We start from the raw sequence: 72,089 nt of genomic DNA, 5'->3' as shown, positions 1-72,089 counted from the left end.
AAGGATGCCCTCTGGGCGCCTCCTGGGTGAGGTGTTCCAGGCATGTCCCACCGGGAGGAGGCCCCGGGGCAGACCCAGGACATGCTGGAGAGATTATATCTCTTGGCTGGCCTGGGAACGCCTTGGTATTCCCCCGGATAAGCTGGAGGAGGTGGCTGGGGAGAGGGAGGTCTGGGCCTCTTTGCTTAGGCTGCTGCCCCCGTGACCCGGCCTCGGATAAAGCGGATGAAGATGGATGGATGGATGGATGGATGGATGGATGGATGGATGGATGGATGGATGGATGGATGGATGGATGTTTGGAATCTAAACAATATTGTCATGGTCCTGAGTCTGAGGACTCAGTGTTTTGTGTTTCCTTATGCTTTCGTTCATTCCGAGTGTGTTTTCTGTTGTGATTTTGCCATTTGTTAGGTTTCTGTTCTTTGCCTGCTTGCTCCCACTTCTCTGTGTTCCCTCTGTCTGTCCATGGTGTTATTGTGTCTGCTCATGAGTCTGCCTGTAAAGTTCAGTGTCCTGTCTGGTTCTCTGTGTCTGTTAGTTTCCTGTTTTATTCTGAAAGTTCATGTCTCATGTCAGTGTGTTCAGTTTTACCTCTCCCCTCTCTCGTTAGCCTAATTGCTCCCAGCTGTGTCTCCCTCCTGTGGCCCATTCCCTGATTACTCCCCGTGTATTTAAGCCCTGTGTTTTCCTGTGCTCTCTGTCGCGTCGTCTGTTTAACTCCATGTCCGTCTGCACCATTCTGTGTAACCTGGTGTTCAGTCTGCGTCTCTCTGCCATCTTTCATTGTGTATTTTGTTTGGTTTAAGTTGAGTTCTTTAGTTTTCCCCAGTTTAGGTTGGTTTACTCCCTGCTCTACTCCTCCTGTTTTTGTCACCTTATCACCTCTGCAAATAAACATTCACTCGCACCCCAGTCAGTGCCTGCATCTTGGGTCCTTTTCTCAATTCACCACACGACTGCTGTGCAGCCGTGACAAATATAATAAAGAAAAACACACATTTGTTCTTTTGGATTCTAGAAATGTGCTGTAGTGCATATTGAATAATATGCTCAAGTTATTCTTGTCCAGTTTCATACAAATCATTACCTGTGACCTACTCCCGCGTAGTGTTTATGCTAAATACAATAGCACTCCCTCCAAAGTAAATATTACCCAGAGTGCTTCTTGTTGTTATCCTTGGATTCATTGCAAAGCTCACTCTATATTTTATCAGTCTGTACGATATGTGTTCCAACTTACAGCATTGTTTAATTTGCTATGTTTAATTTTTTCAGTCTCATTGCTGCATGTGTGTAAAATCGAGCCGTGCTGTCTGCCTTCACCAACATTTGAGAAAAATGGATCGTCCTAAAGAGGTCATTGACTCTGAGCGTTGGACTCTAACAGGATGCCACCTTTGCAAAAAGTCCGTTTGTGACTTCTTCCCTCCAACGTATTCAACAATCAGCTGTAAGTGATTGCAAAGTGGGAGCATTTAGAAACTGCAGCAGCTGAGCCTTGAGGTGAGAGACCATGTAAGTTTCAGAGCATGCTCACCAAATGTTGCATATCAGCACAGAAAACTGCGAGCTTTGTTACAGGACTCTGGTCTTTAAGTATGTTTAAGTAGTGTGCAGTGTCATGATCATTTTGAAGAAAACAAAAAACCTTTCCCCGTCTTGCACTGGAAATACACTGTACTATTGTGGGACGGCCCACATTATGGAGTAGATTACTTTCTATTTTCTATATTAATTTTTTTACATCTTTGTTTGATATTCACTGTGCTGATGTGGATGATGAATGTTCTATAATGGAATTTCCTATTATCCCGCCATTATAAATGTAATAAAGATTGACTGTACAAGAAACTCCTTATTACCTGCAAGTTAGGTAAGTCACTCCATCTTATATTATTACAAGATCACAAGATGAAGAAATGTTGTCTGTTTTTCCACAAAGTTATCAAGAAATGATGCAGTATTTAAATAATTTGTCTCCTTTCCTGTAAAATACATAAAATTTCTTGAATTTAAAAAAAAAAGGTGAAACTGGAACAATGAGCTGTGGCTGCAATGTAGCTGCCATCACCAGTGTGTGAATGTGTGGATGACTGAATGTAGTGTAAAGCGCTTTGGGGTCCATAGGGACTAAGTAAAGCGCTATACAAATACAGGCCATTTACCATTTGATGTGCTTCTTTTCAGCCTTGATGATGTCTTTTAGGTGCTTGTCATGCTAAAAGACCCGCCCACAGCCCGACTTCAGTGTTCTGGCTGAGGGAGGAAGGTTTCCTTCCAAGATCGTACGTAGCCCTGTCCGTTGGTCTCTCGATGCAGTGAAGTCATCCTGTATCCTCAGCAAAACAGCCTCATCTCGTCACGTTTGCACCTCCATGTTGGACTGTGGGGATGGTGCTCCTTGGGTCATACTCAGGGCATGAGCTCGATTTTGGTTTTATCTGACCACTTTGTCATGTCGTCAGATGTTCAGTGGCTCAACCACCACCTTTCTCAAGCTCATCCTCAATCCATGAGGCAAGATCTTGGATGGAACTCCAGCCTGAGGGGCACTGATAGTCATTTTATATTCTTCCATTTCTAAATTTTATATGGTGCTTTTCTAAGTATTTTATACAACATTAACCCAACCACGTTTTTCTATACACAAGTGCCTTCTGTCTGACATTCTCACACATTCAATGCGGAGGAAAGCAACTTGCCCAATCGAACCAACAACTTTCAACTAGTAGATAACTTGCATCACCTCTTGAGCTAAACTTCCATTTCTGATTAATCATGTCAACAGTCACCTTCTCAGCAAGCTTCTTGCAGATGGTATCATCGCCTGTTCCAGCCATGTGCAGGTCTACAACCATCAGTCATCCTTTGACCACTTGCCTGTGGTGGTGGAGAGGTTGGAACGGAAGAAATATGATTTATATACATAACAAGCTGAGATCAGGAGTATCTTTGATTGACTTATTGATACTGTATCATGTACTTATTTCACTCAGTGACATGTAAATCAGTTCATAACTTTCATGTAATGTGTTTTTGTGGGTTTTTGCATGTTTTTGTGTGTTTTCAGTTGATATTTTGTCCCTCTTCATTAAATTGAAACTACCATAAAAATTAGACACTGTTCATTTCTTTGACAATGAGGAAACTTACAGATTTATGCAGTGGATAACAGTGTATAATAAAGTGGAGGAAATGTATTTTTTTTTACTTTAGTCAAAGCTGAGTGACAGTGATATATTCTTTCTAATCAGAAATATGAAGATCACAGAAACGGTGGCAAGGCGAGAATGAAAAAGTCCCCGTTACACCAGGCAGGTGTTCAGCTGCAGTTATAAGCCCTCGGTGTGATGTATTACTGGTGATGTATTACTGCAGGGAGCCCGTAGCCACTGTGTCACTAAGTCACTCTGAAATTTCAGTGAACTGCAGGTTTTAAAAAACTGCCCGAGTCCTGTCAGCTATGCAGTGTCTGTTTAAATTGGAGCTCAAAAATTAAAAAAATGAAATTAAAAAACTGCATATTTTCAGTGATGTGATGGGTGATGTGTGTGGACCCACTGCATGAGTCAGATCTCTAACATGAGGGGACGGGTCAGCAGAGGTGGGAAAGAGACGCACACCAACACTGAAGACAGACAGACAAAAAAAACCTCTCAGTCCTCTGAGTGCAATGTTCTGAAAGCTCTCAGTTTCTAAACTGTGTGACACCTGACAAAGAGTTTTAAATCCCCGGTCATAGTCCAAAAGTCCGACTAATCTAATGGCAAATTAATCCCCAAAAGACGAGAAAAGCTCATTAAAACGTTTCGTCTTTAAATATCAACTAACAGAGTGTAATGTCAAGAGTGTAATGTTTTTTCAGCTAAAGCTCGGAGTGTTATGAATCTAATGCTGTTTCTTCACTTGGCCCACTGAGGCTGTTTCATTTGTTGTGTGAAATCCCAAAAAACAGCACATTAGGGAAGCGAACACATTTTGGGAAGTCCACATTTTTATGCATTTTTCTCGATTTTCTTGGCAAATTTATCAATCAATCAATCAATACTTTATTTATATAGCACATTTAGAGACCAGAGGTACAACAAAGTGTTTCTCAATAGTAAAATATGAAATAAAATTAATTACATATGGGTACGATAGTAGAGTACAAATACAGTAACAGTACTATGTTAAAACAAATATTTCACTCCTAGTGTAAAAGTTAGCTAAAATCAACACAGAAATATCAACTGGAAAAACCCAGTAACACAATAGGTTAAAATTACATACAGATGCAATAAAAGTACAAAGTGTACATGTGATAAATCACTAACTAACTGAAAATACTAAATCAAATAAGTTTTCAATCGTGTTTTAAAAGATTGAATAAATTCGCGAATATCAGCTGGAAGACTGTTCCAGAGGTTCGGTGCAGCAATGGCAAAGGCACGATCACCTCTGGTTTTCAGCCGGGACCGAGGTTGCACCAAGAGCATTTGACTCGATGATCGAAGTGCTCTCCTAGGAGTATGCAGGCTGAGAAGTTCAGTTAAATAGCACAGCACAATATTATTTACGATTTTGAATGTAAGCAATAAAATCTTAAAATCAATCCGATATTTGATGTGCAGCCAGTGTAGGTCAGCAAGGATCGGGGTAATAGAATCAAACCTTCTAGTACCAGTTAAAAGGCGTGCCGCTGCATTTTGGACAAGTTGCAGTTTATGAAGAAGGGCAGATTGGAGGTCCAGGTAAAAGGAGTTGTAGTAGTCTAATCTTGAAGTAACAGAGGCATGGATACGTTTTTTCAAGATCCATTCGCAGTATGTAAGGCTTAGCCTTAGAGATTTGTCGTAGTTGGTAAAAGCTAGACTAGAGAGGACACTTGTTTATCAAGTTTAAAGGAACTGTCCAAAGGAACACCCAAGTTACGTACTGTATCAGAGAGGGAGGTAGCAAAGGGCCCAAATATATCGGCTAATTGTCCCCGAGGGATGTGGCTATGAAAGACAATAATTTCAGTTTGCTTTTCTGAGTTACTGGATAACCAGCCTTTGAACTCCCTCATACAATCAAGAAAGCAGCGTAGTGAAGATGGGGTATCATCGGTCAGACAAAAATAGATTTGAATATCATCAGCATAAAAATGAAAAGAAATGTTATATTTGTCAAATATAGAGCACAAGGGTAGCATGTACAATGAGAACAACATAGGGCCCAGAACAGACCCCTGGGGGACACCACAACGAAAAGGGGTAACAGAAGAAGAGTAGCTCCCCATCGTAACAGAAAAGGACCTACCCAAAAGATACAATTTAAAGCATTCAAGGGCGTTTCCTTTAATGCCTACTGAATATTTATGAAAGTTTTTGCTGATAACACTGGATATGAAAGCATCGCTGTCCTGCACCTTTGGTTTTACTAGTTTTTAGAGATTTCAGTTCTTGTTCATTGTAGTGTCTGTTTTGTTCTTGCTTTGGTTATCATCTACATTCTACATTCTTTTGAGTCTTTAGTGCTCAATCTAGTTTTTTGTTTGTTTATTTGCAGTGTTGGGACTAACGCGTTATTAAGTAACGCGTTACAGTAACTACGTTATTATTGTGGTAACGAGCACGGTAACTAGTTATTATGCCAAAATCAGGAACGCGTTACTCGTTACTGGGATTTAGATAGGGTCGTTACTCGTTACTTCGTGTGGTGGCTATCGCGGAGCTTCCACAGATTCAGTAACATTAGCAAGTGGTGGAGGCCAGCAGGTGGATGAAGGAAAAGGGACGCAGAAGGAAAAGAGACCCGAGGCGGCCGCCGGTCCAAGTGTGAACTGAACTTCAGGTAAGAAGTTATGACCTGCAGTCTCTCTGGGTCAGATATAAACCAAGTTTAGGTGGAGTTTATTTTCATTATTCTGACTTTTTCCATACTGCATACTAGCTAGCATGACGGAGTTTCTATACAGCTGGGTGGTGCTATGAAGTTAATGATGTTGAACTTTATTTTGTTCATAAGTTATTAGAGTTGCCAACCGTCCCGTCTGGTATTCAGAGAAAATATTACGCGTTTCTTATTGAGGTGAAAAGGAACAGTTTGTCCCGTAATTCAGCTACAATGAAAAAGGCACAAAGCTGGAGTTATTCTGTGTCTTTACGCTGCACAGCTGCCTCTTCTTCTCTCATTCTCCCCCCTCTCTCTCCTGTTTCTACTTCAATCATGAAACTGATCAATGATCAGCTGATCGGCTCTCTTGTTTGTTTATCGCCCACTTTGCGCCGAAAGAGGAAACCAGCAGATGTCGCGCTAAACAACAGCAGCACGTTTAAGCTTGATCAGCTGTTGTTAGAATTTATTTAATATTAATTTCTAGTATCAGCTGATGTTTGCTGGAGACACGGCTGCAAAAAAGCTGCTGGTCATGATGTCGGTTTGGATTGTGGTAAGAGGGACACATGAAGATGAAACCAGGAGATGTCCTTACTGAATCATCAGAGCTGAACAGGTGATGGAGAAACAGGTTTACCTTTTAGGTGACATGAATGAGTTGAAGGGAAGTTATGAACTGTTTCTGAGAGACAAATAACACCAGGATCCTTTTTTAGGTAGCTGACAGCTGGTAACTGTGCAGGGGCGGATCTAGCAAAGTGTTGCCAGGGGTCCATGTAGGGCATTAACAGGGAATGGGGGGCACAAAGAAATACTTTTCTTTCTTATTCTCATTTAAAATGTCTCGCTTTTAAAAAAATAATTATCTGAATCTTACAACAAACGATTGATAGATTGATGCATATATACCATCAGAACAGTGTACATCACTGTCACAACAGCGTTTGTTTTCATTCAAAGGCTTTATGATTTTTCCTATAATGGCGGGCCGGTCTCTAGTCAAAATGCCCGGGCCAATTTTCTGTCCCAGTCCAGCCCTGTATGCAGCTCATCTGCAGTCTGGTGTTACCTACATCTTCCTACTCAGAAGGCAGAATTTCCGAGTTCTGAGTACAATCGAAAGCACCACGACTGCAGTTTTTGTGTTGGATGTAAAAGGCGCACATGACGCTGTGACGTAGGCTAGAATCATGGCAGCAGTCAATGACGGTCCAGGCGTGGGATTTCTCTCGTGGAAATATGCACATTATCTTTTCCTTTCTATTGGTAGGTGGCACAGTGCACTGTGGCAAGTAAGCAAGCTAGAAGACCGGCAAAGTTATGGAAGCAACACATTAACAAGAGAAGTCTGAGTAAAACCAAAGTTACTTTCCCTAGTAACTAGTTACTTTGAAAGTAACGAGTAACTTGAAGTAACTGAGTTACTTTTGAGAGAAGTAACTAGTAATGTAACTAAGTTACTATTTTAAAGTAACTTACCCAACACTGTTTATTTGTTCCTTCAGGTTTTCCTCCTGTGTCTTTTCATATGTTTCTGTTTCCATGTTTAGCTATTCTTCCTCACTTCCTGTTACTTATTTGTGTCCTGTCTGTTGTTTACGCCTCTGTGTCTCGTTACTCTACTACACATTCTACATTACTGTTCTGTTTCCACTCCATCTGATTACCCCTTCTGGGTATAAATAGCACTGTTTTTCCTTTAGTCTTTCTCACAGTGTCTGTTAATATCCCCTGTTGTTTCCTGTCAGGTGGTGTGCTTTAATTTAATTTCTTGTATTTTTTGACCTTTTTTCATCTTTTGAGCCTAAAATAAACGGCTGCATTTGGTCCTTCACGTTCAGAAAGGTCAATGAGTTCAAATTTCATTTAAAAGTAAACTAAGAGGAATAAAACCTAAAAGATATTTTCCATCCCTACTCAAAGACTGAACAAAACAAGACATAAACACAACAGTCGAAACTGTACGACACTAACAAATTTCCTGAAGCCTACACTAGACATTTACATAACAATAGCGCCTCAAAATGGTCAAAAGACATTTCAGCCTTCAGTCTTACAGTGCTTACACTGTTTACATGCCTGTATTTCAGGTGTATGGTAATAAAACGAATACTATTAACTGAAGAGAATTCAGAGTGAAGTACTTTCATATCAGAGTTGTAAATGCTGCTGTATGCTTTTATCAGAACAGACAATTACATTTAGTGAAATCTGTCATTTGTCAATATGACGTCACTCTCATACAACTCAAGCTTTAAAGGTAAGAAAAAAACTTTGGTATATTTGGTCATTTGTTTTTTGTCAGCTGGAGGGAAAGTGGTGTGAAAAGCCTGTCATCAGTGTACGCTTTTCATGTAGACACACTAAAGTGATGAAAGCAGCTGACTGAAGTATGCTCAAACCCTGCATCCTTTCTCACCTCTGCACACCTTGCCAATCACTCTGTGAATTGGATGTGATTGCTGGCTTGGGAAAGTCGCCGAAATTGCCAGATGCTGTTCAGTCATCCACTTAATCCAGCCTCCTCACAACAGATGTTGAACCTGGCAAGCGTAGCTTCGCTCTCATTCAGCCACAAGAGCATTAGAGAGGTCCAACGCTGATATTGGCTGATAAGTACATGGCTTAAAGTGAGGCCAACTTCTGCACCAGAAATGTTTTAGGTGACTCGGAGAGGAATGGAAGAAAGTTGGCTGTTAACCCAAAGAAGTTCAATTCAATTCAATTCAATTTTATTTATATAGCGCCAAATCACAACAAAAGTCGCCTCAAGGCGCTTCATAGATACAGAGAAAAACCCAACAATCATATGACCCCCTATGAGCAAGCATTTTGGCGACAGTGGGAAGGAAAAACTCCCTTTTAACAGGAAGAAACCTCCGGCAGAACCAGGCTCAGGGAGGGGCGGGGCCATCTGCTGTGATTGGTTGGGGTGAGAGAAGGTAGACAAGATAAAGACATGCTGTGGAAGAGAGACAGAGATTAATAACAGGTATGATTCAGTGATTTAATTTAAATTAAATATAAATGTTCACATCTAAATTTGCTCAATTTGTAATTCTTATAAAAGTTCAGACGTCTGATATCAGACATATCACACTGTTTTAAAACAGATCCACTTTTTCATTCACCCTTCAGACCCGCTGCTGTGAGCAGACATCCAGGAAACATGAGATGTGTTTATTTCCTTTTCTTTTGCAGTACTGAGTATTGATTCACTTCCCTCCCCACTAATCCTGCACCAAGTTCTTACTTTTCCATGATAAACAGGAAGTAACACTTTTTTAAAAGGGCTGTAATTCCTACCTTATACTGTGAACACCCCGGCTCATCTTATGACAGACATTGTGAATGAAAGACTGGTTGGATTTGCTGGCTGGCGTTTACCTTTGAATCAGCCATGAGGCTGTCCTGACCTCTGACCAAACATGTGGGATAGTTTTGTGGTCTGAGGTGTCCAGTCAGGTTTTTCCACCTTAAACTGGTTGATTGAGCTGAAATCTGCACTACTGCAGCGTGTAGTAGCAGTCCGGTTTCCCCATAATGGAACTAAATAGCATAGATGTACTCAGTTTGTATCATATCGTGTCCAGTTAGATGTGAATTTTCATCGGTTACGAGTTAAACTGAACTTCATATCATGTTTTAATGTATTTCATTTTTTATTTATTTTCCAGACATTTTTTCAAAGGCGCTCTGATACCATTAAACATAATATCTACCTGCTGGCATAGTGGCAGCCCTGATACAGTAACTATGGGTAAGTTTTAACTAAGTAATATGAACTGATTTTTTTCCCTCTCACCCTGTGCATCACCACTTCTCTGTGTGCGTCACACATCCATTAGCCTTCGAGATCTGGTTGTATGTATTTTTCATGACGCTAACATGCTGGGGCTCCAGCGGCTCGTATCCATTTTCAGCGGCATGACTAAGGCTTTGCATTTACTCCCCCTAAGAAACGTGAACAGACTCAGAACACAGTGTTTCATGTTTCTATGCGGTGATGTCACTGGAGTGCACACAGCCTCATCAAATGGGTTATACTAGTAATTATTGGTAGAACTTTAAGCAGTTCCTTAAAAGGACACATGAGGCTGTCCCCAAACATTAGTGACCCCCATAGACTCTTCTGTCAAAGTGCACCTATCAGCCCACTTGGACTGACAGGTGCATGACACAAGCATTACCTGACAAATATGTTATTGTCACGGTCCTGGGTCTGTGACCCAGTGTTTCTGTATTACTATTGAACTTTGATTTTGTCATCGTTTATCTTTTCTTGTCTTTTAGTCTGTGTCTGTTCTGTTTCCTGTTTTACTTTGAAAGTCTGTGTCCTATGTCAGTGTATTGAGTTTTGCTTCTCCTTGGTCTTGACATGTCTGATTACTCCCAGCTGTGTTCCCCTTCTGTGTCTCATTCCCTCGTTATCCCCCTGTGTATTTAAGCCTTGCATTTCCCTCTGTTAGTCGCTGGTTCATCTGTGTGTCTACCCCTGTATTTCTGCTGTGTGTTTCTCCCGGTTCCAGGTTTCTCGTTGCAGGTTTTTGTTCCTTTCATTATTATTTTGTCGCTGTTCCCAGTGTAGGTTTTTGTTAGCGTAGTTCCCTGCAGTGCTCTGCTTTGGTTTATATTTTGCCTTTCTTTGTTAATGAACTTTCTCACAGCTACGCTGTCGTCCGTGCCTGCGTTTGGGTACAAATCCTCCTCCTCCAGATGATCTGCCTCCCAGATTGTGACAGTTAGATCATACAAGAAGATTGTCGGCTGGTTTTATTAAATTATATTTTATTTATCTTGTTTCATTTCTTATTATCATCTTGGCCTTCACATTAATAGCTTAGCACGTCCTTTCTTCTTTACACCCATCGTCTGATACTTACTGGAGTCCAGTTTATGGGGACAACAGTCTGATGCCCAGACCACTCTACCATGAATTATTCCAAAGCCTGTAGAAATCTGCCCCAGGGCTTCGATCTGGTGGGACATTTCCCCATCACCTCACATGCCTCCAATACTATCAGACAGAGTGAGCCTCACTCTGTCTTTAAGGCTGAGCCCAGAGTCTCTGCAGAAAAGCTGGATCTGCTTGTATCCCCAGTCTCAGTCTCCTGGTTCTAAGACAGCAGACAGTAGTGTTTTAAAAAAACTGTGACAGCCTCAGGTTATTCTTTGGTTTTTGTGTCTCTTAGCTTCGTAAGGTTTCTTTTCTTCACTTCTACATATGAATTAAAGTGAAGTAAGTCTAGACTACTCTAGTGGCTGTGTATATTTCCAAGGACTAAACAGAAAGATTGTAAATTGTGGAGTAGATGAAAGTGACTCTAAAAACATTATTCAGACAGCTCGCTTTATGATATAGACTTTGTCTGGATGGACATATTTGCCATTTCCCCTCCAACATTAAATACCCCACAGTGCAGTGTAACGTGCATGAGTTTAAACTCCATCCACAATATGAAGAGCAAAACGTGAATGGGTCTGAATTGATGGGCTGCAAAATGATACTTTTTGGATACTTTCTAATGCTTTTCTTCTTCCTGCCTTCAGCAGCTTTGGGAGACATTTTCATTCCTTTTGAGAGCCGATGGTAGAAAGGTGAAGGAAATGAGGTGAAAGAGAGGGGATGACATGCAACATAAGTTCTCCAGGCAGCCTCCAACCACAGACACTGCAATTAAGCCCTGAAGCCTGTGAGTGCCCCTAAGTCTGCTTAACCTCCCAAGAACGCATTTTTCAAAACAGAAATTGCACAAGTGCTTCCTCTCACTATTACATGAGAAAACAGCCTAATATATAGCCACCACCTAAAGCACACCTTACAACATGTATCCTAATGTGGAAATTTGAATTGTGCTCATCCCTACGGTCCAGGCTCCTTGTCACTCACAATAGTTGTCTGTATATACGTCTGTGTGGGTCTATTATCTTAGTGAAGTGTTTATTTTAAGATTCAGGCCTCAAATCTTTGCACAGTGCCGCATGTTCTCCTGTCATTTCCACGGGGGAATTAGTTAGATCCCATTTGTTCGAACAGCCTTTTGTCTTTAATGATGAGTGGGATCCCTGATTGAAGCGCACCTTTATAACATGGCATCCTACACAGAGAGAATACAACAAAGGAGGAAAGGTTAGATTAAAGGTCAAACACCCATTTATTCTCATCATTTGTCTTTGCAGGCCTGACTGCCATGTACAACAGCACAAGGACAGAATCTTACATAACAGCCTATTTTAGACCTCAAGTGATAAAAGAACACGTGGACAAAGCTCATAACACAACTGCAATATAAAGGTGTCCTTCCCAGAACAACGAGTGTAAAAAGTTTAGCTAGAAAAACAACAGTTAATGGATTTAAATCCAGTCCTCTGAGAATGTAGACAGAACTGTGTCAGCTGTTACAGCTGCTCTCTGCCAAAGTCTAATCTGCCCTTCCTGGTCTGGTTTGCACCTTACTGTAAATCTTCTGTATTTACGTGTAGACATTGATCGGCCTGAGATACGCCCACCTCCTCAAGAATGTTCTTGTTGTGAAGTTGTTTTTCTTAACCATGGAGAGGTAGACTTTTTGGTATTGCTGACAAGTTCAACAGTTAATGCAATACTTTGGATAAACCCCTTGAGTTAAAGCTGAAAGTCTGCACTTTAATCATATTTTGACTGTTTGATTTACAGTTCTCTGTATCATCATAGAGCAGCAAGATTACAAAAACGATATCATCGTCTAAAACCTCACGTACACACAGTTGTGGTCAAAAATTTGCATACACTCATCATGGTCATGAATATCATGGTAAGTCTGGGCTTTAATAACTTTAAACAACAAGAATTTGGAGCACGATCAAAAGAAGCCTAATGGATGATTTCTATGTAACTGCAGACTCTCAGATCTGTAACTGGACATAAGTATGATGTGTCAGCATATTTCCAAGGTCTGTAGGACGACCAAATCTGTCACCCAAACAGGAATCTGTTTAGGAACAACCCAGGAACCAGTAAGCCTTAAATCTTCCATGAACTGGCAGCTGCTGGAGCACCAGCACCACGAGTGAAGCCAGTTACTGTAATGGACTGATTGTGCCAACCAAGAATGAAGCCTCTGCTACAAAACATACATGAGCTCGACTGACATGTGCAGCCGCCTTCTGGAGAAAGTTTTATGGTCAAACGAGACAAAGATTGAGCTCTTTGGTTATAATGACAAGACCCTGTTTTTATTTTGTTTCTTTTAACTCAAGATAATAACCAAGTAAATGCAGAGGATTTGATGCCAATTTTACAGCATAAGTGCTGCACATCAGCAGTAAATGTCAGCACTGGGTGTCAACAGTTCGCTCGTGTTCAGAGCTTTTTCTATACACCCACACTTTCCTGTACAGAAGGCAGACAAGTAAGTGTGCATCATTTGATGGCAGCTAATCCATCAAATTAGTTCACAGCTGTTCTGTAAAGGTCGTTCAATGGCAATAAAACGTACCAAAATAAATAAACCGTTGATGAGGTAGGTTAGAGGAAGGGCCTAAATACTAAAGATGTCCTCAAAGGGTTCAGAAGCCATGATCACACTTACACTGTGTTTATCTCTACTGTCTGAGCAACAGAGCAAAGTCCACTTCCTTCTTCCTGTAAGATCAGGAGCTCTCCTACCCCCTGCTGCCCGTGGACCACAATGCACTGCTCTGCGCTTTCCGATATCAAAACCTCCACCAGCTCCTGTTCTGTCCCTGCAGGCAGCGAGCCCTCCGAGGTGAAGAGCAGAGGAGTGGAGCTTGGCGCTGACAGGTCGTCTGTGTGGACGTACACGACGGCGTGCTGGATGTTAGCTACGCTATCTCCCTCTCTTGAGTCAAGTGTCTTTAATTTTGCTTCCTCTTCTCCTTTTTCTTGTGATCTTCTCTGCTTGACCTCACCTCCGTCCTTCTCTGCTGTGCCCTGAGGGATGAAGTTCTTCTTGGGTCTGCCTCTGATTGGCTTTGGGTGACTGCATCCTGAACTTGCTAACTCTTGTGGAACCTCCTGATTTCTGGTGTGCATCTCCTCTCCACGTCCTTCTTCTTCCTCTTTTTGAACTCCTCCGTCTGTCCTGTGCTGAGCTTGGTGCCTCAGCAGACTTTGTCTCACAGTGTAAGAAGCGCCGCAGTGGCAGGTGTATGGTTTCTCCTTCATGTGGGCCGACTTCACGTGCCTCCTCAACTTGGTAGCCAACGTGTAGCCTAGACAGAAAATTCAAAAGTACATTTCAAATGCAAAGATTTACCAAACATGAATATACAATCTGCTGACTCAGATTAGCAGCTCGTAAATCAAAAGTATACCCTGCTTTATCCTCCTTTTTCACTTTAATGGCTGGTGTAGTATATCTATATATTTGTCAGGGTCAAACTTTAGCAAATTCAGAGCATAAAGTTACAGTTCAAGCTGCACAACATGTCTCTACACATGAGCTGAGCATGATTAATCCAAGGTCATCTGTCATCAGAAAAGCACAAAGAGCGGAAAACAAATTAAACGTGGATGATGGAAGATGAGCTGACTCGTTGTTTGCAGCTGTTGCTTTTTACACCTGTATTGTTTTTTGTACAGTGGACGTCTGATTTCATAACTCATCATTATTTTTAATGCAATTTACAAAATCAAGAAAAATCTGATATATTACAGCCGTTGTATGTAAAGCACTCAAGGCCTGTGTTTATCTAAGAAATATGATCCTCTGGAAAAAAGCTTTAAACTAAGAACAGCTCATTATTCTCTGGCTTGTAGAACCATCTTTAGTAACTTGAAGAAATCATTTTCTTCATTAGTCTCTCACGTCGATGTGGAGGAGTTTCAGCTCACTCTTCTTTACAACATGGCTTCAGTTCATTGAGGACTGTCGAAATTCATCTATCTTAAGGTCATGTTAGAGCATTTTAATCAGGTCTGGACTAACTGGGCCTGGAGTGCTTGGAATCTTTATCCTGCGGCCAAGCTCCATCTCACACACACCGACTGCAGAGTACTTCAGTGTACGGGGGAGGTCACGATCAACCGTGACTACAAGGTGCCCACCGCTCCACCACCCTGCCTGGCAGATGATGAGGTGTTTATTTCTCACCAGTTATGGCCAAACATGTCCTCGTATTTGTCCAAAGGACTTTGTTCCATGTTCTGTTTAGAGAGACGAGGCTTTCAGTTCAGTCTTTTTTTGATTTAACTGTCATGAACTTTTACATTTAACATACTCGTGAGAGCTGTAGAGCCTCAGGTGTAGCTGTTTGTCTGAGCTTTGCACAGTTTGAGCCTGGGTGGATCTGTTTGGATGTGCACTCCTGGGAAGACTGCGGCTTCATATTAACACACACCTACATGCAGCACACTGTCAAACCTCCTGCTTTTAGGGAGTCAGGCTCACTTATACATTTGATCATCAACACCTGCCTCTTATTTAGGGTGCACTTGTTTCTTCACAGGACTGTAAAGAGTACTCTGAAAGTTCTTCTTCACAACACTAAATAACCCTTCATGTATCTGTCAGTAATATAACGTCCATGCTCACTGCTGTAAATACAAGAACAGAATTAAATGAGGTATAAATACATCTCAGTTGTCCGTGAGAGATAAAATGTTTCTTGCATGTGCTGGACATCAATAATAAAACCCTGAACTTGATGGATGCATACTTTCTGTTTGATGCTTCGTAAAAAGAAAGCTGGCCCAAGTTGTAACGAGTAGTTTGTGTTTTCCAGTCATGCATGCAGGACACAACGTTTGCAGATGAGTGAGACAAACGAGGCTATTTGGAGGGAAATTGTCCAACTTGCCTCATTTTAGGTTCAGCTGCAGTTTTTAACAAAAAAATAATTTCTAGTTCTTTGACAAAATAACAAAACAGAATATAATGTATATAAGGAGGCCTAGTGCTTGACACGCACTGTTGGTTATATCGATGCTTGTTTTGACTCTTAAACCATCTTTAAGTGGTTCACTGATCTGACGGATGGTAACACAGACACCAGTTTTTTCTTGTGGATGAAGGGTTAGCAGGTTTCTGAGATTGGTGCGGTGCTCTTACTGTTGGCTTATTTATTCGTCTTTTCAGGCTCGTAAATGTGCACATTATTTTTTTACACCTTTAAATGCACAATGACTTGCTAAATATAAATGAATGCCTTTAAATCAATTGTAATCATTTTCCTTATATTGAGTCATGTGTATTTTTGCACACATACTGTAGTTGTGCTTCATTTGTTTGTAGTAAGAGGGAGAATACATCTCTACGTTTGATTCAGATTTTGACTCTTCAGGGTTTGATTTGAGGCTTTTGTGTTTAAAGGTTTAGTTGTTAATATCGATCACCCTACAGCGTGACTGAAAAGCCTCCCGACTAATGCCTTGTGGTGTGTGTGGTCTAAATGTGGGTTTCTCATAGTGTCGTTTTCAGAGGTTTTAAAGTGCATTTAATTAGAGCTCCTACTCTATAGCTTACTTCTCTGAATCCATAAGGCTTGTGTTTTTCTATTTAATGTACTCAACTTACTGGTTTTCCAACTGGGATAGTATATATAAAGCATACTGTGCTACACAGAGTTACAAGATGCCACAGAGGTAATTATGCAGAATTATACATTTATACACATTACAGGACTTGAGGGATTTCTCATCCTGTTTCATCCAGGCTGGGTGACGGGGGCAGCAGCCTAAGCAGAGAAGCTCAGACCTCCCTCTCCCCGGCCACCTCCTCTGGCTTATCCGTGGAACACGAGGCGTTCCCAGGTCAGCCGAGAGCGTGTCCTGGGTCTGCTGCAGAGCCTCATTCCTTGCTTTAAAAAAATGATTTGACTTATAAAGCTTTAATATGCAGCTCTAACCTTTTCCACAGATAGGGCAGCAATGGGGTCTTTCTCCAGTGTGCAGTCTCTCGTGGGACCTTAGGCTGTGGGGGTCCCTCAGCGATTTTCCGCAGTAGCTACAGAGAAAACCGCCTCCGGTGTGGGAGAACATGTGCCGACGCAGCTCCGGTTTTTGGGAGAATGTCTGACTGCACTCTGAGCAGGAGAACGGCTTCTCTCCATTGTGGATTCTCAAGTGGCACTCAAGGTTTCCTGCACACACAAACAGACAGAGACAGTTGCTTATTAAAAGGGAGGGGTCGGGGGGGCTGTAGCAGCAGTGGGAGCAGGGGAATGATGCATTTGTCCAGTAACGTGTTGGTGGTGTCACTTTGACGAATGGAAAGATAAACTGCAGGAATTGATCACAGCTGGAAGCGACATCGAGTGGAAGGAAAACAGCAGGGTAACAGTCACTTATTGAAAAAAATGATGACGTCAGTGTGACCAGAACAAATGTGACATTTTTGGAAACACTTTACAACAGTAAGAAAGTAACACGTTTACTTTTCAGCAGCGTATCGAGTTGAGAAGATCAATATCAATTTGATCTGTGTGTGTAAACAGTTTGGTTCAGGGAGACGACTAACACTGAAAACCTGCTTCATTTATGACACTGCAGTTTGAGCATTTCTGTGTTTCCATTAAACTGTTTTCCTGTTATCCAAATCAAAGGTCTCACTTTCACATCTATGGACAATTAACTGAACCCCACTAACTGCTTGTCTTTGACCTGTGGGAGGAGACAACCCACGCACACAGAAAGGCCACAGGGTGGCGTCACACTCGGCACTTTCAGTGATATCCTGGGACACGACTTTAACAAAATGTCTCTCGTCTCATTTTGCTTTCACTTTCATGATGATGCCTTTATAGCATCTGTGAGAAATGACCAGCAGAGTGAAATTATGAATTATAAGAATTTAGCGATTGTGATTCCCTTATCTATTTTACTTATTGATTTCAATCCTAATTGATTCACTTATCATTTCTCATTGTGCTCTCAGCTTAGCATTAGCTTGCAAAGAGCTGAAGTAGCATGATGCAACTTTACTGCTGCACTCTTGTCCTTTTGTGTAATAAACATAAAAACTTACACGCATATTGTAGTGCAAGAGCAGCAGGACCGACAGGCAAGCAGACCAACAATTCCAAGGAACTGGACTACTGGGAACCAATTCTCTATAAGGACTGGTTTTTGATTCCCATATTCACCAGCCAATTCAATTCTTACTAACACATCTACATTAAAAAAGCTGCTGCCCCCCCCCCCCCCCCGAAGAAAAGAGCAGCAGCTCTGACTGCCTCTGAGTGACTGAGCTCCTCAGCATATGTCAAAGGCTGAGCCCACAGAGTCCTTCTTAGATTAATAGACACATTGATGATTTATTGATCCCTGTTATATCAGCAGGATAAAGAAATAAAAATAGCACAGTCCACAATAAATGAGCACAGTGAAGTGCCACAGGTGCATAGTGAGGGTCTTATACTGTGAGAAAATCCAAATCAAAGAGTAAAAAGTAAAACTAAGGATTTGCATTAATAAATAATATGTCCCCTATAAATCAAAGAAACTGCTGCAAGAAGATATAATACAGAATCTATTAAGCCCGACAGGTGTGTTCACCTGTGACAGAAAGGAGAGTTACTGTACAGCTGCAGGAATGATTTCTGCCTCATGGCAGCACCAGGGAGAAGCAGCTCTGCTGCCTCAGTGGAGCAGGTGAAATTATGGACTTCATCAATCATCTTCCTCACTGCATAGTGTACAAATGTAATATTGGGTTCTCTTCAATGATGTTTTAGGTCATATCTATGGAGAAATATAGAATAGTCTAAAAACTGCCGAAAAAATGATCAATGTTCTCAAATAAACTGTGGCAAAACAGGAAGCCGGTATATTTTATAATCGTGCTAAAGTACACTAATCAGCTGATTGTTAGTTTGTGTGGCGCCCCCTACAGCGGCGGGGTATAGACCTTTTTTTATTTTTATTGCACAAAAGGATGCGTTGGTAAAGTGCAAACTGCACACAGGACAGAAACAGCTGTGCTGGAAGCATCTGCACATGTAGCCTATAGGTTTATTTTGTTAAATGTAATAAACACACAATGAAGTGAACCAACAGCACTATCTGTCTACATCTAGATTCAGGCATTCCTACAGGCTTCATTTACCTTGTTTAGTATTTGTTAATTGTGTCAAAATGTTGCTTTAGAGTTTGCTGCAGCACATATATGAAGCGCCTCGAGGCGACTCTTGTTGTGATTTGGCGCTATATGAATAAAATTGAATTGAATCATAGAGACAACCATGCAATCTGAAATAAAGAGCACCCTCGTTAAAGTCGGACGAACTGATTACACCTGATAATAAAATATTAGCAGGCCGGTTATTAAAGAGAAGCAGTGTGAGTTTAGATCATGCAGTTACTAATGATCATAAAACAAAAACCTTCTGACTGCCAACAGGCAGCGTGACAGAGAATCTCACTGCTGGTCTGAAAGCTGAAATGACTTTGACAGTCACAGAGTTTCAACTAAAATATGCAGACTTATGGCTAAAACAGCTGTTTGCATTTTTTCTGTCTCTTTTCTGCTCATCACATATTTTCTTTAATTATGAAGAAGTGACTTATGAAGCAGGTATGTCTGACAAATTTATTACATTTTCTTATATTAAAACCAGACCTGGTGTTCTGTAAAAAGTTGGCCATTTCCAGCCGAGCACATCTGACCAGTGATCAGCTTGTTGCAGCTGAAGGATCACACCCACGCCTCGGACGTTACCTTTCTGACTGAAGCACTTCCCACAGTGCTGACAGATGTGAGGTTTTTCCCCCGTGTGGAGTTTCATGTGGTTCCTCAGAGAGCCCGAGTTAGCCAGAAGCTTGCGGCAGACTGTGCACTGCACCTGGGAGAGGAGAAACACAAAAGCAGCACGTCTTCTTTCCTTCTTATTAAACATTTTCACTTCAAACTGCTGTTCAAGGAGGAAAAAGAAGGAAAACAAGACTGGCGTGTAAATTTAAAGATGCTACGTGAGTGATTTCAAACTGTGGTGCTGAGACACAAACAACACTGGGAAACAGCTTTCTTCACTGCACACAGAAGGAAATGAATCAATTGTATGCACTGTCCTCCTTATTAAAATTACTTGAAAATGTCAGCGCATGTGAGAGAACAAACACCTAACAGGGTGGAACTCTTCCCTACCTTAGGAGGCTGAGTGTAGCTCATTCTACTGCAGTGAAGGAGGCGGTGGATGCGTAGGGATGGGCGTCGTGCGAATGCCTTCCCACAGTGCTCACAGGTATAGGGTTTCTCCCCCGTGTGCAGGACCATGTGCTCCTTCAGGTCCCGCTTCAGGCCATACGTCTTCTCACAGTGAGGACAGGAGAAGGGACGCTCCCCGCGGTGACTCATCTACACATAAATAGATTTTATACAATATTTAACTCAATCTGTTTCTTCTTGTTCAGTGGATCATCTGCCTCCCCCGCACCCTATCCCAAGCATCTTCTCCTCACACACCGGCCCTCTGCATGTCCACCTTCTCTTCCTCCTTTCCTCCTGCCTGGCAGCTCAACCTTTCTACTACCCCTCCTCTCCATGCACATGTCCAAACCATCTCAGCCTCTCAAACTTTGTCTCCAATCCACTCAACCTGACCCCCCAAAAACATTCTGGTGTGCAATTCAGAGGCCACTTTTTCTACTCCTTGGCACAACACTTTTTGTGTCCACCACTCAGAATAAAAAAGAAATAAAAACATTTAAAAACTGTGTTTTTACTTTACTTTTACTGTACTGGAGGAGAGGAATCATTCAGGGACTCAAAGCCTGGACATAAAAAAGGACACGCTGAACAGCAAGGAGAGAAACAAAGATGTGTGAGGATGTCTACAGGTGTAAGCAACCTGCCTGTGGTTTAGCATCCAGACTTTCCAAAAAATCTTACAAGTTGCTCTGACCCTGTACGGTCTCAGATGAACAACAGCACTTTGAGTGGAAATTGCTGCAGTGACAATTTACTGCTTTTTAAATGCACTTTTCCTAGAAAAGTGCATTTAAGACCCTTTGTAAGGACCTCCATCCAACCTGATTTTTCTCAAACTTCAGCTCATCGCAGACATATTGCTGTACTGTGTATATACAGATCAGCCACAGCATTCTGATCACTACCTCAATCATTTGGATTTTGTATTCAAGAAGAGGAGAAAATAAGAGAATAAGAGGAGAAAAGGGAGCAACTGGGTAAAAAAAGAAAGGCATGAAATGAAAGAAGAGGCTTTTGATCTGGTTCTAATAAAGTGTTTTCCAACTTTTTTTTTATTTTTTAACACTACCTACACTGACACTTTACATCATTCAAATAAATACTTTTTGTGCAGCCCCTCAGTTCACCCAGTGTCAGAAACAAGCTGATGTACTTTCATTCCCTCTCACTATAAAACACCTTTCTTCTGATTGGTTGCTCCTTATGACATCATTCAAAGCCAGGACTGAAAACAACTGTCTGAAACAGAGCGTTTGGAACAATCTGGAGCCAGTGTCACAAGCTTTATTTGTATATAAGTGAACCTCCTAACTGTAACTATATTAACTATATTTAATATGTGCATTCACCATCATGCGGTGTACTTATGAGATAAAATTAAGGAGTCGAAATAAAGGACTAGTCAGTAAGCTGACTGAGTGATACCTGATGAGCCTTGAAGCTTTCTGCTGACGTGTAGTTTTTCCCACACTCCTGGCAAGTGAAAGGCTTCTCATCCGTGTGACTGAACTGGTGTTTCTTCAAGTGGCCGATCTGGTAGAACCTTTTACCACATATGGGACACTTGTAGCGCCTCTCTCTGGTCTCTGAATGCCACATATGGGCGACTCCATCGGGACAAAGCACTGCAGCCATCTCACCTTCTGGTATCTCTGTTGAGCTTTTTCCATCTTTGGTGGAGGTCTGGCTCTGTGCCTCTAGGCGTTTGGATGAGTCGGGGCGGGCATGGAGTCGCTTCACCCGGCTGTTCAGGCAGTGAACCCGTCGGGGTTTAGCAGCCAGGCGGGAGCTGCAGCGGACAGGAGCGGGTGCAGGGAAGTCTCTGGGCTCTGCCATTATTCCTTCAGCAGAGTTACAGTGTGGCTGACTGTCCACAGGAGACGGGACACTGTCTTTGTTACCAGTTGCTGCTGTGTCATTATCAGGTGTCCTGTCTGTTACACTGTCTGTGGTATCGTCCTGCTGTCTGTCATAGTCTGGACTCGGCTCCGACAGCACCCCCTTGACTCTCTTCCTCCCTTGTGTAATTGGGTGACTCCTCTCGATGCATCTTTTGGGGTTTCTATCTTCATCTTCTGCATCATCCTGCATTTTCTCTTCCTGTTTGTTAGCTGTCACTTCTTTATTGATTGACACACTGGCAGCTGTGGCTTCTGAGTGGTCTCTCTGCTCCACCTTCTCTCCTGACCAATAGAAATACAGTGAAGCTGTCAAAAACACCACAAATTCTCTGTTTCCAGCTTTAAATATCGAGAAATCTGCATTTGCTGCTTTTTTCTGCCTTATATCATGGTAAACTGAATATTTTGAGGTTTTTGTGATTTGAGTTGGAGAACAATCAGTCCCTGTTGGCTTTCAAAGGGCAGAGCACTTCCACACATGTTTTTCAGTAGGAGGCTGTAGCTGGTTGCTTAGCCTACAATAAAGACACAGGTAACTAATACACCTCACAAACTAAACAAAGAGCTATAATATGATTTTACAGAGGTTAACAAATCAGATCATTTCTTAAGCTAGGCTTAAACTAGTTGGCTTCCTGCTGTGGTTACCACAAGACAGTGGCTTTTAAGCTAGTTCTTCCCCTGCCTCCAGTAATTATGCTAAGCTAAGCTAACAGGCTACTGATGGCAGCCTCAGGAGGAGGAAAGTGCCGTCAACTTCCTCATCTAAGCATGGATACAATCATGTTATGTTGGAAACATCATTTTACTGTACAGCATAAATGTCAGTGTTAAATTATTCTTTACTTCATTGCTTAATTATCACATAATTTTTAACAAGCTATTGCTAGCTCATTCTGGCTAATGTAGCAATTGGTTAAAACATCTAGAATTCAGAACTATCAGATTTCAGACACTGCAGCATTTTTTACATTTTGTATTGCAATACTATGCCATGAGTTTTTAAGAAGTTAAACATGGGGGACTGCAGCTGCGTCTTCCTCCCATATTAATCCTCCTATCGTCAGTATGGACAGTGCTCATCGTTGCCTTCTTTTTTCTTACCGTGCTCACTGTATTCTCAGTAAAAAAAATCAAATATATCTTTACATTAAAGATGGACACAGTCATTGGACATAGACACCCACTGAACTGTGGCTGCCACAGCATGTCAGGTTTTAAACAAGATGGCAGGATTATGGTATGGATCTCACTCAGAAATCAATAATCGTTCACAGAGCACAACCTGAATCTACTTTGATCCTTTATACACATCCTGTGGCTGACAGTCATTCAATTTGTGCAACACTGCTGTGCCCATAAATGTCACCTCTGCTGACACGGCTCAGTAATCTGGTAAAATTCCAAGCGTTAAAGATTCCAGTTGTCCAGCCTGTACGCCCAAAGACCGGATTTCAAAATGCACACATCAGGTTTACTGTGAAGTAGGACTTTAACTTACGGGGGGCAAAAAAAATTAAACCTTATTTTGGGGCCACAGTGCCAACCTTTATGTTTTACTGGACTGGTAATTCTACGCTGTTACGACCCGGCTCAAAAGCCGCAACATAAAAAAAAGGAGATGAATAACAGAGTGTGGGTGAGAAGAGGTTTCATCCTAAAATGGAAAACCAGGTTGGCTAAAATGGCTGGTGCCACCAAGGCAAAGACTAGTGCACTGCCGGAAAGCTTGCCTCAGGTATGCTTTTATCCACACCTGACTAGGTGTGGCCAATTAGCACCAGCTGAAAACACTGAGACGATTAAAAGCTGCAGAGGGACGTAACATACGCACACACTTTTGATTTTCCACTGACTGAGATTATAATCATAATACTTGATGGTAAATTAGGTTTTCTGGACTCATAAATATAAATACTCCAATTTACCAAACTAACCCACTGGAAGTTGTCTCCTCAGTCATTCTACTCAGTGACTTGAATATGAAGTGTACTGAAGAAAAACTCAACTTTACAGTAAATGTTTATGCTGTGCTTCTACAGCCTTTTTCCACATTCACTGCAGCCCTGTGTAGACTTGACAGAGATGCGTGTGAGGATGCCAGTGGTACCTCGGCCAGTCTTTAACCTAGCAAATGTGCACTTGTTAGTGCAAAGTGATGATGGTGATGGTTTGCAACTTTGCTGTCACTGACAGCCCAGTTATTTAAGCTCTCACATTTAAAGCAACTGAAGTCTGAATGCTAGAACACAGTTTTTGTATCCTAGCAACAATGAGCGCTTGACAGAAGTGCTCAGAAAATGAGGTCGTAGGCACTTAACACGGAAACAGCAGCCTGTGGACACGAGCCCCATCTGGAAAATAACTCTGTTCAACAAGTGCAGCACAAGAAAAACTGAGCTGTTGTAACCGTCTGTCTTTTATCTCTGGACTGCAGTGAAACATGGACTAAACCAGCTTCAGAACTAATGCCTAAATACGGCAAAGCTTTTGTGCCTCAATTATATCTGTATCACTGTATTTATGTTAATGTTGTGCCTTTATGTCCTAAATATCCACCGAGCACCGCTGTGCTGTCCGTGCGCTAATTAGGTTTAGAAACAAATGTCTTTACTGCATTTAATGACTTACAAACCCATATTTAGACAAACACATACTACTTATGGACAGTAGTTGTCTGGTTTATGATTTGCTTGCTGTGTTTTTCTTCTGGAAGGATTTCAAATATTTTCCATCTATTTCATTGCTTACCTTTGTTCTTTCATTATTTCTTGTTCATTTTAATTCCTTTATGTACTCGTTATTTTATTCTTTATATTGCAATTTTCTTTCCCCCCTCTAAATCTAATTACTATCTGCCACCACAGCAATGTAACCTCCCTGCAGGGATCAATTGCTTTTATCTTATTATCTTTCATTTAGCATTCAAAATTGTGTTGGAAATGCATTTGAGATTTATAGCTTTATAGCACAAGTTTAATAAGACATCCACAGTCTGGTGCTTTTGGGTATTTTCTGCATGAAGCTCCTCCTCAGTGTCCCATCGATCACAGCATATAACACATCACTCCTCCACAAACATAAATAATAAAAGATAAGCAGAGCTGGAGAGTATATTATTGTCTCTAAAACAAATAAGCTCAACATTTGTTTCCTTCCATTTTCCCTTTTAATTAATGCATTCTGTGTTCCAGATTTTTTTTTACATCTACTAATTATTAATCCCGAGCTTCCATCCTAGTTTTCAGTGACTTTTAGCTGACTGCAGAGATTTTTCAGCGTGCAGTTCTCGGCTGAAACTAAATGATGCTGTTAAACATGAAAATAATGTTGACATAGAAGCTGAGACATTCAAGTCTCAGACCTACGAATTGGAAAATGTCCCCCTCGATCCTGCAGGTGAAGCACATAAATCAGTATAGAGAGAAAACTGCACCTTACCCACTCGAACTTCTGTTTGCACACTTCACAACAACAGCTATATGAAGTACAAGAAGTACTCCAAGTACTCCAAGAGTACGACTATTTCCAGCAAATGTGTCTGATTTGTTAACTCATCTTGACATTTGCAAAGGGTTGGATACACAAAGATATATCTATGCAACTTTATCCAGAAACCATCCACCTAGTTGTGCTCGTTTATGCAACTTTACAGTCAGCCGATCATGTGATCCTGGTTTAATACATAAACTCTTACAGATACGGATCAGGAGCCACAGATACATGAACATGTAATAACTGAAAGGGCAAAATGTTATCGCAGACGTTGACAGGCTGGTTTCTGATGCTGCTGATCTCCTGGGATCTTCATCGCAGCAGCACTGAAATGTCTTGTTCATGAGAAGCATTGGGAACTCAGATTACGACTTTCTAACTGCACTGAGCAGAGACAGCCACACAACGGTTGACAAAACTACAGAAACAGTAAGCTGCAGTGGGTTTAAGCTCAACCAAACTAGACTGCTGAAGAGTGGAAGTAAGGAGACTTTACTGCTAAAAGTCATTTTATGAATTGAATCCACATATCATCATAACAACAGGCTGATGCTTGTGTTACAGTGTTTTTAACATTAGGACGATCAGCATAACGAGACAATCCCTCAAATAGCCTGTTGATGTCACCACAGCTTTCCTTGGAGGCCAGACGACCTGATTACAAACATCATCTTCTTTTGGCTAATGCTTAGCCTAGTTTAGTGTAATTTAACTTGTTTGCTAGAAAGCTAATCCTAATAAGGAGCCACATCTGTTTTTTTATTTGTCATTATGTAGAGTTTGTAGCTAGCTGCTCACTGTTGGATTTTTAAGACAGCATTAAGGCGATGCATTGAAAAGCAGCATAAGCATCATATTCTTTGGATTTTCACAGAAACCACTTCATTCAGACAGAAGTAACGAGCTAATACGAAGGCCACATGAAGTTGGGAGGTCTGTAGTGGCTAAATCTGCAGAAAGTCTGCAAACCTGCCTCAGCACCGCTCATTTTACTGGGACTCTCCACCATTTGACCTTAGAACTGAAGAAGCTTCTCGGATGAGAGGTCAAATGTCTTCAAGCAACTTAAAGAAGTCCAGACGCTTTTCTTTCCAAGCTCCTTAGACAGCTTAAGAAGAAAGACGTTCTCTAGGACCGGTGAGGGACAAACCCGAGCGAAAAAGACGATAAATATTGGATTTGAAACTGTTAGTGAAACAGAAACTCTTCCTTGCAGATGACAGAAGATGTTGGTCTCTGTGTTAAATAGATAAATAAACCTTTGATCATCTCATATATTAAATGTATTTTAATTGGCTGTGATTTTATTTTAACATGCTGCAAAGTTCTGTGACGATGCAGTTAAAAAAGACAAATACAGATCTGAGTAAAAATCCAACTGAGAAAAAGCTCTAATATTCCTAATATAACATAAATGACAGACTCTGACATGAGGAGACCGTGTTCTCGCTCTCACCTGTATGTCCAGCGGAGTCACCACGAACATGTGAACACACTTTTCCCACGCTGTCAGCGTACAGCAGCAGCTCTGTTCCCGGCTGGATGTCCCGACACAGACGCAGACGGACATCCACACACTCGCCCTCGCACACATCCCCCCACACACACTGCACCGACACGTTCTGCTGGGCTCTGCTTGGTGCCTGGCAGGCAAAGCTGGGGGAATTCAACAGAAATACATACTAAAGAAAAATGTATATAATCAGAGAAGCTCCCAGAATTTATAATGCATTATTGCATTTGATTACTGAGAATTAGGGCAAAAAGGCTGAATGCCAACATAATGTATGTGAGGTGATGCATAATGTGGCAGCAGAGTCTATTTGATTACTCTTTATTTTCTTTGTCTGTGTTTGAGTCTCTGATGACCCATCGCAGGAGACAAGCGTCAGAATGTGATGGTAATATTTGTGTTTCCAGTTTCAGTCAGTGAGAGATAAATGGTCCAGTTTTCAATCAGGGAACTGTGGAGTACACTGCCTGCAGGAGGAGGTAATGTGGACGACATGCAGGCTGCAGCACTGAAAAAACAAACCACCTGGTAGAAACTTCCAGAATGGACGGAGATGGCTGAGGAACAGGAAGTTTCAAATAGTGATGCAGGAGCCATTCCAGCATCCAGATGTTGAATATGATGGGTGCTTTATACGAAAAGCTAAACATTATCTGAACACTCCAACACATCTAAGCAGCAGCTGCAGCAGGAGCCCGTGGTGCTAGCACCGTGGACAGCTGATTCCCCATCACACAGCGAACACGCCTCCACCCAGGCTGCCACTCTCCTTCCATGCCACGCATTGAACACGTACCTGAGTCTAGTAGAATATCTAAGCCTGAATATTTTCAGGAGAAAATCAACGTCTCCCAGTTTGTCTTGTTTCTGCTTCTATTGCATAAGTCACGATGGTAAAATCCAGACTCCAGGCTTACTGAACCAAATCACAATCAATCAGAATACTCCAATAATAAATTACACTGAATGTGACATTGAATCACATCACCTCCATGCATGCTGGACATTCACGGACCCACTCAATGAATATTACACAAACTTTGTGTCCTTGACCACAAAGTTTGTGCTGAAATATCTTAACAGTTATTACCTGCTAACTATACTTAGACTGCACTGTCATGAATTATAATAACATTATTAGCCTTTAGATTAGTGCAATCATTCAATGTCCTGTATTTGAATAAGCAATTATTAATATTTTACCATTTTATTTCCCTGGTACATGGAAATTATCACGCTAACTTGTGTTATTTTTATACAGAGTGTATTTGTTTGCTGAATAAATAAAGGAACGTTGCATTTAAGGAAGTCCAGCCTGTTCAGCCTCCTCTGTTTTACTGGGTGAGCTCAGTCACTGTGCATCTGAAGTCCAAATGTGATACTGGACAAAGTAGGTAACCCTCACAATGAATACAGCCTGTGACTTTTTAAGAACTGCAACTCTGTACTGTTAGCATGCTAGCATTGTCTGTGGGACAATGTTAGCATGCTAATGTTACCTTCTGGACAAAGAACCATTGTAAATAAACTTCTGGTCAACCACAAGTTTAAATGTTGCTAGTTGGTTAAACTACTCATTAGTTTTTTTGGTTTATTTAACGTACACCAGCCGATAATGGTTGTAAGATGTTAGCAACCACATGCTAGCAGGCAGATAGCAGCAACGCCTAGCTCCTTTTCTTTGTGACAGGAAGTTGTGAACATGGCGTTCATAAAACCAACCAGACTGACGTGTAACCACACTGAGTGCAGGGTTTGCCACACTGGCATTGGCACACGGCGCCACACGTGTTCATGACATTTGAAAGCCACTTTAATGATTAGAGAAGCAGTTTCACATGCATCAGGAGTATTTGCAGGGACAGTGTTTGACCTCACCCATTACATCCTGCTCAGTTTTCATAGGTCTACTATACACTACTACAGTTCCTGTAGGACAGTGATGGACGTGACAAATTTGATCTGTTTTTATTTCAGTGGCAATAAATCAGAGGAGGAAGTGTTTGATTTCACTGTCCAAAATAAATCAGATTAAATGTCTGCTTTGAAAAACTGACTTACTTGACCCAGACGGCTCTTTGTATGGAAGCATCTCGAGTTGCTGCTTTCACCACTGAAGCCTGGAAAACACAGTTAATATATGTTTTATAATTCACACACCGTCTCCCATCCTGCACCGGGACTGACTCTGCCATACGAGGATGAAATATGTACTTTTATTATAATGTTCAGAATTGTGATAAGTACCCTCCCGTCTGTCTCAGAGGGGCAGCTTGTGCATTGTACGTGGATTGATCGAGGTGCCCTTGCAAATTATCTGTGAGAAATCTTTTTTTTAAAGATTAATCACAGATAAAGCAACGCATCGCTGACCAGATCTCTTCATGTTTTTTCTCTTTAAAACGTTTGGTAGAAATTACAAGCACTGATTCATTATCTTCCCACAGGGTCTGCACTTAATTAAGCAGAAACACTCCCATTTACTGCTCTTGCTCCGTCTGCTGCCGACACAGCACGGCATCCGACAAAAGCTCCCACACAATGTGAAATCGTTATGAAGCATCTCAAGGCTAACCCCACAATGAGATGCCTCAGTCAGCCAGGAGGGATTCAGGTCTGAGATTTCACTCTGCTGGAACGACGCTCGAACGTTTCTTTTCTTACAGGATCAGCGTGTTTGCTGAAGAGTGCTTACTGCTTTTGTCCTGCAGAGCTGATGTGACGAGCCACGATTCAGGCCCAAAGATGAGATAATTGAAGGTTTCTGTACAGGTTAAATTTAATGACTGGCGATTTGTTCTATCTCTGCTCAATGTTAAGCATGCAGAGAGAAACTCTATTATCACATGCACTTATGATGGCAGCGCTTTAAAGGGCATTAAAGCAACAATTTGTCCCACAGCTGAGAGTCAGCTGCATCATAAAGACACAAAGCTTTGAGGCAGGAGGAAGGAGTAGAGCTGTGAAATAAACACCGAGACAATAAAGAGTCCAAAATCACACACAAACAAATCAGACTGCCGCCCCTTATTGAACTTGACACTAATTTAGTTCACTTTTCAAGTTTGATTTTTCACTCATTCTACATGCAGTAAATATTCAGCACGTTCATCCATGTCCCGGCTTAACCACAGGGCACTGGAGCTTAACCCAGCTTCCACTGGGTGAGGTGGGAGAACACGCTAGAGGAGCGCCAACACAGACAGTATAAAACATGGATGGGGCTTCCAGGTGGGAGGCGACAGCCACAGCTCCCAAAAAACACTTCTAGAAAAAAATGGAGGATCATCTGTGGTATGAAACTGCATGCTCATTGGCTAACGAGCTGTCACTCACATGTCGTTAGCCAATGATCGAACAAGAGGGTGTGAACCTCAGTGTTTGTAAATCACAGATTTATGTGATGAAAAATGATATTTTTCAATGATATTTTTTAATGCTCGTTGGTGGTATTCACAGAGTATTTTACTGTATTTTATTAAATATCCATATATATACAAAATCACCATGAAAAATATTGCGATTTTATCCCGTATCAGTTTTTTCTCCATCCCTAGTGATGCTCATGAACATTAACTGTGCACAATAACCAGAGGAACACATTTCTGAATTTTGAAAGTAAAAACTTTTTCAGGCTTTTACAAATTAAAGGTCACTATGAACAAAAACAGAGAGATATTTTCAGTGAACCGTACAAACAGATTCATGTGAAAATCAGCTCCAGATTATAGCTTTGGAAACAGAGGGGTCGAAATATCAGATACATTAAAACAAAAGGAAAAAGAATAAACATAAAAAGGAAGTTCGCAGTAATCAACAATCTCAAGGAAGTGAAAAGATTTTAGCTGGAAAAATATGATTTTTTCTTGTGTTACTAATATTAAAAGCAAACGACGGTGGTGACAGCAGGCAGACAGCACAGTGTGTGTGTGGGGTGTGTTTGTGTGGGGTGTTTTATACGTGTGTGTGTGTGTGTGGGGGGGGGGGGGGGGGGGGGGGGTGTTTGTGTGTGATATTGTCCACTGGTGGTAAAAAAGCTGTCACAAAGAAAGTGACTGCTTTCACCTCACCTGCAGCAGACACTACCTTCTGATAAGTTCAGTGGTTACAGAATGACGAGTGACGTCCTGCCTTCCTGTGGGATAGCTCACTCATCATCACTCACTAGGGCTGTGCGATATGACCAAACTCTCATATCCTGATATAAAACATAAATCACAAAAAATGTAATGTAATATCTTCTGTAAATTCTGTGAATCTCGGGTTGCTGAAGTGTTTCCAGCTGGGCGTCATGTAGCTGGAGTCGGGTGTTTTAACTGATGCATGAAACTGCACATTTTTAGACATAGGTTGTATCGGCTGCTGTTTTCTTTGTGAGTATTTATTACACGGCGTGCTGCAGGGAAAAGCCTGTTCTAACGTTTGAGTCTAAGGTTTATTTTTTAGCACCTGACGGCTCTTTTTGGCTTCTCATCCGTAAACACTCTGCATCTTTCACGTGATTCCGTTTATTTTGAAAAGTCTCAACAGGATCTTGAGCTTTATTGTGAAAGGTTTATGTGGAAAATAAACAAGCGGACACGTGACGCGATGGTTTTACTGTCGTTGTTGCTAACAGTTTATTTTGCGACACCACGAAACAAACGATAGACATTTTTATATCGTCATCTGATACATATCGTTATATGGAACACTCACTATGTAATCATAGTTTGAATGCAGTGTACTTTCTTTTTAGCGTGACTCTTTGGCTGCAGGCTGTACTCTCTGCTCAGATTCAGCCTGAGAAAACAATCAGTGCAAACAGGTAATGACCCGAGCAGAGCAGAGGTCCTCAGAGCTGAATCCTGAAAGACCCACAAACAGGCAACAAATGAAGGCAGCTGCTGTAAAGGCCTGGCAGAGGAAAAGAAGCATTTTGTGATGTTTGTGGTTTTGAAGGATTTTCATCCAACTGTTAAAATTGTGTGTGTGTGTGTGTGTGTGTGTGTGTGTGTGTGTGTGTGTGTGTGTGTGTGTGTGTGTGTGTGTGTGTGTGTGTGTGTGTGTGTGTGTGTGTGTGTGTGTGTTTAGCCTGTGGGAAGATTTTGTACCTGTAAAAACCCCAGAATGAAAAATAAAAGTCAGTCATTTCAAACACAACTTAATTGTTCGACTTAGAATCCACTATAACAGCGTGCAGAGCCAGTAATGTGTCACTGTCCCAAAGCTTAGGGACCTAAGTGTCATTTAAAAGTTCAGTTGCTGCTTCACCCGTTCTCTCTCCCTACAGGCTGATTTGCTGGCCACTGCTCTGCCAGTCTGTGATATCATTCAGCTGCACCTCCTGTCGTTTTTTTTCTCCCACCATCGGGACTCCAGCTCTGCGATGTCACTGAGGACAAGATGTTTGACTTTTACTGGATCAACAGTGTCTGTTTATTTCTGTGAGACAGAATCACTGAAAAGACTTTCAGGAACACCAGTGTGTGTTTACTCTCCTCACTTCCTTACATACCACATGCACAGAATCCAGATCTGTAGCTTGTTTTTGTCTCTGTCAGGCTTACAGTTCTTACACAGCCAAAACAATGTCATGAATCATGATTCACCTGCTGGTCCAACATATATTCTTCTGCACATGCAGCTTTCTTTACATGTCTGAGGCCTTCCACAGCTATTTAGCATGTTTGAACTGGACAGGTGAATACTTGGAGGTAAGTACTTGTCTACAAGATTGTGAGGATAAAGCCAGATGTCTGTCTCTGTGTAACTCTTGGCTACGAGCAGAGAATAATAACAGGAATGTAACCAATGCAGAGGCTTCTTGCGTGAAGAAGACCTTGAAAAAGCAAGCAGCTGTGACATGACGCCGTTGCTGCTCGGGCCAAATTACAGGCTTGTCAGTGAAGCTTCTCGATACTGTCGGTTTAGCGTTCTGGCAACCTCCAGGGCTGAAAAATAAAGCCAACACGGAGGTGCCAAAAACTTCATGTCCTGGAGTTTTGGCTGGCTCCAAACGCGTTTCAATCTCCAAAAAGGCCCATGTTAACATGGCCAATTTGACAGCATTAAAACGTTTTTTTTACAGCTCTGTACAAAGAGTGGTGTTGGCCTCTGTGGATGGTTTAACCCCTTCATAACAGCTCTATGGTTTCCCTCCAGAGCGACAAAGGAGTGCTGATACAGAGAGCTGTAGCTGCTAGCTGCCCCACAGGCCTCACCTCCACTCATTCAAGTTACTCAACTGGGCAGTTCACACACAGTACAGGTGGTAGTTTAAGTTTAGCAAGCATTTGATTGGTCTTTTGCCCAGCCCTAAACAGCAGTGTCTACATGTGTGAGTCACACACATACAGCTTATAGATGCAGCTCGCTGATATCGGAGCAGTTCCCCCTCTCATCCAAATATGCTCACCGTCACTGTATCCAAAACAAAAAACCAACACGGCTGTGGCTAAGACGCTGAAGCTTCAAAGTACAGAGTGCAGAAATCTACAATGGGTAGGGTCACTTCATTATGTCCATCTTTTATATACAGTCTGTGATTTTCTCCAAACACTAATACCGTACAGTAGCAAGATCAGACTCCAAACAACTTGAACAATCTCTCCAAACAGCAGCCTATTTGCTATTATCTCCCTGCATTATATGTTAGCTTTGCACACCAGCTGCTGGTACTGCATGCTGAAGCAAACAGAGAACAACAAAGTGCACTGAGTGGATGAAAATAAGGACATGAAAGTGTGCTCACTGATAGCCAGTGCAGATATTCAGATCTGGAAATATTTATAAAATAGGCCCAAATGAAAAATATACACTTCTCCTTCAAAATCAAGCACAGTCAATATTAAAAGTGACTATAGCCCACTCTGTCTGCATACTGTGAGCACTGTGCATTACCTGTTCTTCCTCTGTTCTCGTGGCCTGATCTCTTTCGGTCTCAAAGTTTGTGGCGAGTTTGCCGTCTTCACTGTGAATTTCCGGCTCAGCGTGATACTCTGAGGCCCACTCAATGTCCCCGTCTCTCCCCAGCAGGGATCCAGCCTCCAGTGAGCGTCCGACCCACCAAAGCCCCAGCCTGCCCTCGTGGAGACGTGAGGGGCCTACAGCAAAGCCACAGGGAAGCGACGAGTAGAGAAATGAAGCAAGAGCAGATGGGACGGGAGGACCGAGAAAGGCCATCGAGCTGTAGAGAACAATACGAAGCAGGTTACAGGCACGAGTTAAACCAAGGATAACGTTGTAAACTTGCAACGCTGTGCTGCACATATTTGGCACTGCAGAAGATCTAAGCGTCCCATGAACCACTTTCATTCCAGCTCACTTCCACCACTGTTTACAATAGCTTTTAAACAACAACTAATTTTTACACTACAATTCATTCTTTATTGTACTTCATCTGAACTCTACTTTTGAACGCTTATTTGGATCCCTCTTGAATTTTTGCAGAATACTTAAAAGTTCCTGCTGACGTTCAAGATTATTTTTTAGTTGAAATGCTGCTGTAGTTAAAATGCAGCCTTCTGACTGTAATTCCAGGGGCTCATCAAAACTATAGCATTAACAATGTAGGCATTATAGCTACCAAATGAAAAATTCTTAAAGATACAAAACACCCTGTAAAGCTCAGATATACCGAAAGGTCTGTAAGACAACAAGCTGTATCTGAAGGCAGGTGCAGCAAAGGTCCAGGAGAGGATCTCAAGGGATGAAACACATCACTGGACAAGGTCCATGGATTCTGCAAAGGATTTTTATCCTAGTATTAAAGTATCTTTCATATTTATAGCTTAATGTTGCTATATCTCAATATTATATACTAATACTGTTAAGTCTGTGTAAAAGGAGGGGGTATTAAAAAAGTTCAAAACTGGTTAATGCACTATTTGTAAATTATATTTCAGTTTTATTTCCATTTGCAGAAACCAAATATCATTATAACCATCTAATGCTCAAATATAGCTACAACCGGTCATTTCAACAGAGGTGGACTGACTCGTTTAAAGATGCACCATCAAAACTTTGGACTTTTTCTTTTCATCTTGAAAATTGTTGCACTGTTTGTAGTATTTACTTCTCACGTTGTATATTTGACTCTCACCTCTGATTATCTGAAAGGATACTGCTTTAACCTCCTAGGACGTGGCGTCCACATATGTGGACATCACATTTTGGGCTGTCTAGCCACAATGCTAAATTTTACACATTTAGGTGTAAACATGTTCACACGTTTGAAGTAGCACTTCTGGACAAATGTTTCGTGTTTCGTGCGATGTTCAGAAATCTTTGACAATATTTTTACACTGTCACAGACATACGTCTTCCTGCAGCTGTTAGCAGCATTTCAAATGAGCCATACTGCTCAAAGAGGCACAACTGGGGTTTTTTTTTTAACTCAGGACACCAAAATAAAGACACCAAATAAAGAGTTTTGCACATCATTTTTTTAAATGTGACTTAGTGTTCTATCGAAATTTAAAGCGAATGTCCTCATATGTGGATATCAGTTTTCTCAGAAACTACATCAGGTAAAAAAAAAACATTCTTTGTTTTCAATCAGCCCAAATAGCAAAGAGAAATTAAAAATGCATGCCATGAAAGAGTTCGGGTCTGAGGTTGAGCAGGACTAACGCAGGGAACACGCATTTCTGGCCAACTGTGATCGCTACAGCTGCGCTCCTAGGTTAGCGGCAAAGCGTTTGGCTCAGTGTAAGCAGTGCAGTCTCATACAGCGGACCGTGGACTTGGTCCGTTCGTTCAAGGCACCTACGTTGCTGTGAAAGTCAACAGTAACTACTGGTGTCGATGTTTTACAGCCACCAACTTTTCAGCCCGCGTAGCGTTGGTTAGCTAACTAACTAGCAAAAGTCCGTGAACCACAAACGACTTTCGAAGTTATTTCTAGAATTATAATAAATGTGTACATACACAGTGAGCGGTCGCTATCTCGAACAGATAGTTTATTATAACACTATATGTATTCCGCTTGAAACTCTGGGAAAGCCATCGTTATCCAGCAAAAGAAAACATCAACCAAAATCCGCGTCTTCTATTGTCCGACCTGGAAACTCAAACAGTTCTTTGGTTCCGGACCGGAGACAAGGCTCCCTCTCTCTGTCTCTTTCTTTCGCTCTCTCTCTCTCTCTCTCCCCCTCTCTCTCTCTGGAATCTAATGTCCAATAATTATATTTATAAGCAATTTTTTTTAGTTATTGTCACACTTTTACTTTATATTTCAGTTTTTATATATTTATAAAAGTATTAAAATCATCTACTACATATTATATTGTACATATTATATATTTTTTGTTTCTTTTTTGCGCTATTTTGAGCCAGGAAATAGTTATTTTTTTCTGCACTGTTTAGTGTATAGACTGGATGGCAATGAAGTCTATCTATCAATACAGTAATTTCTAATGGTAAAAATAAAAATAAAAAGAGTAAAATTAGTCTTTAATTGCATGCACATAAAAATACATATCTATACCTCAAAAACGTAACGTTTGTGACATTTTACTAACTATTTTTATATTTCTATGTTAGCTGTATAAATTCAGTCCTATTTGTCAGACAGACTAGGCAAAAACTGCTGATCATAGAGGGGTGGAAGGCATGATGAGAATCCATATTTTGTGCTTATCTGGATAATTTTGGGGGGCATTTGCAGAGGAGTATCCTTTACTTTAGATTTTTAATAATAAAGGCCTTGAGATGAGGCATTGTTTGTCTGATTGAGTGCTGCCCTTAACTGTCAGATTAAGGTTTTTGTTTGTTTTTGTTTTTAAGAAAGAAAAAGAAAAGAAATAAATAATATTGCATAAAAGCACACAGGCAAACATTTCCAAACCATTCCCATAAAGCAGTATGCACCATCTGCACAAAAGTATGAACACGATGAATCATTTATTTTTCAGACTAACCTGAATTTCAAAAAGAACTAATCTACACAAATAAATAATCTACGCGAATAATAACATTTAATAATCCTAGATAAAGAAGTCTCATTCATGACGTCCACACAAAGTATACTAGTCGTCTACAGGTAATCCCCCAGGTTATACTAAGGGGTGACGTTTTGGATTCCTCATGGTAAAAAAAAAAAAAAGAAAAGAAAAAAGGTCACAGCTGCAACTCAGAGCTGGCAGCAGCACCACACCATCTAGTGGTCATTCATATATATAGCTTGGGAGGTAGACAGTCTGCATCACACGTTTTTCAGTTTAACTTACGCCACCATAGTTTCCCCAGTAGATGGATAAACTGCAAGTGGAGAGTGGATGAGGTTTGAAAAGAGAAGGAGGAAGAAGTCTTTTTAGTAAATGTAGCAGATTTGTAGCGATGTAGAACAGAACTATGGGATGTATGCACATTTCAAGATATCTTAGAATCAACATTAGCTATATGTGCAAAACTTTCATCATGAATTAATTGTGATTAACCACAACTAAGACCTCCACCAAAGAACTCCAAGGCTCATCTCATTTGCCAAAAGAAAAAATATGAACATGCTCAAAAACCTTCCAGAAATTCCAACGTGAAAGACTCACTGCCAGTCATCACAAACGCTTGATTGCAGGTCTTGGTGTCAAGGTTGACACAACCAGTTATTAAATTTAAGAGAAAATTACTTTTTCACACATGGCTTTCCCTTAATAAATGAAATGATCATTTAAAAACTGCATTTTGTATTTACTCAGGTTACTTTTGTCTCACGTTAAAACTGTTCTTATGATCTGAAACATGTAAATATGTCACAAATGTGCAAAAAAAACCCAAAAAACAAATACTTTTTCAAGGCAGCGCATATGCATCCGATTTATTTCAGCTCAGAGTCTCCACGCTGCTGGGTGGTGCACCTTTCTCACAGATGTCTGTTCGCTCGCTACCTGCCAGTTTGATCCCCCCCTTTGAGTGCTCAGGAAGAACAGAAAGCACCATATATGTGAGAAGCAGTCCAATGGAAAGATCGATGGTTTTGCATGAAGCTGTTTGGTGCTGAATGAAATGATGTCAGATCTGCTATTACAGTTCATAATTTGAACTCCGACAAGCAAATCAGTATTTCTTATTGGCTGCAATCATAGTAACAGCTTGCTAAAAATAACAATTACAAACATTTTACCATTTCATTTTTTGCTAATATAGAAGTGCAAAACATGTTTAGAGCAGAGATGATTCATCTCAAGGGCGGCAATGTTTCTGTTGCTGGACACTGTTGAAAGAACCTTATTCAGAGACAAGGCAGCACTCACCACATGCATCCCACCCTGTTGGGTAAATACAAATTCACCATAATGTTATTATTCCCATGAGTCAGCTCTGTGTTATTTACCACAGAAACACTGAGCTCACTGTGACATCAAAAAGGTGAAAGACCTGTTTGTTGACTCTACCTGGCATGTTTGGGTGGTGACCTCCTGGATTGACACAAGGCTGACTGAATGAAGAAAAAAATTAACAAAATTAACAAAAACATTAGTAAATGAAACGTTTATTAAGGTTTTATAAATATAGGACAGTCTGGGCAGTGAGCACAACATAATTTTACATATTTACCATGTGGAAAAACTGAGATGTGCTGTTGAAATTTCATTGCTTTGTCATATATTAAGATATTTCAGTGATCATGTGTAGCTAAATGTTTTTACACTGACACAGGGGGATTTTCACTGGTCTGTACCTCACCCTCGACATCCCTCATCTACAGCATCACACATGCAAATTTAAGACTGACAGAGTCATAAGAGAAACACCAACCCATTACAGGAGGTAACAACCAAAGGGTTTATTTAACACTGAGCAGAGTCACTACACACACTAAGACACTGAGTTGGTGGGTGTATTCCATAATGAGGCAAATGTGTGTTTATTTTCATTGTTACGTGTCAGGGATTCATATCCCGGAGCACTCTGCTGCTCGGTGCTCAAACACATGCTTGGGTTGACGCTCTCATTTTCACAGGCACATGTGAAGCACACGGTTGGTTTTCCCTGATAGAGAAATGTCACTAAAAGACTAAAAACATCTGAGTTCCTCTCTCAGTAGCTGAATATTTGTACAGACTCAAAGTTACCCTGTTCCCTTAAATGATCATAAGATGAAATTTATATATACATGCATGTGAAAATATGATTTACTGCAAATATACTCTTGATCGTGGCTCAAGAGTTGGCAGTTCATCTTGTAATTGGAAGGTTGCCGGTTCGAGCCCCGACTCCGACAGTCTCGGTCGTTGTGTCCTTGGGCAAGACACTTCATCCGTTGCCTACTGGTGGTGGTCAGAGGTCAGTGGTCAGTGTCCGGCAGCCTCGCCTCTGTCAGTGCTCCCCAGGGTGGCTGTGGCTACAATGTAGCTGCCATCACCAGTGTGTGAATGTGTGTGTGAATGTGTGGATGACTGGATGTGTAAAGCGCTTTGGGGTCCTTAGGGACTAGTAAAGCGCTATATAAATACAGGCCATTTACCATTTATTGTATTTACAGCAGACAGAAGTGTGTGTGTGTTTGTGTGTGTGTGTGTATTCCTGAGTCAATATACAACAATAACACAGTACATGTGAGGAAGCATTCTTTATAGTTTTTTCGTCTTTTTTAATCAAACCAACAACACTGTCATATAGACAACAATAGAAACTATAGAATAGATGCATTTTATTCAGTAAAAAAGATTCTATGTCAGAAACATGCACAGCTTTGAAGGTGGACTCTTGCTCTTTGGTTTATGCTTTTTAAAGAGGCACAGCCTCCATGTACAGCATCAGTGACATAAAACAAGTGTACGAATGAATGCAGTCAAAGTTGGGAAATAAAGAAACTGTAACGTCTGCAGCAAAGAGCCCCTGTGGTCCCATAAGGTGACATTTTTCTACAGTGTGTGCCAGTTTATCTGTGACAACAGAAACATCTGTGACGAGTTATTCATCTGTGTGTTTGAACTTCAGCAGACTGTCCACGTCTGCATGACTAAAAGCTTTGACTCGCTGACATGGGTGCATTACTGTAATGCATAGGCGTACCTAATAAAGTGGCTGCTGAACGTATTTAGTATGATGAGAGAACTGTGCCAGAATGATCGAGAAACACCAAACACATAATGAAGTCTCTCGCACAGATGGGCTCCGTGCATTTCTTCTGACGTTACAGACATGAAACAGGAAACAGGCTCATTGTTGTAGCTCCGCTGAGAAGCTACGCACTGCACAGCTCGTGGCGGATGATTAATGCCTGAACATAGAAGAGAACGCTAAAACCAGCCAGCGTGACAAACTGACTGCTTTAGGCATAACATAATTAAGAAATAAAGCTTGAGCTGAGCAGAAGCTCGTGTGTGCTGCTAATGCTGCTGTTGTCTTGGACAATAGTTACTGGCTCAGTAAAAAGGCATATTGGACCGTTGGCTGTTTGCTTTTTGTTCACTAGTGTGTGAATGTGTGCGTGAATGGGTGGATGACTGGATATGTAAAGCGCTTTGGGGTCCTTGGGGACTAGTAAAGCGCTATATAAATACAGGCCATTTACCACTATAAATTCTTCCTTCTTGTCTTTTTTTCATTTGTCTCATCCACTGGATTTAGCTCGGCCATGCTTCATGTCCATAAGGCCTCTCTGAGCACACAGAATTTTGAGATTTCATACAATGTCAATAATACACAAGTGCTGAGTTTTTCTTTACTGAATCTTCTTTCTATGCAGTAAGCAAATATAATATTCATATTAAATAATATAGATTTTTGGCTAGTTCTTGCATAACATGGATCGCCACAGTAGTTGAATGAACCTCTCAGCTGTATACCAACAATAAAATCACAGATAAATTCACAATATTACTGATTTATTTAATGAGAACTAGTGAGAACCATTGTGACTTTATGTCCTCAGTTTGTTACAAAGTCTGTTCACGTGACACTCGGAAAAACAACCCCGGGTCTAAATTAAACCACCTAACAGGTGTGATAGCACAGTCCTCTCAGTTCTAGTTAAACTTGGATCATTTCTGCCCAAACATAACCCAAAAGTCCAAATGACTGAACTCATATATCTTCATGTATGCGGCCTGTTAGCTTTAGAGCTGTCTTACATGCTCATGCCTTTTAATTGTAACTGCACTAGTTACACTACTGTGTAAATCTTCAACTGAACCTCAGCTGAATTTGAAAAAGAAGGAATAACCTTGAACCTGCAGAAGTATCTCCGGCGTACCACATACACCCACACGTATGACTTTTTGGTGCCTGACTTCATGAATCATGTTAACATGATTCCTGCACCAGCGTCCGTCTCTATGATAACATCTACAGCAGAACGTACCATCTGTGAATCAAAGTGTGCCAGCAATACTAAACAAAAATATATTACAAGACACACAATAACCATTAACAACCAGAACAATAAAGTAAGGACAGGAGCCACAGAAAAAAAAAAATCACATTACCACGGTGTAGCCACTCCCATGTGTGTGTTCCAGAACATTGCCTCTAGAAATCTTCTTGACTTGTATAGAAAATTCATTTTTGTGTCCCATTAATGTTCTTTTGAAATAATAAATTGCTATTTTGACTCCTTAGCGACGCCTGCTGTTGCGTTCTGGACTCCTGCGGCTCCTCCTCTGTGCTCTCCTTTGACTTTTCACTGCAGCGCGGGAAAAACCAAACAAAGACTTATTATGAGAAATAACTTCTCAGTACGAATCTATACAGAGCATGCTCACCATCAGTGCATTTCACTTGGGGCTCCTCCCACTGTCCGTCTGGTTGACAGCGCACCAGCGGTAGATGGCGCTGTCTAAATCCTGGATTGCACTGATAACGAATGATGGAGCCGACGGGGTACACCACCCTCTTTTTGCCAAACATGCAAGCATTGGCCACCTCCGGCGGGGCACCACAGGACACTGAAGGTAGTACCAGAGGACATCATATCAAACAATGTGTTTCCTGCAGTACGTATTTTAGGTAAAAAGCTAAAACATTGCTGCGTTAGTTAGCTCCGAGTCGAGTTTGTTTTTGCAACAGCCAAAATCCAACACGTTTGTTTTGTTAGTGTTAGGACTCTTTCACAGAGCCCAGTATGAGTCACACTGTAGGAAGCTTTAGCCAGCCTAATGCAAAAAGATAAACCTGCTCCACCTATGAAGGACTCCAAACCACTGGACATATATTCTACCATTCAGATATCTGCCTTGTATTGATAACCAGACCAAACAGACTAGACTAGACTTGAAGGTTTTGCTCCAGAGGTTTTGCTGAGCCAGCCTACCTGAGCCTTTCTTGCAGGTGAAGGGCAGATGATAACTACAGGGTACATCATTCCACTGGCCGTCAGAATGCCAGATCATCACCACACAATCTTCTTCAGAGTTCACGTAGTTGTCCGGCTGGTTAGGCCTCCAGTTCTCGTATTGCTGAAGAGACGAGAGCAAACAGGTAAACCTCAGAGTGTAAACAGGACCACAACAGCTTTACCAGTTGTCCTGTATGTCATCTTTTACTGCTAAATTAGATTTTATTGTTTTGTCTTTTCTCAACAGCAAAAAGTTCAAAAAACAATAGAAGCATTAATCGATGAAAATGTTTCCACACATAAAGTTGAATTAGACTAAAAAGCATAAACGGCAAATTGTCTTTGAATGGAATTGCTTCATGCTCACAGCTGTTACACACTCGTTTTCAGACCCCCGCTCTTTCGCTACTCAGGTTAAACATGATATATAAGTCACTCGGATAACTTAAAAATGTAATTGTTTGCCTTTTTTCGGTGTTTTATTTGTTCCGGACTAAATCGGTTTGGCTGAGATCAAAGTTATTAGATTAAATAAAACTTTATTAATCCATCGGGTGGGTTCCTCCAGGATTTTCACACAGCTGAATAAACGTCAAACAGAAAACCGATTAAACAGAAGTGTGAGACGATCGAGAATTTCCGCCAGTGTCCTGATATATTTTAGATAGCAAGGAGCAGACGGCTGAGTTTATTAAACTCCACCAAGACAGCGGTGACGCAAATCTGAAGGCTAGACCGTCCCATTTCACAGCCTCGCACTTCCGGCCTTCTCGGTCTTTGAAGGAACCTGCCCACGTAGACCGCGAAGGCCGGGCCCTCCGAAGGATGCAGCCGACGTTTTGGGACACAGCTATGGTCAGCATCCTGACAGCCCAATGGACGAAGCTGTCTCTCAGTCTGCGTGTTCTGGCCCGGAGGCTCTTCAGTATCATTCCTGATGGCAGCAAACTGAAGACGCTGTTGAAGGGATGAGTGGAGTCACCTGTAATAGAGAGGACCTTCCAGATGAGGCAGGTGCAGTAGATCTCCTGGGGAGGGAGGCAAGAGAGGTCCCCACAATGCTCTCGGCTGCTCTCACTACCCGTTGTCATTTTTTCCTGCAGAACCCAGTGCAGGAGTCATACCACACAGTGATGCAGCTGGTGAGGATACTCTCAACTGTGCCTCTGTAGAAGGTGCTCATAATGGGGATTGAATCTCTTGTGCTTCTCAGTTTGCAGAGGAAGTAGAGTTGCTGTTAGTCTTCTCCACATTCAGGGACAGGTTGTTGTTGCTGTACCACTCTGCCAGATGGTTAACTTCACCCCTGTAGTAGATCCCGTCGTGGGTCAGCAGAGTGAAGAGAAGGGGGCTCAACACACATCCTTGGGGAGCCCCCGTATTCAGTGTTCTTGGGCTGGAGGTGTTGCTGTCGACCCATACTGTCTGCTGTCTTCCTGTCAAGAAATCTAGCAGCCCGTTATACAGCAAGGTGCTGATCCCCAGCAGATCCTTTTTTATGAATGAGTTGCTGGGGAATGATGGTGTTGAATGCTGAACTGAAGTCTATGAACAGCACTCTGACATACAGTGGGGCAAAAAAGTATTTAGTCAGCCACCGATTGTGCAAGTTCCCCCACTTAAAATGATGACAGAGGTCAGTAATTTGCACCAGAGGTACACTTCAACTGTGAGAGACAGAATGTGAAAAAAAATCCATGAATTCACATGGTAGGATTTGTAAAGAATTTATTCGTAAATCAGGGTGGAAAATAAGTATTTGGTCACCTCAAACAAGGAAAATCTCTGGCTCTCACAGACCTGTAACGTCTTCTGTAAGAAGCTTCTCTGTCCCCCACTCGTTACCTGTATGACTGACACCTGTTTGAACTCATCGTCTGTATAAAAGACACCTGTCCACAGCCTCAAACAGTCAGACTCCAAACTCCGCCATGGCCAAGACCAAAGAGCTTTCGAAGGACACCAGGAAAAGTATTGTAGACCTGCACCAGACTGGGAAGAGTGAATCTACAATAGGCAAGCAGCTTGGTGTGAAAAAATCAACTGTGGGAGCAATCATCAGAAAATGGAAGACATACAAGACCACTGATAATCTCCCTCGATCTGGGGCTCCACGCAAGATCTCATCCCGTGGGGTCAAAATGATCATGAGAACGGTGAGCAAAGATCCCAGAACCACACGGGGGGACCTGGTGAATGACCTGCAGAGAGCTGGGACCAAAGTAACAAAGGTCACCATCAGTAACACACTACAACGGCAGGGAATCAAATCCCGCAGTGCCAGACGTGTTCCGCTGCTGAAGCCAGTGCATGTCCAGGCCCGTCTGAAGTTTGCCAGAGAGCACATGGATGATACAGCAGAGGATTGGGAGAATGTCATGTGGTCAGATGAAACCAAAGTAGAACTTTTTGGTATAAACTCAACTCGTCGTGTTTGGAGGAAGAAGAATACTGAGTTGCATCCCAAGAACAACATACCTACTGTGAAGCATGGGGGTGGAAACATCATGCTATGGGGCTGTTTTTCTGCCAAGGGGACAGGACGACTGATCCGTGTTAAGGACAGAATGAATGGGGCCATGTATCGTGAGATTTTGAGCCAAAACCTTCTTCCATCAGTGAGAACTTTGAAGATGAAACGAGGCCGGGTCTTCCAACATGACAATGATCCAAAACACACCGCCCGGGCAACAAAGGAGTGGCTCCGTAAGAAGCATTTGAAAGTCCTGGAGTGGCCTAGCCAGTCTCCAGACCTCAACCCCATAGAAAATCTGTGGCGGGAGTTGAAAGTCCGTGTTGCTCGGCGACAGCCCCAAAACATCACTGCTCTCGAGAAGATCTGCATGGAGGAATGGGCCAAAATACCAGCTACTGTGTGTGCAAACCTGGTAAAGACCTATAGTAAACGTTTGACCTCTGTTATTGCCAACAAAGGTTATGTTACAAAGTATTGAGTTGTATTTTTGTTATTGACCAAATACTTATTTTCCACCCTGATTTACGAATAAATTCTTTACAAATCCTACCATGTGGATTCATGGATTTTTTTTTTGACATTCTGTCTCTCACAGTTGAAGTGTACCTCTGGTGCAAATTACTGACCTCTGTCATCATTTTAGGTGGGGGAACTTGCACAATCGGTGGCTGACTAAATACTTTTTTGCCCCACTGTATGAGTCTCTAGTGTTCAGATGTGTGAGGGCTGAGTGAGGGGCAGTTGATTCCATCATCGGTTGAGCGTTTTGACCGGTATGCGAACTCAAATGGATCCAGGTCGATAATTTGATTTGATGCATGACTAACCGTTCAAAGCTCTTCATAATGATGGAGGTGAGTTTGACAGGACGGTAGTCCTTAAAGCAGGAGGTAGATGACTTCTTGGGTACAGTAATGATGGTGGAGGCTTTGAGGCATGTGGGAACGACGGCCTGACCCTAGTGATGTGTTAAAGATGTCTGTGAAGACATTTGTGAGTTCCACAGCATAGTCCGTCAGTGCTCGTCCAAGGATGTTATCAGGACCTGGAGCTTTGCGTGTACTGATTTTGGCAAGGGATCTCCACACACTGTCTGGGGATTGTGTCACCACGGTCTGTAGAGTGGGCCTATAGTCTGTGATGGTTTGTATTCTTTGCCACTGCCTCCAAGTATCTCTGCTGTCGCTGAAGCTTTGCTGCAGCTGATGCCACAGGTTTGCCCTTGCTGTTCTTAGGCTCACCTAATTCCCGGCGCTGAAGGCTTGCATTTTTCAACCTTAGGAGCATTTAAACCTGACCTGTGAGCCATGGTTTCTGATTGGCCCGGACAGTGACAGTCCTGGTCTCTGTGACATCATCGATGCATTTTGGGATGTAGGCAATGACAGTTTCTGTATATTCCTGAAAGTCTGTGGTGTTGTCGTGTGTGGCAGCCTGTGGTGGAAAAGCAGTCTTGCAGTGCCTCTGAGGACCCTTCTGGCCACACCTGTACCTGCTTACGGACTGGTTTGGTGACTTTGACCAGGGGCCTGGGGGAACCCATGGCACACCTAGATTTCTGCCTGTACTGACCCTTATGCAAAATAGGTGGAATTAAGACACAGTTCCAAAAGCAAACACAACTGATCAGTGCTGAGGGTGGTCCTGTTGCTGAGGTTGGGGTGATCCTGTAATCTCTTATGAACGACCTCCAATGCTTCTATGACTGGGATGCAAGTGAAGACAGATGTAACATCTCTCTCTCACTGTACATATACTGTGTATAAAATTAGGGAAACATAACCTGCACAAACAAAATAATTTGCAGGACAAATGTTTGACATCAATTTTGTTCGATTTGAAGAAGATAGGGGGGCCAACTTCACTCACATGTGTTTATAAGGTTGGGAAAACCTGCAGTCAGCTGAGACTGAAGAAGTCACTTGGATGATTTTTATTAATATCTTTAAAATGATAACGGCACAAATGAAAATTTTTGCAGCACAAACCAGCACAAACGTAGCACAAACGTTTGATACCACTTTTGTTGGATTTGAAGAAGGTGGGGGGGCAACTTCACTCACATTGGCCCATAGCCCTGCCAGTGTAGAAGAAATGATGACGGATGATAATGGCAGCAGCAGCCGTTCTTCTCTGCATGAGTAGCTTAATGTTGTTCGTGTGTAATTTACGTTGAGTACGCTAACCACGTTATTACATTAATGCATGTAAGGTGAACTAGCAAACACCGTCGTAGGTACATGCAGCTGTCTTCTTGTTTGATGGCAGATGCTCCCTTCACCCTGGCCAAAAAGGCTAAAATGACCAAAGAAAAAGTGGGAAACAGCTAAACATGAGAGGTTTTTGGACAAAGTTTGTTTTTTCCATTGTTTAAGCACTGCTTCCAGCCAAGAGTGATGCCATAAATCCCCTATAGCTGCAGAAAAGGCTAACATTGTTATCTTTTTACAAAAAAACAGCTGAACATGAGAGGTTTTAGGACAAAGTTTGTGTTCTCCATTCTTTAAGCACCGGTTCGAGCACCGGTTCGAGCACCGGTTCGAGCACCGTTTAAGCACCGGCACCGTTTCAGAAGTACCAGTTTGGTACTGGTATCGGATAAAATCTAAACAATACCCATCCCTAGTGACACACTGGAGGGGAGCACAGCTGATCCTAATTCACAAGACGACAGGAAGACACAAGCTGACACAGTGATAACAGACACAGACCTTCAAAGTAAAACAGGAAATTCACAAAGACAAACTCAGGGACACGAACAAAGCACCAGGGGAATGACACAGGAAATAAACCTAGAACCATAGCTGGACTGGCATTTGCCCGGTGGGCCGATGGTGATTTTTCGTTTTTATGGGCTGTTGTTTTTTGGGTTTTTTTCGTTTTTTTCCGTAACGGTATAAACACTGAAAGGTGGTGGATTGGCCAGATGCTGGGAGATGTGTAAAATTAACTCAGTTGTTTGGTGGTGGCTATTGCGGAGCTTCCACAGATTCAGTAACATTAGCAAGTGGTGGAGGCCAGCAGATGCAACACGCTGGCAGGTGGATGACGGAAAGGCAGGAGGAGCAGAGACCCGAGGCGGTGAACTGAACTTCAGGTAAGAAGTTATGACCTGCAGTCTATCTGGTCAGATATAAACCAAGTTTAGGTGGAGTTTATTTTCGTTATGCTGACTTTTTACAGTCAGTTACAATAACTTGTACTGCGTACTAGCTAGCATGATGGAGTATATATACTGCTGGGCGGGTGCTATGATGTTACTGATGTTGAACTTGTTTTATCTTGTCTGTGTCTTTGCGCTGCACAGCTTCCTCTTCTTCTCTCATTCTCTCCCCTCCCTCTCCTGTTGCTACTTCAATCATGAAACTGATCAGCAGAGATGGGCAGTAACGCGTTACTTGTAACGCGTTACTGTAATCTGATTACTTTTTTCAAGTAACGAGTAAAGTAAGGGATTACTATTGCAAAATCGGTAATTAGATTACCGTTACTTTCCCGTAGGAACGCTGCGTTACTGCGTTACTAAAACCGTGATTTTTTTTGCGAGAATGTCTCATGACAGTGACGTAAGCAAGTGCGACGTTGGTGACAGCAGCTGTGTGCAGATCAACAATGGATAATATATCGAGTGCGGGAGAGAGTATGAGCGTGCAGCGTTTAAAGCGTGGAAGTACTGACCTTACTTTGAGTTTGATTCCATAAAAAGTGACAAAAACATTAGCGTCCATCGTGCGTGGGAAGAAAACTTCTTTTTACAGCGAAAAAAACCCCTAAACTTCCGAGCAAGCACCGAGTAGCTACGACGTGATGGGAAACTCACAGAGACACTCGCGCGGATTCTTCAACTGACCGCAGCACACCTACACCAGGGTAACCCTCCGCCTACCCTGCTCCTGCTTTACAGGTGAAAATAGAGCAACAGGACCGCTGAGTCTTTGACTTTATTTATTTTCTGCTGTGTTTTACTTGCATCTGTTTGAAAGAGTGAGTGAAAACACAAAAAATATTTTATTTTATGTGCTGGAATGTGTAGAAAATAGGTTTAAATGTTAAACTAATTTATTCAAGTCAGAGAATGTTGCATATAATTAAATGTTTTGCTTGATGCATAAAGTTAAAAGATTAAAACTGATAAAACAAGTTAAAAAAAGAGACTTTTCCATTTGATTACATTTTGTATGATGGATTATGTAGAAAAAGTAGAATTGGGCTGAAAGATCTATCACTTTATCACCTCTTCAGGTTGTAAATCGTGTTTTTAAAAAGTAACTAAGTAACTAAGTAACTAAGTAATTAATTACTTTTGAAAATAAGTAATCAGTAAAGTAACGGGATTACTTTTTGGGGGGAGTAATCAGTAATTAATTACTGATTACTTTTTTCAAGTAACTTGACCAACACTGCTGATCAGTGATCAGCTGATCGGCTTATCTCTCTTGTTTGTTTATCGCCCACTTTGCGCCAGAAAGAGGAAACCAGCGGATGTCGCGCTAAACAACAGCAGCACGTTTAAGCTTGATCAGCTGTTGTTAGAATTTATTTAATATTAATTTCTAGTATCAGCTGATGTTTGCTGGAGACACGGCTGTAAAAGCTGCTGGTCATGATGTCGGTTTGGATATGTGGTGAGAGGGAAACATGAAGATGAAACCAGGAGATGTCCTTACTGAATCATCAGAGCTGAACAGGTGATGGACAAACAGGTTTACCTTTTAGGTGACATGAATGAGTTGAAGGGAAGTTATGAACTGTTTCTGAGAGACTAATAACACCAGGATCCTTTTCTAAGTAGCTGACAGCTGGTAACTGCAGGGGCGGGTCTAGCAAAGTTTTGCTAGGGGGGCAGGTAGGCATTAACAGGGAGAGGGGGGCACAAAGAAATACTTTTCTTTTTTATTCTCATTTAAAATGTTTCGCTTTTAATAAATAATTATCTGAATCTTACAACAAACGTTTTCATCTGATGTAAAATGTATAGAAATCCATTATTGTACATAGTAATTTTTTTTAGGGTCCCATCATAATTTCTTCAGAAGTAGCTAAGTACTGCATATGATGCCAGTATTTTCCCACATTTTCTAGATACTGTACCAGTACTGTGTGCAAAATGCCATCAAAAAGTCAATTAAGTTTTATTCTTTCTCACCTGTCTTTCTGTCTCCTTTCACTTTTTAAAGGTTGCCATGTTAGAAAAAATATTTTGCCCTGCCATGCTGTTTATTGATGTGGCAAATGAATGGTTTATGAAAATATATCTAAATCTGTCATCAGTAATCAGTAATGATCATGTCTCCCCTCTAGTCTTCTCTGTCTTAATTTCAGGTTTTCACCATGTGTTGTAGATAGTTCAGGAGGTTAACTCGACCAAGCAGTCTACTTTTGGGTACTGTTTAGAATACCAGAATAGGGAGGATGGTGTAGGTTTAAGTTTATTAGACTGATACATATATACCAACAAGACAGTGTACATCACTGTGACAACAGCGTTTGTTTTCATTCAAAGGCTTTATGGTTTTTCCTATAATACCTGGTGGGCCGGTCTCTAGTCAAAATGCCCGGGCCGATTTTTTTGTCCCAGTCCAGCCCTGCCTAGAACTGGAAACCCTGAAAATGAAACCTACATACTAATAAATATAACCATGAAGAAATTAAACATCAGATCAGCTAATAATAATAATAACGCCAAAACGCTGGGTCAACTACCCAGCACCATGACAATGTTGCTGCCATCACACTCAAATTGTGCGTTTCCTTAGTTCAATCACTGATAGATTTTTGTTCTGACCCAGTGTGAATAATATCCTGTTCCCTCAGTCCAACACGCCCACTCACCAGAGGAGTGCCGTCAGTCCACTGGAAGTCATTCTCTATGGTCTTGTCATTCAGCCCGATCCACTGGTAGTCTTGTGCATTTGCTGTGGAGACAAAACAAAGCGCCTCGATTCTCTCTCTGCTCCCGTCTCTCACACACATCCGATAAATACTCACCGTTGACAGAGTTCTGCTCCTCTGGGGAGATGATGCTGACCAGGTGGGCGTTGTGATCGCGGCAGCGCTGCTCCGCTGTCACCCACGTCTCTCTCTCGGTGAAGTGTCGGTAGCAGTTCCCCTGAAACTTAGTCCAGCCTTCTTCACACGGCTGCTCCTCTGCGGCCGCAACAGCAAAGAATGAGCACTGTGAGACCGCTCGCTCACTTCAGCGCACAGATTTCTCAATGCAACGCGTCTTTTTCAGGGCTCAGAGTTTAGATACGAAGTGTTCATTAAAGCTTGTTACTCGTCCACAACTACAAACGAGTGTGCTAAGTAAAGTTCAATTCAATTTTATTTATATAGCGCCAAATCACAACAAAAGTTGCCTCAAGGCGCTTCATAAGCGCCATCTTCTCTTCACTTTATTGATTTTTGCTCTCGGCTGTTGATGTTGTGAGTCAGTGAGAATCACACTTTGCCCTGAGTGGGTTTGCTGTTGTGTACAGTTTGACAAAGGGCAGCGTTTCCATCCTGACCTACAAAACAAACAACTCTTTACTGAGAGGAAAATCAGGCGTAGCATCCTGCTGGACAGTAGGGCCTGCCCAATTTCCACCTTTTACTGCAGCATTCAAAGGCTTCATTCACTCTGTAGCTCCGTTCTGTTCATTTTCATTTATGGGCCACTTCAAACAAATGACACAAAACACACACATTTTTCCATTTAGTCCTGTTTAGCTCTATTATAGCAGACAACTCTGGATTTATCTGAGACATCCACCTCTGAGATGCTTTGCCTGTCCACATACAACACGTCATTAATAATGTAAAATATTTCTGTAATTAAGAAAAAACTCGCAATGTTGGATTTGGGCCTAGAAATCTCAGGAACGTTTCTATTTACACTGGATTTTAGTCTACTGGCCTCCAGTAACACCGTGAAAACCCCTTTTTGGTCAGCACGTGTCCTTTAATCTGCACATGAAATAAATCTGTGGACCTGATTTTCCTCATCTGTGCAACACTGCTACAATTAGAACCACCGCGTCTCACAGAGATGCACAGACACTGGTCCCTGCACAGGCAGGGCTGTGGAAAGTCCTCGTTTTCAGGTGGAAGAGCCTTCAGTTGAACCAAAACGCTGCTGGGATTAAAAAGAGATCTTATATTATTAGTTTCTATTGTAAGGTCCCAGTTAAAAGAAGAACTTGAATGAATGATCAGACCCCATCACACGATCAGTCAAACTAGCCCAACAGAGCACTTCCCTCTCACACTGTGGGCTGACTTCCAGGGGTGTTTGAAAGTAAACTGGGAGCCAGAGCCTTCAGCTCTAAGGAACCAGCTCCCAGTTTGGATTGGAGACAGTTCTGGACACAACTGTTGGTCTAGTTTTTATTCTGAGCCCAACGTGCCTGCTGTCTCACTCCTCTGAGTTTGAACTACACGTGCTGCTGTCTTCAGCTTTGTTTTGGTTAGTCTAGTTTATTTTGTGTAGTTTATTTTTAATCATTTTTAATTTAAATGTTAATAAACTTAGGGACTCCAATAGAGACAGACAAACTCTCATTATTAATAAAGCTCTGTTAGGACTGGACCTGGTGAACAGGTTTCTTCCTGTTAAAAGGGAGTTCTTCCTCCCTCTGTCTCCAAGCACTTGCTTGTAAGAGACCACCTGGTTGTTGGGCTCGTTTCTGAATATTGTCTATGGTCGGTTCTTTCCCTTACACCTTACAAGTATCTTGAGATGACTGATGTTGTGAGCTGGCACTATGTAAACAATGTAAGTGAATAACTGAAAGAAATTATAATAATAATTCACACCAAAGATCTGCAGGCCTGAGTGTGGACTGAAGTTTATGAAGGTCTAAAGAATGTTTTTCTGTACATTAGGATGCTCTGTAACACGTTCACTGTTACTCTGGCTCACCTGGATGACTGCTGCAGTAAAATGAAGTTTAGTAAATGTTTGCAGCAGTAAAACCACTAAACCATTACTGCCTCTCTGACAGAACACAGGCTCCCATTGCAAACCAGGAACATCACAGATACATGCCATGAGCCACCACAGCTGCTCACACAACAACTAATACTGCCATCTGCTGGTGATGCCTCTCGTTCTCTTGCTTCAGTTGTTTTTGAGGTTGTTAGTATTTTTTAGCTGAAGCTGATCTCATACCGATCTCACAGCGCTCCCCTCCGTAGCTGGGCAGGCATAAGCATTTGAAAGAGTCTACAGTCTCCACACAGGTGGCTCCATTGGCACAAGGGTCGGAACGGCACACATCTACCTCTGCAAAAAAGGGGGGCGGGTAACACTACTGTTACAGCGAGGTGTGGGGACGGGAGGCGGATCAGCAGGGTGGGGAACAATACCATGCAATGCAACTTCAGATTAGACTTACTGCACCTAGAATCATCATCCATGTTCCTTTGTTAACAGCTCTCTCAGGTTAGCATGTGCGAATGACATTGACATTTATATACTGAAATATACACCAAAATATCCGATTGTTGCAAGGAAGAATGATTCTAATCCCTGCAGTAAGTATATCTTTGAATCCTTTGCTAGTTGCAGCAGAAAATCACCATTTAACTCCCAGCAGGATGAAAGCACATATGTTGCAGCAGTTAGATTTAGCATGCATGCATGAGCAGAGGAGGCGTGCTGGCATGGCAGACCAAAAACAGCACACAGGCTGAAGAAGACACTTGTGATGAACACGAGACACAGACGCGGTAAATCCTCAGAGCAGAGACGATGCACATTTGACAAACGGCCGAACGTGAACATCTGTCACACAAACACAAAGACCCAGAGCTCGACACAGAGAGACAACAAACCCAAGCAAAAATACAGTCAGGACACAACAGCAGAGAAGGAAAACAGAGACTGTGAGTCTGCTTCATGAACACTGACTACAGTTACAACAGGTTAAATGTTTATCTGGAAATAAACCCTCAGATAACAGGCTGACTAATGCACAGACTGCAGACCAACAAAAATGTAACACATGCAGACAACAAACAGAAATGTTTCAGGCAAAGTCTGTTAACAGGTACTGAACAAAGCTGCTGTCAGAGAAGGAAATGAGAAACTTACCGTCACAGAAGGCAACGCTGTTCTCTGCAGTGCATGAAGCATCGCCACAGGGGTTCAGTTCACATGGGCCAACATGTCCTTAAAAACAATGCACACTGATTCACACAACACGTCCTCCATGAATGACACACACCAGCACAACTTAGAAAGACACAAGAGGCTTTGGCTTTAGCCATCTCAAATATCTCTAAGACGGAAAAGACTGTGAGATGAGCACACTCACATGTATACACTGACATTATTAATTATACAGATGAACTGCTTAAAAGGTATAAGTGTGACGAATTCTCAATATAGGAACAGAAAACCAGAAACACAAACCGGAACATATTTACCAAGAGTTTAAAACAAAACACAACACAAAAATTCTTCCACTGGAATTAATATGAGCAGAGGAAAAAACACAAAAGTAAGTATTAGCTCCATTAACACACCAGAAAATTACAGTTAAAATAATAAAGAAGACAAACTGGGAACAAAACACAACCTGACACTAATAAAAACTGAGAGCTCAAGAAGAATAAACGTTCAATAAACCAGATCACAAAAGTCAAAAAAACAGCCAAAAACAAAATAGAAAAGAGATCCATGGAGGCAAAATAACAAATGAGACACGATGAAGAAAATATAGATAATAAATTATTTAAAACACCAACAGCAAAACAGACAAAATGTTCACTGTGATGTTGTACTGGAGTGGAAAAGCATCACAGTGTGAGGCTGAGAAGGATGCAGCACATGCAGCTACACTGTGTATACTACACTGTATACGGTGTACTAAAGAAAAAGAAAGAAAGACGTAGATTAAGAAGCATGTTGTTTCAAGTGTTTCTGTATTTTTTAAACTATATTTATTGTTAAGCTTCTCAAAAAACTGTGACGCCACGAGTGCAGTGATTGGTTGGGCTTACGACTTATCATCTTGTCAGCACAGTTAGGCTGAAATGTAAACACTGAGTCTGTGCTGGCATTGAAATTTTGCAAGATACAAGTAATGTAGATCCTGCGCAAGTTTCCAAAAGACGTCAACAAATTAACAGAAAGTGTACTTGTGAACTTATTATTTTTAAGGGGCTTAATGCTAAAATTCAAGTATTTTCTATTGTGCATTGATAAGCTGAGCCTCAGTGACACCTGTCATGGGTGAAAACCCAGCAATAACCAGAGTTTCACTCATTTAGCAGTTGTTAGCGGCAGCAAGGATTTGGGTTTGCTATGTGATCACCAGCCAGTCTCTAGGCCTTTACTTTTGAAAAGTAAAACTAAATACACACGACCAGCTGTTGCATGTACAGGGATAAAGGGATTCATATCTTACTTTTCCATCAGTCACTAAACTAAGAATAAAACCTTGCAGGTCACTAAAATCACTTCTGTTTCTGATTTTCTTCACTTAGTCGGGGTTAAACAGTTTCAGTGCACGTGTAAAAATCAAACTGATATCCGCACTGCCTGTAACACTGACTGTGCAATATGTCAAGCTGCGAATCGGCTCACAATCAAGTGTAGGAAAGTAAAAGAAATAAGACTTTATCACAGCTTTGGTAAATGTTCTGTTCTCATGTATACGAGGGTTTTTTTTTCTCTGCCTGAGCCCTTTAACCTGATGTTCCCTGACTCAGAAGACCATGGATGCATAGCTCCACGTAGAGTATCTGTAGAGCGGGAATCATACCACTGATGTTCTGATTGGTACCAACTGTACCTCCTGATCAATAAGACTTTAATATAAACGCCTTTTGATCATTTATTTAGTTTTTGCTCTCTTTAAACTTTGTATCTGTTTGTGACACACTTCAACATTTAACTGTTTCTATTCTTGACATTTAATGTCTGTGTTCATTTTTCTTTGCACAGTTTGAATGTTAGAAGAAGATCATAGCTCGCACAGGTAAAGTATCAACAACATTTAGGCTGGGTGGTTCCCACTCACAGGGTCTCATTACAGCCACAGGCCCACTGGGTGGATGCTTCTGCAGCCCTGCCTTACTTAGTTTTTCAGTGCGCTTTATAAATAACGTTTATTATTATTATTGCTTTGTTGACGGCACAAGTTAAACCATGCATGGAAAACAGTTTACAGGGTAAGGCAGCCGTTCCTGTAGTTTGGCATCAAATCAAAGAAGTCGCTTAGGTGAGAATGACTACGTAGACATGTAACGTGCTGCTAACAGTAAGTAGCAGCTAGCTTGGCACACGCTAACTTTTTCAGGTAACAATCATTCAAATCTGATGCACAGCTTAGTTTTTATTGCTGATGAATGATTAGATTTTTTTGAATCCCACCAAGCAAAAGCAAGTATAAAGTTAACCATCTGTTTCAGGAACTACAATAAAGCAACAGTTTCCTCTCAAAGGTGCATATTTGCAGCAGCTAGCACATCAACACACCACCACCACCAAAACACACCTAGTGGTTATGGTTATAGTGACACCCTTAAAAGTAATGAACTGAACATTTTAATTGGCACAAACAGCTACAGAGTACTTCATGTTGATTTGATACACTACCAAAGGACATGATATTTTAAATCCAGAGCAGAAAATCTAAATTGTGTCAAGAATATATTTACTAACCTTCAACAGGGCCTGATGTCTGAACAGAGGGTGGTGCAACTGTAATGGGAGGTGCTGCTAGTCCTGCCGGGACAACCGCAGGGGCCAGAGTTACAGGGACATCATCGGGGGTCTCTGGCACGCCATTAGGGTCCTCCTGTGGTCCTGTGGTGCTCTCTGTCACATTGCACTCAATGATGGGATAGGCCACTGGCAGATGCCTAGAAGGGCCTTCTGAAAAAGTCGTGCTGGCAGCAGATGAGTCAGAGTCTCCACTCCCAGGGTAAGAACCACTGCCACTACTACTTCCTTCTCCACTGTACTCCAACGGCCCCTTACCAAGCTCCGAAAACAGCGTGCCTGAGTCCTCTGGTGATGTGTTTTCAGATACCTTTGTCATTAGATCCTCAGACTGAAAGATAACACTGCCTCCTCCTCCACTTGTAGAGGACTCGTAGCCAGAAAGTCCTGATCCAGACAGAGAATGAAAACTTGAGCTTCCAAATCCAGACAGATATCCACCACTTCCCTCTGCAGAACTGTAGAGTAAAACCCCAGATGCCTCCTCCTCCACTCCAGACGATGACCCTGTCAGCTCAGTGAACCCTGAACCCACCAAAGTCACACCAGGGAAAAATTCAAAGACCCCTCCCGAGGCCGAGGCAGTGAGGTCCCCACTGAGGTCCCCACTGAGATCACCACTGACGTCTCCACTGAGGTCCCCACTGAGGTCCCCACTGAGATCACCACTGAGGTTCCCACTGAGGTCCCCACTGACGTCTCCACTGAGGTCCCCACTGAGATCACCACTGAGGTTCCCACTGAGGTCCCCACTGACGTCTCCACTGAGGTCCCCACTGAGATCACCACTGAGGTCCCCACTGAGGTCCCCACTGAGGTCACCACTGCAATCTCCATTAAGATCACAAATGAGAACGCCAGATCCTGAAATGTCCCCAGAGCCACTGAAGAAGTCTCCACTAAGCTCACTGTATTTACTGGAGGTGGTTGCATCAATCAGTTTATCATCTATCAATAAGATCTGAGCGTCTCCACTCCCTGAAAGCTCTCCTGACTGTCCACTACCACTTCCAGAGGAAAATTTGGATGGAAAACTGCTAGAGCCAGAAAACTCCTGACCAGTGACGAAACCAGAGGACATGTCTGTGGAAGAACCACTTTCTGTAGAACTGAAACCAGATCCAGACCAGGACGCATCCCCACTACCACTCAGCACTCCAGATCCCACATCAGATGAAAGGAAAGTAAGGATCTCTGTGCTTCCCTCTCCAGCTTCTTGAGGTCCTCCAGAACCTGAGTCCTCGCCTGAAGGAGTGGAGTCAGTGCCTGAAAAACAAATACTGATCGTGGACCCTTCTCCACTACCTGATCCAGAAACATCTGTACTACTGGGACCTGATTCTCCGCTGGGTAGGTCAGCATGCGCACTGCCAGCCAGGTCTCCAGAGCCAGAGGAAGGGAGGTCTTCAGAAGCAGAGCCATCTCCAGAAGTAGCCTTATCTCCAGAACCAGAGGAGAAAATCTCGTCTGCAGACAAACATGGCTGTCCAGATCCAGACGATTCTCCAGAGTGACCTCCAGATGTGTAATCTACTACAGAAGTGTCTCCTGAGCCTGAACCAGAGCCTGAATTCTCTACATTGATGGGAGGAGATATGGAGGGAACAGCTGAGAACAGAAATTGAAAGTTAAGCTTAGAAACAAACGGGAACAAATGGGTAATCCAGTCATGCTCTGAAGGGAACTCACCAGGTCGTAACAAATGGGTAGCTGATGTCAGATTTAGTAGAGCCTCCTCAATTTCTGTGACGTTCAGTCCAGTTTCATCTGCAATAAGCCGAACGTCAGCTGTGAAAATGTAAGTGAATGATGATCATGGTGGTTAAGAGTCAAGTATAAGGTATAAATCGTCAATATAAGAATCCCTGTTTGGGAGAAAGACAAATGAATTTTCTGTCCCCTGGTTGCCAAAATTGGGAGAATAGTTTAAAAAGCAAATGTGTAGTTAGACCTCAGAGGGTTAATGAATAGTAGAGACATTCAGAATTACCTCTGAAACAGTAAGCATCAAATCTGGCATCAAGTTCAGGATAGCCAGTCTGGTGATTGTACACAGTGTGCACTCCTATTTTCCCCGCTCCGCACTCCGCACGTGGATTGTTGATGGGATAGCGCACACTGCGATCTAGTAGCCAGCCTGCACGGCACTTGTCAAAGCCCATTTTCCAGGCAGCATAGAGATGTCCTGTGGAGGCCGCTGTGGCGTTCTGCTCTTGACAGCTACGAACAGCCTCACTGTAAGTGAAACCTTCAGCTGATTCAATGTGGAAAACCTCTCCTGTGGAACAGATGACAGTGAATAACCAAAATCTATACAATATTACAAAGTCATAACTAAAACTTTAGGCTTTTATCACCTTTGAGCCCGTCAGTGTAGCAGTACACATCGTATCTCTCGTGTGCTGGCCTCAGACCGTAGGATCGAACCCCGGGTCGATCTCCCAGATCTCCAACACAGCTTTCTCGAGGGTAAGCGATAGGATACCTACACAAGAGCACCCAACTATAAAACCTGGTTTAAAACAGAAATCTCTTCACTTGCTCCAGAATAGCAATCCAGAATTACCTTACAGTCTGATCCAGTAGCCAACCTGCGTCACACTGCTGGTATCCAGCTTCATACGCTGCCTGCAGCTGCTGAGGCGTGGCGATTGAGCCTCCAACACTCTGGCAGGCTTGTTGGGCCTCGACAAAGGTGAAAGCGTAGCGGCCGGCAGCTGAACGGTAATGGAAGACCACGCCTGTAGAGGAATCAGGAGAGACTACTGTGGGTTGAAATCCTGGAACGTCATTATTAGGGAATCTCTCTGGTCCTTCTTCAGTTATTATAGCATGCATCAGCGGCTCATTTACTGACCGCTTGGAGGTATCACAAAGCCTTTGTGTGGCTCCCTGCCAACATCCGGCTGTGCTGTGGCTGACTGTATCAGATCATTGACAGACTCGGTGATGTTTGGCGGCTCAGCCAGAGGCGGGTCGGTGGGGCTTTCTGTGTAGGTGAAGTCCACGTTAGTAGGCATCATAGTCTCCACCTCTCCGGCAGCCTCACTCTCTGTCGTCGTGCTCCTGAAGAACACCTCTGGGCTCTGTGTCACTGTGGTGACTCGCGGCACACCGCTGCCCTCTTCTGTCATGCCTGAGCCGTCTTCATCAGTCGATTCTGGAGGTGACAGAGGAGATGACGTCTAAAGGTGAGTTTTTAAAGAATCTTCTGGAGGAGCTGGTTTGAGCAAGCCACCTATAGGCCATAAGGTTAACGCATTAGCCTGGGAATCTGCCCTGGAGCCGTTTACCCAGTCTAACCCAGTCTAACCCTAGCCCTAGTCTTTTAATTAGGCCTTATCCACTCACAGTATTCAATGATACACATGTCATTGAAAAACTTACAATATGGTGTATTATTTATATAAAATCCCAAAATGTCATGTTGTGGTCAAAGTGTCACAAAAAGTAATTAGATTGCTGTTACTTTCCCGTAAGCATGCTGCGTTACTAAAACTTGATTTTGTTTGTGAGCGTCTCTCATGACAGCGACGTACGAGCGTGCGACGTCCGTGGTAACAGACGTGTGCAGATCAACAACGGATAATATGGAGTGCAGGAGAGAGTACCACCGTGCAGCGTTTACAGCGTGGAAGTAATCACATTACTTTGAGTTTGATTCAGTAAAAAGTGACACAAACATTAGCGTCTGCTGTTCACTCTGTGTGGGAAGAAAACTTCTTTCTACAGCGAAAAGTTAAACTTCAAATCTGAGCGAGCAGCGAGCACGCCGCCACGGGAACGTGACATTCACAGAGAAACCCCCGGATCCTCCCACTGACATGACCGCTGTGGGCAAACCTCCACCCGCCCCACTCCTGCTAAACACAGACAATAGATTTAAGAGCTGCTGAGTCTTCGATTCTATTCATTTTTACTGTTTTACTTGCATCTATTTGAAAGAGTATAAGCACAAAACATGATTTTATTTTATATGCTGGAATACGCAGAACATAGGTTTAAATGTTAAACACGTTTCTTCAAGTCAAAGACTGTTGATAACATTTAATGTTTGATGCATAAAGATAAAAGAGTAAAACTCATAAAACAAGTGTTGATTACATTTTATATGATGGATTATGCATAAAAAATAGAATTGGGCTGAAAGTTCTGTTGCTTTATTACGTAAGTAATAAAGTAACTAATTACTTTTGAATTACCTTTTTCAAGTAACTTGACCGACACCACCTACATGTTAGAACTACAGGAGCTGCTCAGTGAGGGAAACCATTGCCATGAAGCTCCCAGTGCAGTTTTTGTGCTGATGTTAATGCCAGAGGAGCTCTGGGAAGCTCTGGGAAGCTGCAGTTACTGCGTCAGTGGAGTACTGGTGTGTTTTAGACACCATGCACCACAGCACTGGCTGACCTCTCTCTGTAACTTAAGTGGTCTGCCACTTTCGGGCTGAGTTGCTGTGGTTCCTATACACTTTTACTTCGCAAGGGGATAGAAAGTTCAGCTGATGTGTAGCATTGGCGTCCTATTACAGTACTACACTCAGTGAGCTCTTTAGAACGACTCTTTTTTCACAGATATTTGCAAACTGCATGATAGTTTTGCACCATTCGGCCACGTGATCCAGTATTGATCAAGTGAATAATGCCACAGTCCCACATTTGACTGTGGCATTATTATGTCAGTGGCTAGAGACCAGTCAGTGACCTTCTGAATGGTAAACTGGTTGGTGAAACCCTCTTTACTTTTAGATTGCTGCAATTGTTCGTAGTTTGCAGATAAGATCTCAACTTGTCTGCTAGCAAGTGTAACCGCTCACCCTTCGAGCGGTTATAAGACTGTAAACAATGGCACACAAACAGTAAAGGGAAATTATTGGCCTTCAGAGTAAAAGCTCTGTTCCACAGTTGCATCTTTTACATTGAAGACAAACAGTCCCTGTCTGTGGTTTGTGTTGGTGCAGCAAGCTGCTAGCAACCAAGGGAATCACCAGGAGGTTTCTGCTGCAGAACTGTCTTTCTGACCAGTGTCAACAGAAGGCCCCTCCAACTCTGGTGACAGGTGATTGATCACACTCTCTTGATCAGTGTGTGCAGGACATGACAATCCTACAGCCCCAGAGAAACCGTGGCATCTCTGGGGCTGTAGGATTCAAAGATTCAGAGGTTTGTACTTTAATCTGTTTAGTATATGTAGGTTCTAGTAATATGCAACTGTTTCCTGCACATGTAAAATGTGGCAATACATAGCTAGTGAAAGTACAGATGCACACTTGTGTGCTTTTATTGTGTGAGCGATACCTGTGTAACAGAAGGCGTCACAGCGAGACTCGGGAAGAGGATATCCTGTCTGGTTTGCGTGAAGATAAACAGTCCGTACCCCGATCAGCCCGCCTCCACACTGTGGCCTACGAATGTTGATGGGATAGCGGACACTCCTGTCTGCGAGCCAGCCAGCGTTGCAGACATCCATCCCTCCTTGCCAGGCCAGGTACAGCTGACCTGTAGTGGCCAGCTGAGCACCCTTATTAGAGCACGCCAACACAGCCTCTGAGAAGGTGAACTTCTCTGCAGTCGCAGTGTAGAAAACTCTGCCTGTCTCAGATAAAGAGCTTTGTGAGAAAAATAAAGAATACAAATCATGAAAGGATGAGTTTAAAATGCATTAAAGTGTACCTGTCATCTTCTCAGCAAAGCAGTAAACATCATAAGTCTCATTGAGATCCCTCACGCCGTAGGTCCTGACTCCAGGCAGTTCTACTTTGTCACCATAGCAGTTCATACGAGGACTCTGGATTGGGTACCTGTGGTTAAACAAAGTAATGTGAAGAAGAAAACACTGAAAACTAAACTCATGTTTGCTGCTGTACAGAAGTTTAACATGAGCACATTATGATCTGCTCACATTAGCTTTGTCCTTTCAGACCACAATTCGTTGATTTCACGTTTTTCCTTAAATCCACAGTAAAGTGTTTTAAAAACACATTTCAAAGAAGTTGAGAGCAGACTGGAAAATATGTCTATTTTAAGAAAACTCCCAGTACGACGAATTGTATTAACTGCTAAACATGCCCAGGAAAGAAAGGAGAGGCTTGGTGCTTCATAAGTGGGAATGGAAAGAAATAATATTTCTCTATAAACTATTACAAGTAATTTGGGGATATCATAATCTGCAGTCTTGCAGTCTCTGTTCTAATTTATCCCAAAGTTGTCATATCAGGTTAAGCTCAGGACTCTGTGCAGGCCAGTCAAGTATTTCCACACCAACCTCAGTCATCTTTATCGACCTTGGTTTGTGCACTGCTGCGCAGTCATGTTGGAACAGGAAGGAGCCATCCCCCAAAACTCCAAAATGTCTTGTTATGCTAAAGCATTAAGAGTTTCTTTGACTGGAACTACGGGGCCAACTCCAGCCCCGCACCATAATCCCCGCTCACCAAACTTTACCAGCTCTTAATCAACATTTTTTTGATTAAGATGCCAAATTACAGTTTTTTACTAAACAGAAAAATGAGTTTTAGTCCTATGTTGTTCTGCTTGGTTAATTCTGACCTCAGCGCTGGCTTAAACTTAAGTTTAAAAAAGTGAATTTAGCCATTTTCGTTTTTGGCAGATTTCTCAAATAGGTTTCTTTTCTTGCTTTTATGAAGGGCCATGTTATAAATTTTGGAAATAAAACTAGTGAGTAGTTGCTCCTTGGGTGGGTGCTGACCTGACTGTGTGATCAGAGAGCCAGCCAGCGTCACACTGGTGAAAACCGTCATCGTACGCCGCTTGGAGCTGTTCGGGTGAAGCCATTACTGCACTATTCTGGGTGCACGCTGCCTTCGCCTTTTCAAAAGTCAAACTGTAGCGTCCCATGATGGCCCTGTAGTGGAACACAGTGCCTGGAGAGACAAAAAGTTGGATAACAATAAGAAAGAGCGATGGTGCGATGTGACCAAAAAATCCATATAATTTTGGTCATTTTGTCAACACTATCACATAAAAGTAAAAAATCAAAAGAAAAGGTATCAACTCCTGCCTCGCAGACATCATGTGTCACTCATACCTTGAACCTGGACGTGCACGATGCTGTGGTTGTCCTCGATGTCGTGCTGAACCTCACAGCGATACACTCCCGTGTCACTGGAACGCAGCTCAGATATCCTGATGCTAGCGTTTGTCGGGGTCCCAGGATAAGCTACCAGCTGGACTCTGTCCTGGTAGTTCTCAGTGATATGCACTTTCCCCCCCTGGGCAACAATGATGGTTGTGGCCTTTTCTTTAGTCACAAAGCTCCATTTGATCCGATGAGACAAGGGGGCAATGGTGGGAGCGCCAGGGTCGTCAACAGTGTGATCCTATGAGAGGCGACATCATTTACAAACGTTTTCGAGGGTTTATAGACACAAACATACGTACATACATGTCAGGTAGTTAAAGTAATATGACAGGTTCAATCTAAGCTTCTGTTACTTTATTTGCTGACTAAGCAGCTGTACTGTTGTTTTGATGTCAGGTCTGCTGAGATTACTGATCTATTGCATTCTGTGTAGTGGTTAACATGTGTGCTCCTAACGCTAACGCTGAAGCTAATGATGTCATGGTGGCTAAGGCCTTCTTTTATATGGCACACAAAACAAAGGTGTAGTTTGCCATTTACACACCTCAAAGTGGCACGGTAACATCAGCGTTCCCCCCAGCAGAGGGCGCTGTGGACCCTCCAGGAGAATGATGACACTCAGTACATCCTCTGGGTCTGTGAAGGTCAGACATGCACACAGTGTAGAAAGACAAGACTGCTACACGCCAGTGCTGACTGATGAGGACACTGGAGAGAAACTGTAAGCTGCACTTCTTACCCATATAGGACTGCTGCTCATAAACATCATATGTGGCTGAGGTGACAGTCACATACAAAGCCATCAGCACCGTCCCCCGGATCATGTTCATCCTAAAAATCAAACAGGAAAATTAGCAGGAACACGACTGTGACTCGAACTCTTCGTCACACTTGGACGCTGATGTTAAATGCTAATCCTTTTTTTTATGTCCTACCTTTAGAAGTGAAAAAAGAGAACTTAATCTAAACTGTTGAAGAACAGGTCAATTAAAATGAGACCACAAAGGTATTATAACCTCAGTTTCTTACTTCCTGCAGTCCATAGCCTGAGTGTGTAAAACGTGCTGTACTGAGATGCTGTAGCACTACGAGGCTGGTTCTGATCATTTATTCAAATGATCACAGAAAGATTTCAGGTTCTTTGTCTCTGGTAAAGACTATACTTATCATAATAATTCAGTAATAATAAAAATTACAGTGAAAATATTAAAATTACACTGAAACAAAAACTACTGCAGCTAATCTGAACTGATAATGGAAATTATAAACCCCCCAAATTTCAAGTATAAATACAAAGCTGTAGTAAGTCGTCAGTCCAGTGACCAATATATTCGCACAGGTGACCTTTTGATGGGCGGAGCAGTGGAACCGTGCAGGGACTGATTTGTGCGTTTAGAATTTACATGTTTTGTTTGGAGGGAACATTTTACCTTCTTTTCTTGTTTATTTCAGTATTAATAAAGCTACTTTTTGGATTATTCATTTATTTATTTGAGATGTGCCAAATCCCACAAGACTTAACTTTACTTCTAAGATTTTTTTTATGTTCGCTGGAAGAGACATTTTGATTTTTAATATACTTTTTTCTTTAAATTTGTATTTGTTTGGCCGAGTGTGTGAGAGAGATACACACTGGAACGTCCTGGAAACGTGGTTACAGTGGAAAAAAGAAGCCAGTTTCTCTCTGTTTCCCTCCCCACCATTGTGGGGTTTTTATTTAAATAAAATGATTGTTGTTTTCTGAACAGAGGCTGCTGCTGTTCTGAGTAAATGAATCGCTGCATTTGCAGCGGGAAGAGGCTGCCGTTAAAACAGCACTATCATTTTTTCTGCTTCTCTTAGTTCAGCCAACATTATTAGCAAACTTGCTCATGAGCCAAATAAATAAATAAATGGCTCTTGTATAAACGATCGGTGAAAGGCTCAGCCTGTCCTTAAAGCTTAAACTGGCTCACATACAAATAGACATTTGATATTTTCTACTTTAATTATTTACTTCGTGCTTCATGTTTTCTACTGGTAAACTTTTGCATTTGGCTTTTTGGAGGAAGTTGGTGAACAAATGGGCAGTAACTGCACGATCTGATTGGATGTCCAGATTTAGCACAGAATTTCACATAATGCTTTTTTTCTTTCTTTCTTTGAACCCCTAAAGCTGGAGGGTCGATGTCTGGGCTAAGTGACAGCTCATTAGCACTGAGTTTGTGTGAGTGGTGCTGGTGGCCAGCTCCACACTGCATTCATTCAGCCGCTGTGATAAAGTCTACTCCCACAGAGACTGGGCCCATAAGACCAGATCTGTTCCCCGTGAAGCCTGTGTTATGGCAGCTCTGACGACACCAGGTCTGTGTAAACAGCACTGCGTAGATTCCAGAGTCCGCCCTTTCCATCGCGTCCTAACACTGCTCACATTCAGGCCGGAGACCGGAGTGCGACGTGATGGAGGGAGGCCAGTCAGGCCTTTGATCCTGGACAACGACTGAATTTATATTTCTTTACATGAGGCAAAACGTTCATGTGATGCACCAGGTGTAAAAATGTCATGTTTGTTACAGGTAATGACTGTGTTGTTCAACCATGGGAGGAAATTAAGGTGTGAGATAGGATGGCTGAGCCCCAATACTGTGCTCTTCAGTGAACTAGCTGACGTTAAGTAATGTTCAAATATGGACTCGGAGTTCTGCTTCCAGGTATAGATGCATACAAGATGGTTTGGCCCACCACCCACCACTCTGCTTTACAAAGTCAACAAGGACAGTTTAAAATCCTTTTCCTGGTTACTTTTCTTTGACCTTAATGCTAAATGCTAATTGTAAAGGCTGCAGCTTCAGACAGATGCTGAATTACAGTAAACAATAAAAAAGGAAGAATTGATAAGTTTGATAATATTTTTGGTCTAAATGCTCTTTCATTTGCCTAAAAGCAAACACACTAAATTCTGAGAGTTAAAAACAGACCAGCTGACCAGAGAGGCTGTTCTCACACTTATTACTGGGCACGCATGAAAAAAGGGATGAACATGTTTGCACTGTGAAAAACAGAAACACCAGTAAGAGCCGAAGAGTCAGTGAACTGGTGCTACTTAATGCCACAGTTCTTCTGGTCTGAGGCGAAGCATCAAAAAATGAGCTTTAAGAAAGAGCGCTTAAAGATGTACATCCATGAACAGGAGTAATAAAAGGCTGCAGAGGCCATGAATGACAGCTGAATCATACTGAAGGAAACGCATCACCAACAAACGGCAGCACATAAAAAAGACGAGAGCCTCAACCAACCCAGTGTTAGTGATGTCATCACTTGTTGTAAGCACGGTTATAGTTAGTATTTAGTATTTATTTATTTATTGTCATTGTCAAGAACAATGAAATTGCGTTTGGGGCTTCCATACAACCCAAAAAAAAGAAGAAAATAATAAATACCCCTTAAAACCCAAGTGTACATATTTAACCCAGTGTGACTCCAATGCAATAAGACAATCCTTAGCAATAATGTTCGTAGAAATTCAGACAAAGACCTGAGAAACATGACAAAATACAACAATGCAACCCATTCAATATTATTGTACTGTGAGATATGATATCAGATATGATAGTTATCTATTTAAGAAAGAAAGAGGGGGGGCAGGAGGGGGAAGAGAATAAAGATATGATGCACCAATGCAGACCAGTTCATTGCTATTAAGAAGTTGGATATGGTTATTGTCCGTGAGAGGGGGGCAGAGAGTTCAGGAGCCTCACAGCCTGTGGATACAGGCTGTTGGCCAGTCTGGATGTTCTGGCCTGTATAGACCTGTACCTTCTCCCTGAGGGCAGCAGATGGAAAAGGTGGCGCGCAGGGTGATGTTGGTCCCGCAGGATACTGTGCACCCTCCTCAGACAGCGAGTGGGGAAGATATTACTGATCTCTGGCAGACTTGTTCCAATAATTCTGCCAGCTTCTTTCACCACCCGCTGGAGTGCTTGCTGATCGGCCTTGGTGCAGCTGGGGAACCACACTAGAAATCCATACGTCAGAACGCTGCTGATGGCACAGTTGTAGAAGTTCAACATCAGAGATCTGGGAATGTGTGCGCTCCGCAGTCTCCTCAGGTAGTAGAGGCGCTGTTGGGCCTTCCGTACAACTGAGGTGATATGGTTGCCCCAGGACAGGTCCTCGGTCACAGTTACCCCCAAGAATTTAAAACTGCTCACCCTCTCCACCGCCTCACTGCCAATGAAGAGAGGCAGATGGTTGTTATGACCCCTCTTCCGGAAATCTACAATGATCTCCTTGGTCTTTTTGGTGTTTAAGACCAAGTTATTGTCGTGGCACCATGACTCTAGTTGTTGCACCTCTGTCCTATAGTTTGTCTCATCATTGTTGGATATAAGTCCGAGCACTGTAGTGTCATCTGCAAACTTAACAATGAGATTGGACGCGCAGGAGGAAATACAGTCATGGGTGAAGAGAGTGTATAGCAGAGGGCTCAGAACACACCCCTGAGGGGCACCGGTGTTGACCACAAGGGTGGAAGAGGTGTTCTTACCCACTCTGACACTCTGTCTACGGTTAGTGAGGAAGTCCACAATCCAGTTGCACAGAGAGGAGTTAAGTCCCAGTTGGTGGAGTTTGGGACGGAGTTTGTATGGCCGGATGGTATTAAAAGCCGAGCTGTAGTCTACAAAGAGGAGCCGTGCATAGGTGTTCCTGTGTTCCAAGTGCTTCAGTAATGTGTGCAGCACTGTGGCGATCGCATCCTCGGTTGACCGGTTCTCCCTGTATGCAAACTGGTGCGAGTCCAGGGATGGTGGAAAAGCAGCTCTGATGTGTTTAATGACCAGTCTCTCCAGGCATTTGGCGGGAATGGGGGTGAGTGCCACAGGTCTGAAATCGTTCAGACATGTGACATTTGACTGTTTTGGGATGGGAACGATGGTTGCTGCTTTGTAACCAGATTTGTTGAAGTGTCGCTACATTGTGACAGCAACATCTTCATGTTTAGGTTTTTCCACAATTACAATCCTCACATTGATCCATTTTCAGGTAGGAGAACTATACTTCCTGAAACCTGGGATTTTTTCACAGCCTCCTCCATGCCACAAGCAAAAGTCCTGGAATAACCCCTGCCTGTCTTACACTGTGGACATAGCGATCTGTTATACTTTTGATTTGATTATACTTGGCATAACATCTGGGATGACAAAAAAAACTGTTATTCTTATTTATGGTCATGACTTTTTGTGTGTGTGGATGACTGAATGTAGTGTAAAGCGCGTTGGGGTCTTTAGGGACGAAGTAAAGCGCTACACAAATACAAATACAAATACAAATACAAATACAGGCCATTTTTACCATATTGCTGATATTTCAAGCAAACAATACATCAAACGATTTCTTTATTTCTGTAATTCTGGGCTAATACTTGTAACATTCTGAGCTATTTATATGTAATTTATCTCAGGGCAGTTAAATGTTTACTGTGAGATACCGTATCTTCCTTTAGTGATATTTTCTGTAATTCTTACATACAGATATATAATGAAGACAACACTAAATACAAGTATGCAGATCAGCACCAGAAGGTTAAATAGACTTGAACTTATCTGGGGTTTTCACAGGTATAGTTTATGATGCAAAAACACAGAATTTGTTGTGAAAATAAGATTTAAGGAAAAGCGCCCAAATAACATATATGCATGAGTAAGAGCATCCATCCTTCCTCAGAAAATATGCCCGAAAAAGCCTTGCAAAAAAGCAAATTACTCACCTGTTGTAGAAAGACTGGCACACCTGTGGCTGTTAAATCCTTCTTCACGGTGTGCTTCTTGAGCTCCAAGCTGAGAGTTTAAAAGTCCCGGCGAACAGCAGGAGCAGAGAGCTCAGGATGCTCAGCTGTGTGCAGAGGAAGGAGCCTGAAACCAGGTCTGGCTGTCAAACCTCAGGGGGGGCACGCCACCATCAAGCTGCTCAGAATGAGGTCTGGACAGGTCTGATACCTGCTTTCAAAGTAAGAGCACATGGAGCAGATGGTGACTTCAATTGCTTCTCAGAGGCAGGATTGCTGCTGATGAAGTTTTTCAGCCACAGTAAAATGATTTTAGAAGAACTGATAAAAACTCTCGTAGTGGGATTTATCTCTGCACTCCAGGTTTAGTCATAATCACACATTTCACTGCATGGATTTGTTTTCATTATGAATATAATAGAAACATAAGAAGTTCATGTGATGATACATGGAAACCTATAAGCTGTCCCACATGGTTTTGGACAAGTGATGATGTAATTACTATGAGCCCTTAAAATGGCAAAAAAAAAGCTGTGTTGTTGTCTTAAAATAATAATATTGGCATTACTATTCAAGTATGATTTGTAACATTTCAATCAGGGGGTCAGCGAGCTTATTTTAGTTACTTAACGTTATTGTATGTTCTGGAATTTAACTTGTGTCCAAAAAAGTGCCATAGTTATAAAGAAAGTAAAACAGAATCATGCCATGCTTTTATTTTGAAAGAACGGTGCAGGGTTTTTAGGGGGTTGGTTCGTGATTCGTTTGATGGGAGTGTAGAGGGGAAACGGGTGGAGCTGGAAGGATGTGCAACATCCCACAGACATGGTGAAAATGACTTGGTGCTATTCTTCAGCTGATGTTCACAATCAGACGTGTTCGGCAGACGCAGTGTCTCAGAGATGAAGTGACAGTAAATGCGAGGGTATTTCTGAGCCAAATATTTCACACAGCAGGATTTATGATAAAAAACTAAACCTTTAATCAGATAAAGTGAATAATGGCACCCTACAGATTCCTTATGGTTTTCTGCTGTCCTGACGTCAAACCTGGACTCATTAATGGACCCTGCCATCAGGCCTCACCCCCACCTTCTCTGTGTTTGATTTCACTCCTGAAAAAGTATAAAGGACCTCTACACTAGGAACAAAGCTGCTCTTTCACTGCTCGTAGGGCAGAAATTACAGAGCGTTCACATGGCTAATGGGTTGGTGCCATTGACACTCATGATTGGGATCTAGCTTGAGTTTGAGTAATGATGGTAATACTCTTTTCCTCCAGCAACACAAATTATGATTTTAACAGTTTGCTGCTCAGGTGTATGAATGCTGTGATGGGAGGCTGATGGATGCAGAGTGGGAGCACTGGCCTGACTGGATTTGAATCTGAATGGTGTACTGTAACCAGACTGCCTGGATTTTGCTTCAAAGAGGAGGGGGAGGAGGCCCCGGCTGCGCCTGTATGCCCGGAGTTTCAGCACTTGTCCCTGTTTTCCATGTTTAGAGTTTTCCATTTTTAGGCTATTTATCCACAGTCTTTGGAACGAGGTGTGTCTACAAGTTGGGCTGTTTATGCTGGACCCAGAGTGAGGTAAGATGACCAAACTGTAAGACTCAAGCCCTACGCTGGAAAACTGTCATGAACCTGAAGAAGCAGCTTTGTAATGCAGTGACATAAGAATAACGGTAAACTGTGAGTTATTCATGCACCTGTGGCTGTTACAGGCACATTATAATTGTAATTCTGTCGTCTCTGAGCACACACACACACACACACACACACACACACACACACACACACACACACACACACACACACACACACACACACACACATCATGGATCGATGACAGAGTTTCGGTTCAATCCTTGGGGATCAGGAGACATTTAACTTTATTCATAAGCTCCTTTCACTGCAAAGGCCACCTTAGACAGTGCTGTTGTCTGAGAGTTGCATGACACAGAATAAACCAGTTTGCTTTGTCTTCACCTCTCTGTGTATGTACGCCACTTTGCTGAGACTGAAATAAAACTGAGCACTCAAATAGAGCCTTGAGTGCTCAAATTGAGCAGAAAGCACTGTATAAGTACCAGGCTACCTAACATGTAACAGCTTTGTAGGAGGTGGTGATCTGTGAGTGAGCAGATCCCCTGTGGAAACAATCCAAACCTTCACACTCTACCAGCTGAGTTATACCGACTCTTTCTCAGGCAGAACATCACACCGTAATATTTCCCAAAGAGAAGAAAGGCCAACATGCAAAGAAAAAGCAATGCTTACAAAAATACCTGTGCATGTGGATTGGGCCTCAATTTATGCATGTGTGCCCTAACAGAGAAACGGTGAGACACTATAGTCTCTCATGTGGTGATTAAAAACACATTTGTATGGAGCAGCTGCTGTTGGTGACGCACTGGAGATCAGTCGGCAGGTGCAGATGGCACAGTGCACAGAGACCATGCCTGAGTCCAACTGAACGTGCCGGGCCCACCTTATCAAATGGTCACTGTACTCTACGAACTGGACTCTGCAGGTCAAACGCTCTTGTGCACTCAGATCAGCTGATCTGGGAGAGGGCGCTGCTCTGGTGGCGATCAGCATTGACCACGGTACAGATCACCTAGTGTGAGTCACTCTTTGTCTGTGCTGGTTCTAGCTACAACTGACCATGTCTTTGGTACTGGTTCAGTCCAGAACCAGGAGCCTCAAACCTTTTGAATTTGACAAACTGGAGAATAAATTTCACATTAATTTTTTTTAAATCACAGTTTCAGTAGAGCGGCTTTAGTTTGCAACTCCTCCTTGTTTTCCTGTGTTAAAGGAAATAGCCATCAGTGTTTCAGCAGGGAAGC

General features: G+C 42.2%; 2 protein-coding genes across 3 annotated transcripts; both read right to left on the bottom strand.

Annotated features, from left to right (window-relative positions):
* Positions 1-9,444: 9,444 nt before the first annotated feature.
* znf408 (zinc finger protein 408) lies at positions 9,445-35,972 on the bottom strand. Of its 2 annotated transcripts, XM_085408488.1 has the most exons (10): positions 35,832-35,972; positions 33,804-34,089; positions 28,983-29,041; positions 26,865-27,064; positions 21,438-22,195; positions 19,950-20,159; positions 19,524-19,647; positions 16,714-16,947; positions 13,437-14,079; positions 9,445-11,963 (listed from the first exon to the last, which is right to left on the bottom strand). In XM_085408488.1, the coding sequence occupies exons 2-10, from the start codon at positions 34,083-34,085 to the stop codon at positions 11,876-11,878; spliced, it is 2,598 nt and encodes an 865-aa protein (XP_085264614.1). In that variant the 5' UTR covers positions 34,086-34,089; positions 35,832-35,972; the 3' UTR covers positions 9,445-11,875. The 2 variants fall into 2 exon arrangements, with proteins under 2 accessions (XP_085264614.1, XP_085264622.1); XM_085408496.1 differs by lacking the exon at positions 9,445-11,963 and having other exon boundaries at positions 11,997-14,079.
* Positions 35,973-39,563: 3,591 nt separating this feature from the next.
* LOC146679147 (aggrecan core protein-like) lies at positions 39,564-69,354 on the bottom strand. Its single transcript, XM_085408478.1, has 20 exons — positions 69,220-69,354; positions 64,213-64,304; positions 64,018-64,109; positions 63,420-63,711; positions 63,081-63,255; positions 62,045-62,172; positions 61,670-61,963; positions 59,230-59,532; positions 58,939-59,113; positions 58,730-58,857; positions 58,363-58,650; positions 58,062-58,160; positions 56,313-57,980; positions 53,736-53,813; positions 52,812-52,925; positions 50,648-50,806; positions 50,492-50,574; positions 42,160-42,304; positions 41,612-41,794; positions 39,564-41,532 (listed from the first exon to the last, which is right to left on the bottom strand). Exons 2-20 carry the CDS (start codon positions 64,301-64,303, stop codon positions 41,465-41,467), a joined length of 4,563 nt encoding a protein of 1,520 aa, XP_085264604.1. The 5' UTR covers position 64,304; positions 69,220-69,354; the 3' UTR covers positions 39,564-41,464.
* Between the last annotated feature and the right edge of the window lie 2,735 nt (positions 69,355-72,089).

This window comes from Rhamphochromis longiceps, linkage group LG1 (genome assembly GCF_057381845.1).
Source record: "Rhamphochromis longiceps isolate RC_006_pf linkage group LG1, R_longiceps_female_GT1.1, whole genome shotgun sequence".
Taxonomy (NCBI): Eukaryota; Metazoa; Chordata; class Actinopteri; order Cichliformes; family Cichlidae; genus Rhamphochromis; species Rhamphochromis longiceps.
The sequence above is the reverse complement of the archived record's forward strand: the minus strand, read 5'-3'. Positions and strand labels throughout refer to the sequence as shown.

Coding starts and splice junctions, on each gene's coding strand:
- LOC146679147 (XM_085408478.1), bottom strand. CDS start 64,303: ATGAACATGATCCGGGGGACGGTGCTGATGGCTTTGTATGTGACTGTC. Junction 63,256..63,419: donor CGTGCACGTCCAGGTTCAAG/GTATGAGTGACA, acceptor TTGTCTCTCCAG/GCACTGTGTTCCACTACAGG. Junction 41,795..42,159: donor CACCTGCAAGAAAGGCTCAG/GTAGGCTGGCTC, acceptor TACTACCTTCAG/TGTCCTGTGGTGCCCCGCCG.
- znf408 (XM_085408488.1), bottom strand. CDS start 34,085: ATGGCCTTTCTCGGTCCTCCCGTCCCATCTGCTCTTGCTTCATTTCTC. Junction 27,065..28,982: donor CAAAGAGCCGTCTGGGTCAA/GTAAGTCAGTTT, acceptor GAATTCCCCCAG/CTTTGCCTGCCAGGCACCAA. Junction 20,160..21,437: donor AAAGCTTCAAGGCTCATCAG/GTATCACTCAGT, acceptor ATTTATGTGTAG/ATGAGTCACCGCGGGGAGCG.